The following is a 71,458-nucleotide window of genomic DNA, read 5'->3' as shown; positions in this document are numbered from 1 at the left end:
CCAAGCTCTGACAGAGGGGCAGCAGCAGAACGGGCAGCTCCAGGAGCACCTGTCCCAGCAGCTCTCGCAATCCCTCTCCACTGCTGCGTGCAATCTCCTGGAGAGGACCATCCGCGAGGAGATGAAGAAGATGGTGCCCCAGTGCATTTCCAAGAGCCTGGACCCTGTCACTGGCCAGCTAAGCAATACGATTGCCGCCAAGCTCACGGCTATCGAGGGGACATTGAAGGAAAACGTCACCAAGCTAGTGAAATCAAAGAACCTGACAGATGCCATTGCGAGGGCAGCAGCGGATGCTCTGCAGGGGCCCATCCAGTCAGCGTACAGGGTTCCAGAGCGTTGTGTTGCTGACGTTTGAGAAGACCTGCCAGTCCATGTTCCAGCAAATCAACGACACCTTCAAGCAGGGGACGCAGGAATATATCCAGCAGCTCGAGACTCACATGAAGAACAAGATGGCGTGCGAGCAGGAGGCCCAAGACTCCTTGCTGGGCCAGCTCCGGCAGCTGATCAGCACCTTCCAGAGCAACACAGATCAGCTGGCCTCCACCATCACCACCAGCGTGCACACCGAAGTGCAGCATCAGCTGCACATCATTGTGGGCAACATGCAGGACTCTATTCTGACCCAGGTGCAGAGGGTCATCAAGGGAGAGGTGAGCCTGGCCATGAAGGAGCAGCAAGCGGCCAACACCTCGAGCATCGTGCAGGCCATGCGCTCTGCAGCAGGCACGCCCATCCCCTCTGCTCACCTGGACTTCCAGTCTCAGCAGACTCACGTCCTGCAGCTGCTGCAGCAGGGCCGCCTCAACCAGGCTTTCCAGCAGGCTCTCACGGCAACCTGGTCTTATACGTCTGTGAGATGGTGGATTGTCAGCAGATGTTTGGACAGCCCCCATGTCCACTCTCCCAGCCCGTCCTCCTATCTCTCATTCAGCAGCTCTCCTCAGATCTGGGCATCTGCACCGAACTGAAACTGAACTACCTGGAGGAGGCAGCGATGCACTTGGACTACAGCGACCCCATCACCCGAGACCACATGGGGTTGGTCAAGAACCAGGTGCGGCAGAAGCTCTTCCAGTTCCTGCAGGCGGAGCCCCACAACACCCTGAGCAAGCCGGCCCGCCGCCTCATGATCATGCTTCAGGGCCTGGTCACCCCCAGCATGACCTAACGGCGCCCGGCTGCCCTGTGGGTTGCTGCGCGGGAGCCCACCCTGCAGAGCCAGTAGTTACTAACCCCATGTGGCTTGTGTTAAGAGCACTTGCCAGGTAAATGTGTGGTGTCGCTCAGGCTAACGCCAGCTGTGTATAGCCCCAAATAATCACTCCACGCCCACTTGGCTTCTTTTCTTAAACAGCCTCTTCTGGGAGCGCTGGGCCTCTCGGCACCCACCCCCATCCATCCCTGAGTCACCACCACCTGTCACACGGCAGCGCGGCCATTCCATTGCTTCCCCCTTGAGTTGGGCGTTTGCTCCCAGGAGTGGAGGAGAGGGGAGCGGGGATGGGGCTGTGAGCTGGGCACGCATTCCTCACTCCCGGGAGGAGGCTCCAGGCTGAAGTCCAGGAGCCCACAGAATCCTTCCCAGTCAGATAGGGGGGAAATGGTTTCTGTTAGCCCCTTGGTTCCCACAGTGGCACTGGCTTAGCAGAAGAAGCCTGGCTAGTCCCCCATGCAGGGCGAGTCAGGCACCAGCAGGGGGCAGTGCGTGCACATCTCCTGCATCGGTTCTGAAGGGCGAGCCAAGCGGGGCAGGTTGGTCAGGGAGCATCATGTTGTGAGCTCCTCCCGTGTGCTGGAGCATGTCCATGGATCAGACCTTTTCTTCCGTTTGGATTTTACACACGGTCTGGGGCGACAAGCTGCGGGGGTGGCCTGCCAGTTGCTGTGAGGGCGGAAGTCAGGCAGCCTTCGGCGGCATGCCTGTGGGAGGTCCGCCGGTCCTGCGGCTTTGGCGGCAATTTGGCAGTGGGTACGCCGAAGGCACGGGTCCAGCAAATCACCCACAGGCATGCCGCCGAATCTGCGGTCCGATGGACCTCTGGCAGGCATGCCACAGAAGGCTGCCTGACTGCTGTGCTTGGGGTGGCAAAAAACATAGAGCCGCCCCTGCACTGGATTCTGGGTAGAAATGGGGGGGAACAAGGCCCACCCCCCCCCCGTGGCCACACCTCTGCTCCTCCTCAACTCCCTGAGGCCCCGGCCCCCAGGCCGGAAGCCAGAGCTGAGCTGTGGTAAGAGCCGCCCAGGGAGCCCAGGCTGCTGTGGGGAGCCCTGGATGCACCGCCTGCCCTGGGGGGGGAGGGAGATGGAGGGTGCCCAAGTGCAGCCCCAAGCCCCTGTCCCCATCCCCCAGGGTGTAGAATTTGGCCTCCATGCCCTTCCCATTCTCCTTAGAAATGTTACTGTGATAGTATGATGTATCTTTTGATGTGTAAGGAGCTTTTTAGAAATAGGTTCATGTCTTCTGCTGGCTGGGCTAGGGGTTGCCTGTACTGCTTGACAATGTTTTGTACTCTGCTGTGTTTATCCTTTGTAAGTGTACAGCTTAAACAGACCTCTTAAGTACTTGCACAATATTGGTTTATCTTTTCGTTTTTGCTGACTCGCAGAAGGTTTGTTTGTCTTTGGCACTCACCTGACTGCATTACTGAATAGTCTGTTGCCTGAAGACCAGTTCAAGAAAGCACCGTGAAACTGAGTACACCACATGGTGATAGTTGCTGGCATGGGTCCAGTCCAGTTTCCGTAAGAACATTAGTCATGCTTTTTACCAGAAATGCCTTCAGTAACCACCAAGTATTTGAGAGGGTGTTTTTTTTTTTCATTTCCTCTGCATGTTGTTTTTGACTTTAACCATTTTTTATTCTCAGGGGAACATCAGCTTTTAGTAACTGAACCTGACCTTTGCTTCACAGATACATACTCAACAAATGGAATGCAAGGCATTTAGCTCTGACAAAAATGTTAGCAGAGCTGGGTCCCAAGGTCTCTGTTCATCCATCAACAATGAGATTCTCCTGTTACTTTCCTATCAGTCATCCTTCTTAAAGGGCTAGTGTCACGATAAAAAAAATAATTAAAAAAAATTCCTTTTGCTACACGTTAAATTTCAGATGATTGAAATTGAATACCTTTTTAAAATCTCACTTCACTCAGTCTGGATAATGGAAATAGACTGGTCAATTTCACCTATGTTCAGTCAGGTTCACTTTCTGGTTCTCCTGCACTTACAGGGGTCCTCAAACTATGGTCCACTGTGGCCTACACTGAATCCTTACATGCAGTTAAACGTATTTTGAGACTCAAGCAGTGGGAGAAGAGGGTGATTGGAGCTTTGGGAGGGGAGAACCTGTCTTTTACGAAGTGGTCAGTAGAAGGAAAAGGTTGGAGAACCCCTAGCCCAACAAAGCTGTGTTTAGAATGGGTGATTTATATTGTATAATCCCCACAAAAACATGCTCATACCAACATTAGCTCATTTTCTCTCCCTCTCATCCTGACTCTTTTGTTTCCCACACCTGTTGCATGTTGTCATCAACCAAGACTGTAAGCTTTTGAGGGCAGGGACAGTCTTTTTGCTACATGTTTGTACAGCCCCTACCATGACGAAGCCCTATTTCTTGCTTGGATCTCCATGCACTACTGTAATGCAAATAAATAATAACAACTGGAGAGGAATATTTAAATTAAAAAGATATTTTAAAATAACGCATTTGAAAACATTTATAATCATATCAGATTTTGTTTTTAAAAAATCCCCCCCTCTAACTAAACCTACATTTTAGGCCTAACCTAGTTGACAATGTCCCTTTAAACCTTCCTGTTAATGTAGTTTCCTATTCCCCATGTGATTTTAACCAAAAGATGGCAGCAATCGTTTTGCTAATAGCACTATAACCATTACATCCCTCCCCCCCTGCATTCAAAGCATATGGTTTCCAGCTTTTGTTTGGATGATTCAGAACTCACTAGTGAGTCAATAGTCAAAAAGGCTGGAGATTGTTATGTCAGAAACTTCCCAATAACAAAGACTAGATAACTGTAAAATGCCTCCATTTGAACATGATATTTTAGGAGTTCCTTTTATTCATTGTCAAGATGTGACAGTTTAGGTAAGTGAGACTGTAAATGTCTCATTGAAACATACTGCAGATCCTTCATCACAAGAAGAAAATACTATTACCCTTGGGCTGAGTGATAACTGAAATTCAGGGCCTTGCACGATGGCTACCTTTTGCATGAAAACAAAAGGTATAGACCCATAGACTTTGCATAATTTCTTTATTTACAAAATATACACAAATGTTGTTTCCCTGAACACACTGGATGCTGTAAAAATCCCTGGTCAGGCACCCCAGCCCTGTCCCAAGAAGCAGCTGTCCTGTCTTTTTTTCCTCTGCTTCTCTCATGGCCTCCCTAGACTCACTGGCAAATGTAAACTACTGCTTCCTTCCTGGGGCTGCTCCAAACTCACTTTCATCACATAACACACAGTCTTCGTCCCCCACTCAGCACTGTTCATTATGCACCTGCACTACACTTATCACTGCAGAGGTTAGTCACACATGTTTACAGGGTGAAATTCACATCTGTGCAGAGACCTAGTGCAAGGCAATGTACCATTTAGGTCAAGGCCTCACATAAATAGGTCAGCCATTTCTGAGTATGAAGAGAGGGAAAAGATGTTGGTGCATTGGCCTTTTGCCAGTCCTCTGCACAGAGAAGAATTTCACACGCTGAGTACGTTCCTTATCTGCACTCTTTACAAACTTAGCAAGAAAATCCCTGCACACACTGTACTGTCCATGTGAGGCCTGCAGTTTTCAGACAGACATATAACGCAGTAAAACCAAACCCAATTTTTACCAGAACACTCAAAGGTGCATCTTGTCAGTTTAGGCTATTTCCCTGTCAAATTGTAACTTCCTCACCTCAGCTGTTTCAGCTGGCTGATTGCTCAGAGAAAGGCTGAAATAATGTTTTGTATAATGGGGAAAGTGCACTTTCTTCATATTCAAAAATGACTGAATAATTTTTACTCAAACTTTCCAAAACAATTTACCTATAGGCAGAGACTATCCTTGGGAAATTTCAGCCCTAAAGATGAAAGTTTTGGGAAATTATGATGAATGTCTGAAATTGGGCTAGATGGAAATGGGTAACTACTTATCTTAAAACCTTAACTTCAGTCTTCACGGCTGAGGATGTGAGGGAGATTCCCAAACCTGAGCCGGCTTTTGTAGGTGACAAATCTGAGGAACTGTCACAGATTGAAGTGTCACGAGAGGAGGTTTTGGAATTAATTGATAAACTTAATATTAACAAGTCACCGGGACCAGATGGCATCCACCCAAGAGTTCTGAAAGAACTCAAATGTGAAATTGTGGAACTATTAACTAGGGTTTGTAACCTGTCCTTTAAATTGGCTTCTGTACCCAATGACTGGAAGATAGCTAATGTAACGTCAATATTTAAAAAGGGCTCTAGAGGTGATCCCAGCAATTACAGACTAGTAAGTCTGACGTCGGTACTGGGCAAATTAGTCGAAACAATAGTAAAGAATAAAATTGTCAGACACATAGAAGAACATAAATTGTTGGGCAAAAGTCAGCATGGTTTCTCTAAAGGGAAATCGTGTCTTACTAATCTATTAGAGTTCTTTGGAGGGGTCAACAAACATGTGGACAAGGGGGATCCAGTGGACGTAGTGTACTTAGATTTCCAGAAAGCCTTTGACAAGGTCTCTCATCAAAGGCTCTAACGTAAATTAAGTTGTCATGGGATAAAAGGGAAGGTCCTTTCATAGATTGAGAACTGGTTAAAAGACAGGGAACAAAGGGTAGGAATTAATGATAAATTCTCAGAATGGAGAGGGGTAACTAGTGGTGTTCCCCAAGGGTCAGTCCTAGGACCAATCCTATTCAACTTACTCATAAATGATCTGGAGAAAGGGGTAAAAAGTGAGATGGCAAAGTTTGCAGATGATACTAAACTGCTCAAGATAGTTAAGACCAAAGCAGACTGTGAAGAACTTCAAAAAGATCTCACAAAACTAAGTGATTGGGCAACAAAATGGCAAATGAAATTTAATGTGGATAAATGTAAAGTAATGCACATTGGAAAAAATAACCCCAACTATACATACAATATGATGGGGGCTAATTTAACTACAAAAAATCAGGAAAAAGATCTTGGAGTCATCGTGAATAGTTCTCTGTAGATGTCCACGCAGTGTGCAGAAGCAGTCAAAAAAACAAACAGGATGTAAGGAATCATTAAAAAGGGGATTGAGAATAAGATGGAGAATATATTATTGCCCTTATATAAATCAATGGTATGCCCACATCTTGAATACTGTGTACAGATGTGGTCTCTTCATCTCAAAAAAGCTATACTGGCACTAGAAAAGATTCAGAAAAGGGCAACTAAAATGATTAGGGGTTTGGAGAGGGTCCCATATGAGGACTTGGAAAAGAAGAGACTAAGGGAGGATATGATAGAGGTATATAAAATTATGAGTGATGTGGAGAAAGTAGATAAGGAAAAGTTATTTACTTATTCCCATAATACAAGAACCAGGGGTCACCAAATGAAATTAATAGGCAGCAGGTTTAAAACAAATAAAAGGAAGTTCTTCTTCACACAACGCACAGTCAACTTGTGGAACTCCTTACCTGAGGAGGTTGTGAAGGCTAGGACTATAACAGGGTTTAAAAGAGAACTGGATACATTCATGGAGGTTAAGTCCATTAATGGCTATTAGCCAGGATGGGTAAGGAATGGTATCCCTAGACTCTGTTTGTCAGAGGGTGGAGATGGATGGCAGGAGAGAGATCACTTGATCATTGCCTGTTAGGTTCACTCCCTCTGGGGCACTTGGCATTGGCCACTGTCGGTAGACAGGATACTGGGCTAGATGGACCTTTGGTCTGACCCAGTACAGCCGTTCTTATGTTCTTATAAGTGGTTGCTGCCTCTTAATAATAATAATAATAATTAATAATACTACATTAATAATCATTTTTAAAAATTAGGTCACACACCTTGAAATGAGCCTGTTCTAAATGCCTTTTCTGAGAGAGGAAGACAGGAATGACAGTCACATTGTTACTTTTAGGGAAAGTCAAACCACCAAAAAACATTTTTAAAACACTAAAATTCCAGTGATTCATTTCTTTTTAAGTCTTCTAGGTGACTACGCTTCTGAGAGACCACAAGAGCCTGCTAAGTTTCATCAAGCTCCAAAACACCAACAACTAAAACCCCTCTCCACAACTCTGAATAAAGTATATGCAGACACCTTTAATACGCTTAGTCTATAGTTGTGTAGACAAATAGTCCTTCATTCACTATTTGTTTTTCTTTTATTCTTTGATTATACCATATACATTACTGTACCTCTCCCAGACACCACTGAGACTGCAAATACACCCACCATTACTGTTACCTTTTCCCCTACCTCACCCTCATTTCTATTTATCCACCTGCTGGGTCTTGTAATAATCCTAAATCAGGGGTTCTCAAACTTCACTGTACCGCTACCCCCTTCTGACAACAAAAATTACTACATGACCCCAAGAGAGAGACCAAAGCCTGAGCCCCCCTGAACCTCGCTGCCTTGGGTGGAAGAGACAAAGCCAAAGCCCGAGCTCCACCGCCCCGGGCGGGGAAGGGGGCAAAGCTGAAGCCCAAGGGCTTCAGACCTAAGCAGGGGGCCTGTAACCTGAGCCCTGCCACCGAGGGCTGAAGCCCTCAGGCTTCAACTTTGGCCCTGGACAGTGGGGCTTGGGCTTCAGCCCCAGACCCCAGCAAGTCTAAGCCAGCCCTGGCGACCCCATTAAAATGGGGTCCCGACCCACTTTGGGGTCCTGACCCACAGTTTGAGAACCACTGTCCTAGATTGTGAGTGGTCTGGGACATGGACTGTCATTGTTTTACTTGTTTGTACAGCACCTAGCACAATGAGGCCCTGATCCCACACAGGGGCCTCTGGATGCTAACACAATATAAATAGCAGACAAATTGCAGTCTCTATCTGGCTGACATGATACCAAGGGGACTGTTTTAAAGTGACTGGGCTAGACTGTTCTTGCTTCTTGCATGGGTGCTTTAGGGGCAGCGTGCAAGGAAACTTATTCCCTCAACTCCCTACACAAGGACCACGCACAGCCACAATCCTGATCTCCAGGGGAGGGCAAGCGACTGCTTCCTCCTAGTGCTTCAGGTTCAAACCACTTCAAAAAGGGAAGGGAGCAGGCAGGGTCATGGCCCTGGTCCCTGTGCCCTGTGCAGAAAAGGGAGCACACTGCACAATCACATCATCTGTCCTTCCTCTGCTGAGCAAATAGTGCAAATGATCATTTACAATAAATATTGCCATTTCTAGAGGCATCTTTCAGGTTCTTTTTTAAAAAAATGAAGACAACAAAATATCATGAATAATAACAAGCATTACAGAAGATTGGAGAATCTGGTAACTACCATACACTTCATTTTAACCTTTTGTACACTAACCAGATGAGGTCACAGGAATCATGGATGAAAGAAAATGCCTCCTCTGTTTCTTGCCATTGGCTTGGAGCACGTAGGCATGGTGAGAGTTGGTTTCAAAATCAGTCACTTGTCATTTTGTGAATACATGGTGAGCAACTAGCTTGCAGCCCTCAAGGTATTTGTAGCCAACTCTGGATTGTTCCTGCTTTTTACAAAGCAGACTGATCATTTCAGTTCAGATTTCTATCAAGACATATTTTAAACCTCTGCAGATTATATTTACAATGTGGGCATTTTAGATATGCAAGTAATTAAATGTCATCAGGGCTTCTTCAAAAACAGTTGGTTTAACACATCTGCATTTTAAAAATGAGTGTGCATAGTATGAAAACAGAGAGCTAAATGACTTTTTTTTACATAGGAGGGCTATTCCATTATTTTCGGTTTACTGATGCTTTGTATCTTAGTTGTTCTTTTTTTTTTTTTTTTTTTGGAAACTCCTATGAGTATGCTGTTGGATTATCCTTATCTCTATTATTTTTCTCTGTTTTCTAGATTGTACGGCTCTTTGGGGACAAGACCTACCCGTATTTTGTGACTTGTACAGGGCTGAGCATATTGCTGGTAGTCAACAATGTTATTGCTATTTATTAGTAATAATCATAATGTTTTACACATGGTCTTGAACACACATGCCAGAGTAAAATAGAAGCGAGCCCTAGTAGACACACACTTTCACTACTGGTAGCCACTTTTAAACAGGAGAGGTGGGTAGCAGAGATATGCTTACATGGAGAATGGAAATGATAAAAGAACACAGTAAAACATTTTGCACACCCATTTTCATCAAATTTTGTTCCCATTTTTTGTTGAAATTTTGAAATGATTTGTATTTTCTGCCCTGCTCTAGCAGGGGTGCATACAAACAGACCACTAGATGTCACTGTTGCTCTCCATAAACTGAACTGAAAGAGCATCTGTCGGTTTCAGAGTAGCAGTGTAAATAAGGCATGTGGTGCACATGAAAGATTATATTCTTCAAGAATCTGAGCACCTTTGCCTTCTGGAAGATGCTGAGCCATCCCAACTCAGTGCTTTGCAGGACTGGATGCCATACTACCTAGACTTCTTGAGGTTTTTTATCTGCCTGTGAATATGAGGGTTTATGACCATGCAGACATAGAAGCATTCTACAGGAAGGCTGTTGATTCTTCTGAGCAACTATCCTGAGCATTGTGGGGTGCGTGTGCGTTGAACAGGAATCTGAGGGAGCAGAGATATGGAAGGAGCATGGGAGGGAAAATGGTGATGGTGGAGAACAGGAGGATGTGACTGAGGGCATGCGGGGCTAGTGGGGGGATGCTGGAGGATGGGGAGGGTGAGTGGCCATGTTGTGGGTGAGGGTGAATGCAGCAGAAGAAGGGAAAAGCAGAAGAACATTGGTGTTTCTCTGCCTTCTCCAACCAGACAGATCTGCCCAGTCTAGCTGGGGAGAGGAGTCATGCTGCTCTTAGCCACGGGAGTGCTAAAATGGCTGTCCTTCTCCATAGTCACACAGGTTACTAGTTCCTCACACCAGCCAGCTGAGGGACCAGGCTTCAGCCCTCAGTTAGTGGCTGGTACCATTAATTATAAAAGTTTTATCTTTAGGTAGAAGCTCTGGTGTCTTGTTGGTTTATTCATTTCACAAATGATCTTTACTTCACTCCACCACTAGCTACCAGATTGATGGTGCCAATTAGGAACAGCTGGAACTGGCCAGAGTCGCATTGCCCCAGGGGAACACCAGAGGCACTCTGTCTCAGAGGGTATGTCTACACTGCAATTAGACACCAGCAGTTGGCCAGTGCCAGCTGACTCGGGCTCATGGGGCTCGGGCTAAGGGGCTGTTTAATTGCAGTGTAGATGTTTGGGCTCAGGCTGAAGCCAGGGCTCTAGGACCCTGCGAGATGGGAGGGTCCCAGAGCTCAGGCTGCAGCCCTAGCCCTTCTACACCTCAATTAAACAGCTCCTTACTCCGAGTCAGCTGGCATAGGCCTGTCACAGGTATCTAGCTGCAGTGAAGACATACCAAGAGAAGCGAAGCTGCCTCCTAGACATTCCGGGTGCATGGGTGAAATACACAAACTGCTACAACATTTTGAAGGGTGCACAGGTTCTCCTACCCCTCCACAGGTGGCTAGGCCAGCTCCAATGACTAAGGAATATTGGGATCAGAGCCTGATCCCTGCCTTTTCCACTTCACTGGGGGCAACACACACTCCTTGGAAAGTATCCCATTAGCAGCGCTGGGTTCCCGCTTGTGCATTCTACCCTTGCAGGGGACGAAACACTCCTTCCTTCACCCTAAACTGTGCTCCCACACAAGAGCCAACCAGAATCTAGCATGAAGGACCTGACTCTGCTGCCCTGACGCACCGTGAGAAGTCCCTTACTCCGTGAGCAGTCCCACTGAAATTAGCACGAATTGCTGGTGGCAGTCTCAGCAAGAGAGTTGGCGAGTTTGGAGGCTGAATTACCCTCTGCTCCGTAGAGGGAGTCAGAAAGTGAGGCACAGTAGAAGAGCAATGTGGGGAAGCATTCACAGCAGCTGTCAGGAATCAGGGCAGAGCCATGAGCACAGATGGGTACCTGGCACGGTTCACCCCCCTCCCTGAAACTTGCCCCTTCTGCACGGGGAGGGAGACCTTCGCACACATCTACCTCAAGTGCGCCAGGTTGCACCCCTTTTTGAGCTCCTCCAGAACCTTTTCCTCAGGTTCTGGCTGCACTTCTCCCTGCACCTCCTGATCTACGCACACCCCATCCACGGCCCCACGAAGTCACAAGACCTCCTTGTCAGCCTCCTCCTGGCACTGACCAAGGTGGCCATACACCATACCAGGAGGAGGAAGCTGGAGGTGCTTTGCGACTCTGGGGCCTATTTCAGATCATCCCTTAGGTCACGTCTCTGGGCAGAGTTCCTCTGGGCTGTGTCCACTGGCTCCCGCTGGACGCCTTTGAGGAGCAGTGGGCGCTGTCCAGGGTTCTCTGCTCAGTATCCCTGTCAGGTCTGAGACCTTTTTTCTGTAGTAAAAACAGCAACCATGAGCTAAGTTGCAGAGTCACATCTTCACGTTCCATCTAAATTGCACCAAAACAATATAATATCAGTCTGTCAAGAAGGCACTCCTGTCCTAATAGTACCCACCATCCCCAGCTAAAGAAACAGATCTTAAGATGTTTAAAGAAAATGTTGATAATATTCTGTCTGGCAAGAAACCACTTATCAACAGTTGTGTTTGTGAAATCTATATTTCTCAATTGTTTTGCTGTTATGGTCCCTACGTCTCTATTGTTTATCTGTATGGTCTCTGTTTGATTCTTTAATTGTTTCTGTCTGTTGCATAACTAATTTTGCAAGATTTGAATCAACTAAGGTAACGGGGTATGATTGGTTAAAGAACTGTTTCATAAAGTGCTAGGATTGGTTAAAATGTTGTTTCATAATACTTTAGTTTAAAATTATTGACTAAGGTATAGCTAAGTAGGACCCAAGTTTTAACTATATAAACTGGGCTCTAGAAGGAAGTTCTTTGGAACCTATCTCCAGGACAGCCCAAGATCAAAGCTGCCAGACCTCAACAAGCTGCCAACCGTACTGTGCAGGAGTCCTCAGATGCAGGAGTGGCACCAGGATTTTTGCTGCCCTAGGCAGCAGCGCTCCTCCTCAGTACTCCCTGAGTGCCAATGAGAAAGGGTAGGGGGGTGGGAGCCCTAAATTGTGCAGGTAACATACCCTCTGGTTCCCTGATTTTGACCCCATTCCCAACCCTGTTTTCTCATTTGTTGCCCCCCAAACTCTTTTGACATCTCAGTCCAGTGGCTTCTCCCCTTAGGCTGGGGGGGGGGGGTGTTAAGACGTGGGCTGGCTTGCACCCCCCATCCCTGGTGATTCAATAGGTGTCAGGAATCAGGGCCTGCAGCAGAAAGAGTCTCCAAGCAACCTAACGAGTGTGGTTAACCTGTAGAAGGCAGCCTAATTGCCTCCCTGTCTGACAGGTTGGCAAAGTCAGCAGAATGGCTCTTAAGTCCAGCAGTAGCAGCCTTTCAGTGGCTACTTGAAGCATTCATTCTTGACTGCGGTAGCACCTGTGCTTGCTTGTACCCAGCTTGGCCTCTGTCTAGCCTCACTCCAAATAACCTGGTCCTGACCTTTGGCTCTGACTCTTGGCTCTGGTATCCAGCCTCTGGCTCTGATTCCTGACTCTTGCTCTAACCACAGGGTGTGACAGCCCATGCCCCAGTCACTCATAGCAACTGCCCATGTTGTGTTAGTCTGGAGAGAGGACTTCAGTCTCCTGTGATGTCAGTGGAGCAATTTTCACACTTAAGCCCATTCTTACATGCACAGAGCACATATCGTTTTCTGTTTCTTTGTTGTTGGCTCAGTCCCACACTCACTTTGGTTTTCTTCAGATTGAAACTAACACATGTAATTTGTGTTATCGCCACAATTTTATTAGACTCTAAGTTTCAAAGGGTTTCAGCTGCATGACTGCCTGAAAGTCAGAGACATGCAGCTCCAGCTTTATAAAACACTTTAAAGCTATACTTCAGTGTATCTAGATCCTGTCAACTGAAGGCACAAAAACTTTAGCTACAGTGCTGAATCTGTGTTTCTTAAAATCCACTTTACAGAATAGTGTGATTTAGAAATGAAAATTTCGTTGACCTTACATCAGAAAATAAAAGCTCTTCAGAGAAGAAGGTATCCTAATTGCAAAACTCGTGTAAAATTTTCTTTCTCTGTGTGTTGGTCAGTGCTCAAACACTTACTTGTTAAATGTTTTACTGTGAATTCCTCATGATGTTGTTTTGCTTCCATTGCATATTCCCCACCAGTGAAGCTTGTGAGTCATCCTTGAAAACAGGAGTCTCCATGGTGACTAATTCCTGTGGGATGAAAATAAGTGAGTAAAGCCAACATTTTCTCCACTTCCAAACATTTTTCTTCTGTGATTTCTGACAGAGTTGAGTTTAGAATGCTAGTAAACATGGGAATGTCTCCACAACACCCCACTTTTTTTTTTTAACTCTTCAATGTAAACAGAATTCTCCTGACTGTGGAAAGAGACTTTCTGCTCCACCGTACATCTGCAATAAGCTGCTCAGCATGTTCTCATGTAATGAAAACTCTCCTAGAAGGACAAATTGACATAATCTGAGGCAGACACACCCTTACAAGCATTTCCAGGGGTGGAAAACATGAATCTCAACTTAGATTTCCTTCATGAAGAATCTGCACAGAATCATCTTTCATCTATCCTGTCAAATTCAATTTGGCACTGTTGCAGATGTTTATATAATCTTATTTTCTCTGCAAATCTGCGGTAAGGGCCTGGGCTACATCCAAGTTCAATGTAATTTAGGAGAGGTTACGGGTGCAAAGTTGTCACCTTTGTAACCCCTGACCCTGGGGCAGACTGACTGTTGGTCTGGTCCCCAGAGCAAAGGAACACAGATGCAGGGCTACTCTACTTCATGTTCAGCTGCTCATGGCCCCAAAGGGCCATTCTGGTAGGTGTAGATCACCAAAGCCAAGGCACCTTTCCCCAGGCACATACCCTATGTAAAGGGCAGGAGGGAAGGTGTCTTTGGAGCCACTAGGGTGGACCTACTGTGATGGATCTGCTAATCAGAAGACTATGATTCCCAATCCCCCCTCCTCTCTCCCTGCACATCCCCTTCCTCCTAGACAGGTAGGAGGAGGGGGCAGAAACTCAATGAAAAGACCCTGAACCAGGAAATGACCGGGCACATTTGGGAAGCAGCAGCAGCAGCATGGCTAGGCAGGAGCTGCAGGGAAGATAGATGCGGAGAGAAACCAGTGAAAGGAGTCGGATGCAGTCGAAACCAGGGAACCACTGTGGAGCAGGGTGTGATTGTTGGGCATGCAGCTGGGACTTACAAGGAATAGCAGAGGCTGGGCAGGGAGCCGATGTAGAGGGGGCCCAGGGAGAGAGACACCACTAACTGATCCTCTCCTTGAAACCTGCAAACTCCTATTTGCTGGGAATAGAGACTGGACTGGAGAGGGCACCCTAGGCACTACGCCTGAAGAATCCTAATCCTCAATTGGACTGCCCCTAAGGGCCAAAACAAGAACTGTATCTGTTTAAGTCTTTACACCTACCGTAGGATATCTTCAACCTTCCCTCTCTTGCCAGCCCTCGTCAAATATCCTTTCACGTGTCTGAGTGTTACTGGGTGGGACCCACCAGGGCTAGCACCTACAAAAGCCATCAGCGCTTGCCTCCAAGCCGTAGTGCACCTGTCACACTACCAGTACCTCAGAGTGCTGGGATACTACAGTGCTGAACAGCTCTTTTAATTACACTACACCAACTGAGTATTCCTCTACACAGCGAGAATCCTTCTCTGGCCAATGACACTGCCTTTAAGGCTGCTTTGCACAGTCACCGTAGAACAAAGTTGCTTCAGAGGTGCCAATGCTCTAGCCCCTAGTGCTTTATTACTTATTTGTTTTACAATAGCACCCAGAGGTCCCAGTCAAGATGGGAGCCCTGTTGTGCTACGTGCTGTACAAATACACAGAAAGAGGCCTTTCCCCAGATGAGTTTATATGCTCAGTAGTGCAAAGTGAGCCATTTCAGTACAATTTTGAATGGGAGCAATAACTCAAAGCAAGTTAGAAAAAGAGCATTACTGTTACTGTGTACAGGACTGAAATAGATGTACCTGTAACTGAAACTGTATTCTTTTGCACAGACCTCATCGCTCTAGCTTCATATGAACAAGATACATTTAAGTAGGTGCGCTGATGGAGAAACTTAGAATAAAAAAGTGGAAATCATTCTGCCTTACTTGGGGGAGGATGAAGGTGAGGGGAAAAAAGCAAAACACACAGACACAGTCAAGTAGCTCTGATTAGCTTTGCATTTTGCCCTCACGTTGATCTTGGTGTAAACAAGTCAAACACTTTTTGAACTTTTTAAACCGTTATGTTTGATTTGATCACTAGGAAGGGAGTCAAGTGAACATTATTATTTTTTCTACTTCAACTTGATCATTTAACCAGCTAAACCTTTATAATACAGCTTGTCACCCATTCCGGATAATGTTTTTATGATTAAACTGTTTCTGGATTTTTTTAAGTAACTATAATTATGACAGGCCTGCGAAACTAGTTCTCAGAGATAGTAGGACTGAATCTTCACTCCCTTGCTCCAGTGTCATGCTAGAGTAATTCCACTGATTCATTGGAGTTACTCCTGATTCTTACTGGTTATCAGAGGATCCTATCCTACATGCTGCTATTGTCAGCAGTGAGGGCTGGTTACACTAATTCCTCTCTGTCCCTAAATAATGGCACAAGGAATTAGGGTCAAATCCTGAGCACCGCAAATGTTATTGACTTTCATGGGAGTTATGGTGCTCAGCTCCTTTCAGGTTTTGAGTCTCCCATTGACTTCAGTGAGAGCTGGTTAAGGCACTACACAGCCCTGCAAGTCCACTCCCCAGCCATTGAAGCCAGTAGCTTTGTCTTTGACTTCAAAGGGATCAGATCCCTCGGGTTCAATTCTCGTGTTAAGTGACTCCTTACCCCATAAGTAGTCCTACTGAAAACAAAAAGAGAGCAAGATCATATTGTTTGATCTGCACCTATTTTACAACAGTAATTAAAAAAAATGAATGTTAAAATAAAATTAGTTCTCACTTCAGTCAGGAGAACTGCCTTTGGTTTGACCTGGGTTAACTTGCTTGCCCATGATGCACATAACCAGTTTTGGGGAACCAGACATTTGAGTGGGGTGGGGCAGATGATGTCTTCCCCCATCCCAGGAACAGCTATGGTTGATGGCAGATAAGTTTGTGAGGCAGTATGGGAGGGCATCAGTGATACATGCATACTTTGGTTACCAGCAGTATGTACTAGTATCACTGACAGTGAGAATTAGTTACATTATGTTAGTTTCGGGGTCCCACTGTGATTTATAGATTATAATTACTTCTTCTTATAGTGCTTTTCATCCTAGATTTCCAAGCACTTTACAAAGGAGGATGAGTATCATTTCCATTTTCCAGAGGCAGAAATTGAGGCACAGAGAGGTGAAGTGACTTGCCCAAGGTCACACTGCAAGCCAGTACAGAACTGGCAAGAAAAATCTGGTTATCTGACTCTCTGTGCAGTGCCCTATCCAGTAAATCATGTTACTGCCCATACAAACTTGTGAGCTTTTTTAAATTGCAAGTTAAATGTTCTTGATCTGACTTCAAATTCTACAGCATTTGCACTAAAATCCTACATGCTACAAATCAAGGGAAATGAAGTGATAAGTTGCGGAAAGAACAGAGTTATTAACATACTGCTTAGTGATTAAAAATACTGTTATAAACCTGCCCTGCTTTTTAGGGCTTCTCATAGTCAGATACTTTACTCTAAAAAGGTTTGGATCGCATTATCTTAAATGGAAAATTTTATATGGCTTCCTTGAACAACCCTTCCCCCGTTCTTTGTGTGCAATTAGATCATAATTTGTAAATGTTTGATCCACAAATGGAACAGAGTCAGACAAGAAGAGGCCAGTCCTGCTGTCATCCTTAAAGTATTCATGCTCATTAAAGAGAATGGCAGGAGAAGAGTGCACAAATGTAGGCTGCCAGCCAATCAAAATAGAGTGGAGAATACTGAGAAGTTCAAAGTGGGGCATTACATTATAAATCACAGAATGTATGAAGCTGTACAATCAAGCCACCTCATTCCCATCTGAAAATTGCCCATCTTTACACAGCTTACTCAGACCTAGCTAATGTAAAAGAGACCTCTTTCCTACACTGTACCCCACAGAGAATTTCTAAATTGTGTTGTTTACTTATTATTGTGCTATTCTAATCTGAAAAGTGACTCTGCAAAAATAGCATTGGGGGTTCCATGTTTATTGTTTCCCAAAGACTTCGATATCAGTTGTGGTCAGTGTACTAGTGAAATGATTGTTTTTTCTAACTGCTGACCCTGCACATTAAACCTGAGATCTGAGAGACCAATCGAGTTCTGTCCTTCTCCCACATCATCACCAGTGCAGAACAAAAGTTCTGCAAACCAAAGTACATCCAGTTACATCTGAGCAACCCCACTGTCTTCCAATTATGGTCATAGCAACATCTGTGCAGCCTCATGTTCTTCAGTACAGTTGCATAAGTTAAGCTGATTGGAACTTCATAAACAATTCTGCTGATGATGCAGAACCAACTCTCTCTCTTTCTTATGTATTGGTTCTGCAGAACTAGTTGAAATTAAAAAGCAACACAAACTTATTTTTGTCACTAGAGCAAGCTGTTATGACTGAATAAATACAGAATGAAGATCTGTTGATTGTACGGGTGCTATGTTTACAGACTCTCTTTCAAAGCAAAACTGCACTTGCAGAGTGCATGTTACATAAATATTTTATATAGGAAGGACAAGGATGACCTTGGTCTCATAGTTCAGTATACAAAACTCTGTTGAGATTTTCGTTTTAGAATATGCATGTTGTGTACTTCCTGTACAGAGAAGGTTGCAAGACTGCTACTAGCAGGTCAGGCTTTTGTATCAGATATAGATTGAATACAGAGCTCACTTCTCAGAGAGATACACACCAGATCTATTCACTGTAAGATCCATTAATGTAGGGTGACGATATTTCCCTATGCTGAATACGGGACACCTGGTAAAATTACTCGTATTCAAGCTAATTCAATGGCAATCAGTCAGAACTATGCAGTACAAACATTCAAATTAACATCAAGTTGACTGAGCCCCTGTTAAAAAGAAATACAGCGTACTCGGATTCTTTTTATTTACCTTCTTATCTTTAAGGCTTTAAGCTTCACATGGGGAGAGGTGATACACACACACTCCCGTACACCTCTCTTACACAGTGGGGCGGGGCCCCAACCGACCCAACCCTCCCTGCCCACTGCTCTCCGCCCTCCATGCCTGGCTGGGCCGCCAGGACAGACCCGCCTCTCCTGGTACCTGGCGCCACGTCTTCCCAAGGCAACACATGGGGGGGCATGCAGGGTCACATGCCCCCCTCCACAGATTTCTGGCAGGATTCACACCAGAATGTTGCCAGCAGCAGCCTTTCCAAACTGTGTGGGAAGGAAGGGACAGGAGCTGCTTCCACATGCAGGGGAGTGGGCAGAGGTGAAAGTAAGCCGGTATGCCCCGGTACGGCGTACCAGCAAGAGCCGGTGCGCCGTACTGGGGCGGATTGACTTCCCCGGGTGGCAATTTAAAGGGCCTGGGGCTCCCAGCAGCGGCTGGAGCCCTGGGTCCTTTAAATTGCCACCAGAGCCCCGCCGCTGGAGCCCAGGGGTAGCGGCAGCGGGGCTCCAGGGGTTATTTAAAGGGCTGGGGCTCCCGCTGCCTCTACTGCCCTGGGCCCTTTAAATAGCCGCCAGAGCCCCGCTGCCGCTACCCCAGGGCTCCAGGGGCTATTTAAAGGGCCGGGGTGGTAGAAGCAGGGGAGTCCTGGGCCCTTTAAATAGCCCCCAGAGCCCTGGAGTAGCGGCGGGACTCCGGGGGCTATTTAAAGGGCCCAGGGCTCCTGCTGCCTCTACAGCCCCGGCTTCCCTGTGCCAGTGCTGTGCAGGGCTTGGATTCTCCTGGCCAGCAACGGGCTGGAGGGTCTTGGGCTTTCCTGGGGTGCCAGCCCAGCCAGGGGCAGTGGGGGAAGGAAGGATCCTGCCAGCCAGATTGTTGGTAAGCTGAGCACTCCAAGCAGGGGCTGGTTCTCCGCACAGTGCTGGGAATGGGACGTAGCCCACTGGGGGGGGGGGAGGAATATCGGGGAGCAGTGGGGCAAAGAGGCAAAGCAGGGAGAGGACAGCAAGAGGGGGCGCACGTAAAGGGCCAGTGGGTGGGCAGCAGAGGCGACACGGAATCGGCTGCTGCCTGGTGCCTGCCCACACTCACGGGCCGCTGCAGCAAGCAACCAGTGGTGGCTGGAAACGTGATAGGGGCGAGGCCCTGCTGGCCGAGAGCCAGCCTGCAGCAGGAGCTGCGCTGACAGACCAGCAGGGGGACTGGCTGGCCCCGCATGCTGCAGCTTTGCCCCGCCACCAGCCTTGCACACCCACCCCCATCGTCGGCCACTGCACCCTCCCACTCACCACTGGTGGGCAGGCTGCTGGCAAGCAGGGATCCGGCCAGCAGCAGGACACGTCAGTACTGATGCGGGGGAGACAGAAAATATGGGACAATTTGCCCATTTTTAAGAAAAATTTGGGACACCTGCAGGAGGGCTTAAATACGGGACTGTCCCTTTAAAACCGGGATGTCTGGTCAGCCTACATTAATGCTCTTCCAGTTATGGCTAAGGTTAGCTTAAATAAGTTATTTTAAAGAGCTCCACCTAGTGGCTGAATACTATAATACAGTTTAGTTTTCCATTATATCTCCCCCTTTACGTTTTACATTTCTACCATTTTACAACATGTAAGCTGTCGTGCTATCTTTGACGTTTGGTACATATCAGTCTATTAAATGTCTCTGAATTGAACTGTTTTACTAATTACATGACCCAAACACATAACAACTTGGTCATCTGGCTGTCCATTAGTTACAATGACTGGCTGTGGTCATTTCTGAATCTCTGAGTTCCCTTCTTCTTGTTCTGCACCCACCATCTGTAGCATTTGCCATGCTGATTGCTTTTGCTGAGGAACAAACTATAGATGTCAACAGTTTCTGCTGATCTCTCCACTGTTGGTTTCGATCACATATGATCTGGGCACTGAATTCCTTTTCTTTACAACAGCTGGAGTTGTCCATCCTTTTTCTCCATCCAATCAACAGTCTAGACCCGGCAGTTCCCTAACTGAGTGATATTGTTTAGCATTCCATTACAGTGCATTTCCATATAAATGTAAAATAATTTAGTTTTGTTTCATAATCATGCCACTATAGTACAGGATTATTACTCGCTGACTGACTCAAGTCTACGCCTAGTTACTTGGGCTGTCCAGTGGGAAAAGGGTTTAGCCATTAAACATGGGGTACATCCACACTACCCGCCGGATCGGTGGGTAGCGATCGATCTATCAGGGATCGATTTATCACGTCTCATATAGACGCGATAAATCGATCCCCGAACGTGCTCCCCGTCGACTCCGGAACTCCACCAGAGCGAGCGGCGGAAGCGGAGTCAATGGGGGAGCTGCGGGCATTGATTCCGCGGCGTGAGGACGAGAGGTAAGTCGATCTAAGATACGTCGACTTCAGCTACGCTATTCTCGTAGCTGAAGTTGCGTATCTTAGATCGATCCCCCCCCCCAGCGTAGACCAGCCCATGATCTGTGAGGAAAGGTTGAAAGAACTGGGCATTTTTAGTATAGCGAAGAGAAGACTGAGGCAGGACATAAGTCTTGAAGTATGTAAAGGGGGGGAGGGATAGCTCAGTGGTTTGAGCATTGGCCTGCTAAACCCAGGGTTGTAAGTTCACTCCTTGAGAGGGCCACTTAGGGATCTGGGGCAAAATCAGTATTTGGTCCTGCTAGTGAAGGCAGGGGGCTGGACTCCATGATCTTTTAGGGTCCCTTTCAGTTCTATGAGATAGGTATTTCTATATATTATAAAAAAGATAATGATCAATTGTTCTCCATGCCCACTGAGGATAGAACAAGAAATAGTTTGCAACAAGGGAGATTTAATTTAGATATTAGGAAAAACTTTCTAACTAGGTATTGAGACATATTACCTAGAAAGACTGTGGACTCCCCATCACTGGTGGTCTTTAAGAGAAGGTTAGACAAATCTGTCGGGGATGGTCTAGGTATATTTATTCCTGTATCTGCACGTGAGCTCGGACTGGATGACCTCTTGAGGTCCCTTCCCACCCTATGTTTCTTTGATTTCTATAATTAATAAGATGAATAGAAAATAGAGAACACTCCACTTGTGCCATTTGACAGAGTTAATGTTGTACAATCCTAAACTTTTGAAGTTGTTGACTTTTTTATTTTTAGTTGTTTGCATCCTTAACATTACATGAACATAGTTAGGTCCTCAGCTGGTGTAAAGCATCGTATCTCCACTGTATAGCACCACTAAAAACAATGGAATTATAACAAATTACATTAGTTGAGGATCTGGCTCAGTGTTTTATCCATTTAATTTCCCATGTTTTTTTTTTAATGGAAAGATATAGAGATGGATGAACAAACATTGCCTGCCTGCCTGTGGTGCCCCTGTGAAGTGCCCACTTTTTTATCTATACCATGAATACTCAAGATATAAGTTACAAGTTGTGATACTGACAGACTGGTCAACTTGGCTATGACCCCTAACAACCTAACAAGAGGCATTGAAATGTAATCATACAATCTACTTGTATGTGAATTTCAGAGAGCTGTCCTAGATCAGCAAACGTTAACTCATTTATTTGTAGGAATAGAAATCAAGGGTAGATGCTAAGTGAATTTGTCTGTGTTTACCTGTATCTTGTTAGAAGTTTAACAAAATTATCTAATAAGTTTGTCAATGCTAATCCTGTTCCTGTCTCGTAATGTTTCATTAATGTATTTTATTGATTCAGAGATCAAAAGGGGATATTATCATTTAGATGAGACTTGTGGTGTAATAATATTATTGTCCTGTTAGCTCCTCGAAACTTGTAATTCCAAATAGTAAATCACTTGTGAACTGTCTTGATAGTTTGAATGGCTAATTGCCTTATGTAAATGGATGCAATTAGTTTACCTGTGTATGCATAGGAAATAGAAATTTAGCTTCAAAGCAACAATCTGCACTGCCTATTCTTTGTCAGGAGAAGGTCCTGATGTGACAACTGCTGTCGAGAGGCTTATCAGCTGGCTAGAAAACTTTAAAGAAAGCTTCAGGCTTGATCCTTTTTTCCCCAGGTCTGCTTAAACTTTAACAGGGAAGGTCTAAGCCAGAAGACTGAGGTCTCCAGATTTACTCTGGATTACCCTGGAATTCTCATTGAAGAACTTGAACAAGCTCTACACCTTGGCTGCCTTTTAAATTGATTCCAGAAAGAGTTTTACAAATCAGCAGCCTCATCATCTCTGCTATGAAACTGACCTGAGGACTTTTCACATATCTATATGTATATCGATCTTTTAACCACAGCAACTCTCTTCTTTCTTTTTCTTTTTCTTTTTCTTTTTCTTATTAAACCTTTAGTCTTTTAGTTACTAAAGACTAGTATCTAAGTATTGGGTAAGATCTGAGACTCATATTGTGTCAGGCCATTTGGGACTGGTCAACTCCACATATGGTGAATAACCTTTCATTATATTAGTCTTGGCTCTCTGGGGACTGTATTCAGCTTCTTGGTAACCAGTGTGGTATTACAGAAGCTGTTTTGTTACTGGCTTTGTGAATCTAATTATAGAATAAACCATCAGTTTGGGGATTGTCTGCCCTCTTCCTTGCAGTTTGCCCTGAGTATATCATTCTCAGAGAGGCCCCTCCAGGCACCCATCACACAAGGAGTGCACACTTAGTAAAGACCCAGATGCAGTGGTACTTTAAGGGATGCTTGGTGAGCCACTTCTCAGGCAGGGAATAGTTTGGGGAGCAACTTTCTCATCATGTATCTATTTCAGAGTCATTGGATGCTTCAGTGCATTCTGGAATGCAAAGCAGACATCCCAGGAAATTTTAATTGAATGTGTGATCCAAAGATTATTTTTTTTTAAATACCTATTGTGAAGAAAGAGTAAGATGGCTGGACAGGGGCAAAGATATTCATCAGATGCCAGGGGAACATGCTATGAAAGAATGTGGTTCCTTGGCTCCATCCCCTGTGCCTTGAAACACTCCATTCAAAAACCACAGAGCCCTGACCACATAGTTGTTAAAGTGGATAGAACTATCCAGTCTCAGAAGGAGAGGAGCACAACACTATGTTGTCTCTCCTCCCTCTGACATTATTATGCCATATTGGTGTACTTTCCCTTCCTTTCATCCTATTCATGCCATGTAGTGGAGGGGACAACATGGCCTTTAATATTCTTTTTTTAGTAACCTTTCCTACTTTTTCCTTTTGCAAACACCTATTTTTCTTGGGCAAGTGTATTGAATTGAGCATTACTCCTTTTCATTTTATTATGGCCTTCTGGTGAGAATTATTCACAATTTCCATTCTCCTTTATATAAACAATCTATCTTGGCTTCTAAGACAGTAGAAAAACAACTACAATGAATGATTTTGAGAATCTTCTCTGTCAGCTGTACTTTTATATCTTCTTTTAGCAAACTGCCCTCAATGGGAAAGAGGGAGAATACATTGATATTCATTCAGTTTTCCCTTTTCTTGAGTGGCTTCTCAGCCAAGCTTATGAACTTTATTTCAAGAGTGTAATTTCCCATTAAAAGGGAAAACAAAAGTAGTTATCAATCAGGGACCTGATTGATAGAGAATCATAGGTCATGGCCACTTTTTATCATTTCAATATACCCATGAAAATTACAAAAGGAGCTGGAACAAAGTCCAATTCTGCTGTAAAACACATTTGCTCAAATCCCATTGAAGTCAGTTGGAGTTGAATGTGCATGTATCTGAGGACAGAATTTGGATCAAAATCACAAATTTTTCCTCTGCTATTTTCTTTCATCTTAAATTAATTTGAAGCCCTACTTGCTCTAGGACCCTGCTGAGTCTCTGCTGCAGGAGATTTCATTTTTCTATCTGGTTACACTCATACAGCTGTCATTTTGCCAAAGGCTGTTTTGAAGTTGGTTATACCATCCTTCATGCCCAGCCATGTCTAATAGCTCAATTAGTTTATCAGTCGTAAAAGTTAAAGTGGCTGAGCATGAATAATTTGTAATTCCAATAACAACTGGAACCACCATACCTGAATAAATGTAATCACAGCTTAATTTTCTTGGAGCTAAAAATCTCCAGTTGTTTTTATTACATATGAAAACACAGAGAAACATTCTGAGATTAAAAACAAATCTCAGGCTAGCAGACAAGTGTCTCATTAAGATAGTCAAGGTAAGCACAAGAGTTCCTATATACAATATGGCGTGGAAGGGAGCAAACGAGGAGTAAAGGAAATGTCCAAAAAGCAGAAGTATGGATGTGAAAACAGTGACTCTGTAGCATGCTCCTCTTCTTCATGGGAGCCAAAGAAGCTCCTCTGATTCAACTTTGCATAGTGTCAAATGCGACAGAGCGATATGAGCATGAATGTTTTTCCTCTGTCCACGGCAAGGAGGAGATCATTACTAGTGTTATTAGGGCAGTCTGTGTCCCATGTAATCTAACTCAGATTAGAAAATACAATAGAATAGGGGGACCAGATGTCCCGTTTTTAAAGGGACAGTCCCATATTTAAGCCCTCCTGCAGGTGCCCCCGGGTCCTGCTACTGGATCCCTGCTCACCAGCCGCCCACCCACCAGCAGTGAGTGGAAGGGTCCAGTGGCTGATGATGCGGGTGGGTGTGCAAGGGAGGTGAGGGAGAAAGCTGCAGCGCTTCCCCTGCTGGTCCATCAGCGTAGCCCCCACTGCATGTCAGCTCTCGGTCAGCAAGGTCTCACCCCCTGTCCCGTTTCTGGCCAGCACTGGCTGCACACTGCGAGCTGTGGTGGCCAGTGAGTGTGGGCAGGCACCAGGCAGTGGCCAGTTATGTCTTGTCTCTGCTGCCCATCCGTTGGCCCGTTACATGCTCCCCCTCTCGCTGTCCTCTCCCTGCTTTGCCCCTTCACACCCCGCTGCTCCCCCATATCCATCCCAGCAGGCTGCATCCCACTCCCAGTGCTGTGCGGAGAACCAGCCCCTCGTCAGAGTGCTCAGCTCACCAACAGTCTGGCCGGCAGGCTCCTTCCTTCCCCCACTACCTCTGGCTGGGCCGGCACCCTGGGAAAGCCCAAGACCCTCCAGCTCGGGGACGCTGGCCAGGAGAAACCAAGTCCTGCATGTGCCAAAGCCTCACACAGCGCAGGCAAGGGGAAGCCTCCCCGCCCCTCAGCGAAGCTCTGGAGTGGCGGGGTTCGGGGGGGGGGAGAAGTGATTTACAGCCTCTTTGTGTCCTGACCCTGCAGGCTCCACAGCAGCCCCCCGGGCAGGGGCTTAAAACCTTCTTCACCTGCCTCCCCCCACCCTGGGTCCATCCTCAGAGAGTGTGGGGCTGCTCCTTCCCCTAGGCACCCTCCACTGCTGAGCCACCTCTCTGGCCAGGTTCACTGAAGCCACTGCAGTCTGGTTCCCTGGGCCCTGGTGCACAATGCGTCCTTCGTTAACCCCTTCCTGCCCACACTGTAGCTGGAGGTCAGGAGGTGGCCGGGTTATGTCGGTGGCCAGCAGCAGCCTGGAGGTGTTAGCTGCATTTGACACTGTATGGGCAGGAAGGGACAAACTGCTTCCAGCCACCGGGATGGGTGGTGGGAGGGAAGAGATGAGCTCTGCAAAGACACGGGCCAGGTCATCCCTTCCCTCCCCTCCTCCCCTGCGTCTGGAAGTAGCTCCCGTCCCTTCCCTCCCACACAGTGCGGAAAGGCTGCTGCTAGTCACGTTCTGGTGTGAACCCTGGTAGAAATCTGGGGGGGGGAGGCATGTGACCGTGCATGCCCACCCCATGTGTTGCCTCAGGAAGACGCGGTGCCAGGTACCAGAAGAGGTGGGTCCATCTTGGGGGTCCAGCCAGGCACGGAGGGCAGAGAGCGCCGGGCAGGGAGGGTCGGGTTGGTCGGTCACCCACAGTGTGTGAGAGAGGTGTACGGGAGAGTGTGTGTCACCTATCCCCGTGTGAACCCTAAAGCCTTAAAGATGTAACCCTTCTGCCCATCTAGTTGGCAGCAACAAGGGCCGGGTTCTGTATCTAGGGGTTCCGCTTCAATAACGCAATGCAAAACCGGCTCGAGCCCCCACCCAGTGACCTGGGACAATTACATACCACCTCCTGGGTGCCTCTAAGAGGCAATACTTCCCCTCTCGCAAGCACGGAGTCTGAGTGTAGCAGAAAATGTTTAATAACATGAGGTAAATGACATCAGCATAAAATTGGAAAAACACCACAAACAGGATTCATAACACAAACCATGAGCAAAACCCCCCCAGCAAATTGGGCTGTGTCCTTTCCCTCGGGTTTTTGAATCCAGCAGCCCAGAAATCACCCAGAGTCCCCAAAGTCCAACACACCCCAAAGTCTCTTGGGTCCAGCAACCACCCAAAGTCCCAAAAGTCCAACAACCCCCCAAAGTCTCTGTCCCTGGTCAATGCAGCCCCAGAGTTCAAAGGGGGGGGCACGCAGGGTGTTAAGGGGCACCTTACGTGATCCGAGGCCGACTGGCTGCCTCTCCGTGGGGTTCCACCGCAGCCTTCACCACAAGCCGCTCCATTCCACCAGCTGTCCCATGAGCCGCTCCTGCCGTCCCACAAACTGCTCTGGCAGCTGCTCCACTCTGCTCCGCTCACCGACCTGCGAGCTGCTCAGCTCTGCTCCACTTCAGCCGTCCCTTGGGCCGCTCCCACAAGGCTCCACTCTGCTAGCTGCTCCTCCAGCCGCTCCACTCACCGACCTGTGAGCCGCTCCAGTCCAACCGTTCCGGGGAGGCTCCACTCTGCTAGCTGCTCCGCCAGCCGCTTAGCAATAGAGCTTCAGGCTCCCCCACTAGTTAACACAGCCTCAGTGATCTCAGCTCTTGGTAACTGTAGCTCTTTTGTGATTTCAGCTCTTAGCAGGGGAGCCCCAGTGCTAGTGCACCATTGTCTCAAAGTGAATTCAGCTCAGCAGCCTGTAACTACACTCCTAATAGAATCAAAGTTAGCTCTGATATTCAACAGTGGAGAGAGGAGATAGTGCAATTGATGTTTCAAACTCAGAGGAGGGGGCTATACCATCAGGTACAAATATCTATCCCCGTCCTCTCTCAATTCACTGGGTTTTGTAACCTATGCCCCTTGTCAAGCAAGTGCTACTTAGATAATGGTGAAGGACTCACTCAGTCCTTCTGTCATACAACAGTTCCACTGGCCTTGATTCACAGAATCAGGATAACAAAACTTTATTCTTCCTGCCCCAATAACAGAGAAACTGGGGATCCCACACCAGCCAAAGTAACCATTTTCAGTTGCTGTTGTTTCATGCCAGGCAGGTGGGTGTGCCTATGCAAACAAGATCAGACCCTAGAGTTCTTTTCCACACTCGCCATAATTCACCACCAGATGTCAGGGTAGAGCTCATCCTGACTCTGCTTACAGATAAGAAGGTAAATAAAAAGAATCCGAGTACGCAATATTTCTTTTTAACAGGGGCTCAGTCAACTTGATGTTAATTGGAACATTTGTACTGCATAGTTCTGATTGATTGCCATTGAACTCGCTTGAATACGAGTAATTTTACCAGGTGTTCTGTATTCAGCATAGGGAAATATGTTCAACCTCTAGTAGAACCTCAGAGTTACAAACACCTCAGGAATGGAGGTTGTTCATAACTCAGAAATATCTGTAACTCTGAAAAAATGTTATGGTTGTTCTTTCAAAACTGAACATTGACTTAATACAGCTTTGAAACTTTATTATGCAGAAGAAAAATCCTGCTTTCCCTTTATTTTTTTTTTAAATTATGTTTAACACAGCCCTGTAATATATTTACTTTTGTTTGTTTGTTTCTGCTGCTGCCTGATTGAGTACTTCTGGTTCCAACGAGGTGTGTGGTTGACTGGTCATTTTGTAACTCTGGTGTTCGTAACTCTGAGGTTCTACTGTACATGAGATTATACACTTAGAGCTTGTCTACACTACCTGCCGGATCAGCGGGCAGCGACTGATCCAGCGGGGGTCAATTTATTGCGTCTATACGCATAGATGCAATAAATCGACCACTGAGCGCTCTCCCGTTGACTCCGGTACTGAGGGTTACCATATTAAAGATTTTTAAAAAGAGGACACTCCATGGGGCCCTGGCCCCGCCCCTTCCCCGCCCCAACTCCACCCCTCCCCAAAGTCCCTGCCCCAGCTCTGTCCTTTCCCCTGAGTGCCCCGCATTCCCCCTCCTCCTCCCTCCCAGCCATGTGAAAAGGGCTGCCCGAGCGCTACCAGCTTCACGGTTTGCCCGGCAGCCCCCAAACCTCCAGACCCTGCGCCCCGGGCCAGGCGCTTCCCCAGCGCAGCCGGAGCCCGGGAGGGGAAGCGCCCGGCTGGGGGCACAGGGTCTGGAGGTCTGGGGGCTGCCCGGCAAACCGTGAAGCCAGTAGCACTGGGGCAGCTCCGCTCTTCAGCTGCACAGCTGAGATGTCTGGGGGGAGCTGCAGGCGGATTCCCCCGCGGCGATGGCTGCTGCTGCTCCCCCCAGACACCTCAGCTCTGTGTAGCTGAAGAGCGGAGCTGCCCCAGCGCTACCAGCTTCACGGTTTGCCGGTTTGCTACACAGAGCTGAGGTGTCTGGGGGGAGCAGCAGCAGCCACCGCCACAGCGGGGAATCCGCCTGCAGCTCGCAGCCTGCCGGAGCCGCTCAGGTAAGCAGGGGACTGAGGCAGGGATGCCGGCATCTTCCCGGACATGTTCGGCTTTTTGGTAATTCCCCCCGGACGGGGATTTGAGCACCAAAAAGCCGGACATGTCCGGGAAAATCTGGACGTATGGTAACCCTACGGTACTCCACCAGAATGAGACGCACAAGCGGAGTCGATGGGAGAGCATCAGCTGTCGACTTACCACGGTGAAGTTACCGCTTCAACAGTGAGGAGCTCAAGTGGAAAGGTGTAGAAGCACACCGGGGATTGCGGGGGGCCAGACAGGAGTGCGGGCTGGGGGTGTGGAGTGTGGGAAGTTTCACAGGCAGTGGACAGGTCCCACTATGGTTCAGCTAAGCCGTTCCAGAGGAAGGGTTGCAGGAGGCAGGGGTGCCCAGCCCCAGAGGGTGGAGGGAGAGTTGCTAGGAGCAGATGGGAAGCAGCCCCTGAGTTAATCTCCTTTTACTCAGTTAGAATGTTTTTCTCCTAACTAGCCTAGATTCCCTTGTGCACTCTAGCTCCTATGCGACATCATGACAATGGAAAACCATTGTAAAGGTGGGGTCTGATCTGCAAGTTAAATTGGGTTATGGAGTGGCTCAAAAATAGCTGGCACATACCACCAAATTTGGCCCCATATGGAGTAGAATCAAACCCTATCTGAAATGTGTGTGTACTAACAGTATGTCTACACTGCATTTTAAACCTGTGTTAGCAAGTCACAGAGCCCAGATCTAATGCAACAGTGCTAAAAACAGCTGTACAGATGTTCAGGCTGGTGCTGGGGCTCTGAACCCCGTGTCCCCCAGGCTTCATAGCCTGAGGTCTAGCTCAACCCTAATGTCTATAAAGAAGTTTTTAGCGCTATAGTGCGAGTTCCATGAGCCTGAGTCTGTAGGCCCAAGCTCTAAGATTTGCTGCCATGGTTTTCAAAACACAATGTAGATGTACCCTTATAGGTACTTAGAAGATGCTATAGATGTTGGTCTTTTTATCTAGATCAAGTAACATTTCTATGGTCTGGAAACAGACATATCATAAGTGATACCAGACACCTCTGTGTTCTTGGGGAACCAGGGTGCAGTATCCAGCCTGACACATGAAAGACACCTCCCCGCCCCCAGCCTCTGCTTAAACCAAAACCCATCAGAGGAAAAAAACTTGCAGAGAGCAGTGAAGGATGTTGGGAGACACACCTCGGCCTTGGCTACACTGGCACTGTACAGTGCTGCAACTTGCTGCGCTCAGGGGTGTGAAAACGCCCCCCCCCAAGTGCAGCTCTGTAAAGCACCAGTGTAATCAGTGCCTGCAGCACTGCAAGCTATTCCCCTTGGGGGGATGGAGTACTTGCAGTGCTGCAAGAGTGCTCTCACAGCGCTAGCGGCGCGACTACACTCACACTTCACAGCAGCGCTGTGAATTCTCAAGTGTAGCCAAGGCCCTAGACCCCTCCTGACAAGGGTGACAAGATTAAGACATCTCCATGAGCATACAGAATGGAGAGCAAAGACAACTCCCCTAGCCTCATCTGCATGAAAGATGGGACAGGAAGACATCTCAATTTACATACAGAATGGAGAACAGAGAACCACACTGAATTCTGGGACCAGAAAAAGCAGGGAAGCACTGCATCCTGGGAATCTCTGCTCCAGATGCTAATGAACCTATGTCTGCACACACCCAGCTCAGCAGTTATCAGACCAATTCTAGTAACGAATCCTTATTTGATATCCAAATACTGAAGCAGCCTAGTTGCATTGTGAGTTCCCTGGAAAAAAACACCACCCATAGCCAAGAGTGATCAGCTCCTATTGTCTAGTCTAAAGAAAACCCTTGAGTCATCAGCTTACCTATAAACAAATCTGTTGTTCTCCCTTGAACAATTGTATTTTCTCTACAAAAATCCCTACTCACCCTCTAGTCAGGGTTCTGATGCTTAGATCCAAACTAGGCATCAGTTCCACTGGAACTCCATCATCTCCTCACTGATCATGCTGGGGACTCTGCCTGCCTCTTGCCCTCAGGACCCTCAGCTACCACCATCATCTGGGAACTCCAACCAGTTCAAGCTTCAGGGAGCGGTGAGACCACCTTCTCTTTCTCTCTCTCTCTTCGTTTTCCTGTCTGCCTTAGATATTAACCTTTAATCATGTATGTTATGTTGGTTTAGTCCTCTTGGTGTAGTTATCACTATTATTCAATAAATAACTTTTATGGTTAACTTGGTTGCTTCTTTCTCTCTTGCTGAACTTTACTCGTTTGTGTTTTTAGCTTCCCCCATTCACTCTACAGCAACGCTTCTTTTACCTAAGCTAAAGATCCCTGCAGCGCCCAAAATACTGTGGGGTTTGCTCATCAAGTAGGTTACTGCCAGTACAATTGTGATGTGAGAGTGGGGATAGGGACGTGCTGAATCTGGGATGCATAAGGGTAACAGTTTGAAAGTGCTGCTTGACCCAGCCCATGGAGCCCAGGGGCATATAAGGAGAGTCAGCTTGAAAGTGCTGCTTCATCCAGCCCAGTGAGTCCAGAGACATATAAGGGGTCAGCTTGACAGTGCTGATTGACCCGGTCCGCTCAGACTTGCTCTGTTAATGTATGTGTAGGTGTGTGGGTGTTCATCCAGTTATGGGGCTGGAGAAACCCAGCCCTAGGGAACCTAGGTCCTGCAGGATAGCTCCATTGGGAGGGGACTTGCAGAAGGGAGAAGTAGAGCTCCATATGAAAACACAAGTGACACAAGCAGTACATTGATAGGATTACAGAATCCCCTTCCCCAGAAAAGTAACCCGAATAAATGAGCGTACTCCAAAGTAAGGGGCAAATCTGGTAACATAAGGTCCTGACTTAGTAATGCAAAATGGACTAGTTATCATTATCACCAAAAAGCACTGAGGATGTAGTTTGTTTTTAATTGCATGGCAGTATGGATCCTTTGTTTGGTTTCTGTGACACAGAGACCACATTTTCAAAAGTGGTCTGAATGTTTGTGACAACACTTGTTTGCATTTGATGCCCAGCCACATGATTGATGAATGCAAAGCAAATGATCTTTGTGCTCAGATTGCAAGTTTTTTTCATAGGCAAAATTGTGGGTTCTTGAGCCCCATTGAATTACTCCCCTTTTGTAGCTATGTAACTCCATGCATTTAGTTCCCATAGTGTTGTACTAACTTGAAACTAGAGTCATACACTGGGGACTGAAAACCTTGGACTTTTTGACTAACTACATGCCTGCTTTGGATGTGCCCTGCTACTTATTTTAAAGTTTGGCATCCAAAAGCTGAGTTACAGATGTTTTATGTTGATACAATATATGTATTTATTACGAATATGTGAAGTCTCTTGTGCACACTTTCAATTAGATAAAATTTTGCTGGAAAACTGTTAGGTTTTCAATATGGGTGCTTTACCTTATGATATCTCATACAAAATTTGGGAGATTATCTCACTTGGGACAGAATTACCAATGTGAGGTAACTTCTGCAAGGCTCCTGCACTGTAAAATTTAGCACTACATCACTGCCACTGAGCATTCTGTATAAATGTGTAAACAGATTTCAGAGTAGCAGCCGTGTTAGTCTGTATCCACAAAAAGAACAGGAGTACCTGTGGCACCTTAGAGACTAACAAATTTATTTGAGCATAAATTTTCGTGGGCTGCTGTGGGCTACATCCCACTTCTTCAGATGCAAGAAGTGGGCTGTAGCCCATGAAAGCTTATGCTCAAATAAATTTGTTAGTCTCTAAGGTCTCACAAGTACTCCTGTTCTTTTTGTGTAAACAGAACATTTCTGTGTGCAGATGAGTTACATCTTGTACAGATAAGAGGGGTATATGTTCTGATTTTCCACGATGGGAAAGGGAAGCAAAATGTTAGATTTCATACTCATGAAGGGGCAGGACAGGGCCCTATTCTTGCACCAGGGCCCTCTGGGCCTGGCTGTGCCCCACTGGAGAGCATGTGAGGGGACGAACGCAGCTGCTGAGAGGGGGTGAGGAAAATGTGAGGCGCAAGGCACAGCTGAGGGCAATGGAGAGTGTACGGGGGGAGGGCCCCGTTGGGGGCAATGCAGAAGTGCATAGGGCGAGCCGGGCCGAGGACGTGAGGGGGTTGGGCTGTTTGTCATTGTGGCGCAGGCCGGGTGGACTGTGGAGCCAGGCGGGGCACTGCGGGAGAGAGCAGCACTTGTTGGCTGTTGTTTCCAGCCGGAGGCGGAGCCTGCAGGGGGATATATCCAGCGGGAGCAGCCCGGCTCCCCAACCCCGCCGTCCGCACCGAGCCCCGGCCAGTTTCCCGTCTCGCGTGCTGCCGCGTCCTCTCCATGGCCAAGCCCAGCCCGAGCCCCATCTCCTCGGGGGAGCTGCGCGGCCCGCGGACCTGCGACTGCGAGCTGGCCCTGCTGCCGCTGCGCCAGCTGCTGGTGCTGCAGCCCGACTGCTTCCAGCTGCGCGGGGACCAGCTGGCCGTGCTCCGCCCGCCGCGCCACCGGCCCGCCGGCGGCTTCACCGTGCTCAGCGATGGCGCCCTGCACCACGACGGGCAGCGCCACTGCCGCCTCACCGGCCACTTCAAGAGGTACCGAGCCCCGCCCGCTCCGGGAGCCCCATCCCGGATCCTCCCGCTGCAGCGCCGCTACATGTCCTGTTGGGGGCCCCGCCAACCTTCCCTCGCTGGGCTGGGGGCCCTACCAGGGAGACTCCCTGCCCCAGACTTCATCTCCCTGGGCCCCTTCCCCTGCCCTGTGCAATGGTGGGGCATTAGGGGACAGATGTGGGTGCTGCTTGTACCGTAAGAACCAGTGGTCCAGGTAGCCCAGTATCCTGGCTTCCAACAGCGGCCAATGTCAGGTGCTTCAAAGGGAATGAACAGAGCAGGCAACCAGCTAGTGATCCCTCCCCGTCTCTCCCAGGTTCTGGCAGGCAGAGGCTAGGGCTATCCAGAGCAGGGGTTGCATTCCTCACTAGCTTGGATATAGCCACTGATAGATCTACTTCCATGAATTTATCTAATCCTTTTTTTAATCCAGTTATAATTTTGACCTTCACAAAATCCCCTGGCAACAAGTTCCACAGGTTGGTTGTGTTGTGTGAAGAAATCCTTCCTTTTGTTTGTTTGTTTCTTAAACCTGCTGCCTATTGATTTCATTGGGTGACCTAGTTCTTGTGTTATGTGAAGGATTAAATAGCACTTCCTTACTTACTTTCTCCACACCAGTCAAGATTTTATAAACCTCTATCATGTCTCTTTTCCAAGTTGAACAGTCCCAGCCTTTTTAATTTCTCTTCGTACCCTCTGGGCATGTAGAGCATGTCCAGCACCGCAGCTTCAGAGTGCAGGGAGGATGGGGACAAAGGGCATAAGGCGTGTGTAAATTCTACTCCTGCGCCACTGCATGCATGCAGAATTCATGTCCCCTGCAGAGAAATGGTGGGGAAACAAAGGGAAGCTGCAAGAGCAGTCACACCTCTCCCCAGCTGCGCAGATTCATAGTTTCGGGGGCCTGGAGTAGCTGGCGGAGAGGTAAATGAGCATGGGGCTGGGGACGCCCCAGCCAGTAGCACCTACCCTGCACCAGGCTCAGCTGCTAGTCCTGGGGAAATGGGGGAAGAATGGGACTTCCTCTTCTCCTGCAAGGAGCAGCTGGGTCAGACCCACCTCCCAGAAACCTCACCCAGCTGCAGGAAGCTCTGCATACCCTCCCCTCCCCCCGGCCTCCTGCCCCCATCACTACTTAGCCACGCAGGAAGGGGTCACTGTATGGGGAGTTGCTCACCCATCCGCCAACCCCTGTGCATGTTGAACCCTCCTACTGCACCCTAACCCCCACCCCCTGCATCCAGAGTCCCCTGCACCCAGAAGTCCCCTGCTGAGCCCCCCCACACTCAAACCCCCACCCGAATGCAGCGGTGCTAGAACAGTTTGTATAGTGGGGCTGCTGAGAGCCATTAAACCAAACTGTAAATGCTGTATCTTATGGAAACCCCTTCAAGCCAGGGGCTGTGGCAGCACCCCTAGTTCCAGCATCTGTGCCCCAAGGAGCCCTACATCCCCTGCACCTGGAACACCCTGACCCCCACCCCACTGAGCCCCAACCCACGAAGCTCCACTCCCCCAGTGCTCAACCCTCCCCACCAAGCCTCATCCCCCACATCCAGACACCCCCACTGAGCCCCAACCAAGTTCACCTGGACCCCCCTGCAAAGTCCCATTCCTCGGCACATGGAACCCCGCAATGAGCCCCTGTGCATCCTGATCCCCCGTGCACCTGGACCCTTCAATCATTCCACACAGAACCTTCTCACCCCACACCTGGATCCCCCCCTTGCTAAGCCCCTCTACACTCAGATCCCACCAAAGTGAGCCTGCTTGTTCCACACCTGGATCAGGGATCAGGGCTGGGCGTACGAGACTCTGTCCTGCTCGCTCACTATTTTGGTGCACCTGGCATGGAGAGGCAGGGCCCCAGGGTGTTTCTGGGGCAATCCCGACCCTCGTGCTGTGTCAGGGTCAGGTGTAGCCTCATCGCTGAGTTCGTGTCCCAGGGGTGCTGCAGGGTGATCTCCCACCTCTGTGCACCCAGTGGCTTGTGCTCCCTTCTGCCATGCTGGAGCCAGGGCCAGATTAAGGCATAAAGTAACTAAGTTACAGCTCAGGGCCTCACAATATGAGGGGCTTCTAAAAAAGAAAAAACACTTCAAATTTTATCAAAATCAGTTGATAAATAAAGGAGATATGGGAAAAAGAAGATTCTCTTTAAATATAGACACTTTTGTTCAAATATGACAAATACCCTTACCCTTCACTAATTGTTCATTATTGACAGGCGGGAGGCCAGGGCTGAAAACCCTCCCGATAATTGCACTTGTAAATTAGTATTTCTAGGAGTATGTCTGCTATCAGTCTTCTAGGGTAGTGTTTTGTTGGCCAGGTGCTGCTGGTGAAATTCTGACCATGCCTTCATAACTTATTTAAATAAATATCACTGCTGATAAAATCTGGAAAAATGTGAGGTCAGAGACGGTAGTGTCGTGAAGCAATCCTGCCAAGCTCATGCTGGTATGGGACTTGCCCTAGGAGTGACGTCATGTTTAGCATCCCCCTTGGCTGGTAATAGCCGGCAGGCTGCCATCTTTTGTTTACGGTCCAGCATGCTCAGTCATATAGTGCCTTCGCTCCTGTTTTCCTTAATTTGCTTAAGTGTTAGTGTGTTTTCTTCTTTTGGTCTGTACATATGTACAATTGTGTATTTTAGTGTGCATGCCGTTTTCTGCTTCATGCGCTATCCATGCTTCACATGATTGAGTTTGCAGCTGATCATCTTATGGACTTGGGTCAAGTGGATCTTGAGGAGGATACACTTGTGCTGGCTTCCCTCCTTCAGTTTTGGGAACCTTCACAATAAATATCAGAGAGTGCTGACGAAAGGATAAATAGAGGGTTTTGAGAGAAGTGAAGGAAGATATACATATATATCAAAATATTCTGAGTACTTGGTGAGCAAGTTATTTCAAACTATGTGCATACACAGTAACTCCTCACTTAACGTCCAAGTTATGCTCTTGAAAAATGCAACTTTAAGCGAAATGATGTGAAGCAAATCCAATTTCCGCATAAGAATTAATGTAAAGGGGGGGTTAGGTTCCAAGGGAAATATTTTGCCAGGCAAAAGACACTGTATACATATACAGCATTAGTATTAAATTGTTTAAAATTATTTAAAACTTTACACACCAATGATTGTGAAGCTTGGTTGAGGCAGGCATGTAGTGGGGTCAGGGCACGGGGGCTTGCCCTGCTCCGCCCGCCGAGCATTCCAGCCGGGGAGCGGTGTCAGGGCACGGGGCCTTGCCCCGTTCTACCTGCCCAGGGCTCCTGCTGGGGGTTGGGATAGGGGTATGGGGGCTTGCCCTCGTGCCCCGACCCGGTCCCCAGCAGGAGCACCGGGTGGGCAGAGTCGGGGGAGCCAAACAACGTTATAAGGGAACATTGCAGAACTTCTCTAATAGGTCCGCAACTAGGGTGACCAGATCACCCAAGACAAATATCGGGATGCGTGGGGGGGGGGGGGGGGGTGACGCGGGGGGGCGGGGCCAAAAAAAAAAAACCCCTTCCTCCGCAAGCGCTGGAGGGAGGCCCGGGAGACTCAGGGGAAGCGCGGGGCCGGGGTGAGTAACAGTCCAGCCTGGTCCCTTGCAGGCAGGACTCAGTTGGGTGGTTGGGAGAGGAGGGGGGCGGCCCGCGGGGCCAGGCGGCGGCTGTTCTCCCCCCCGGCCAGCGGGACTCGGGAGCAGCCGCTGCTGCAGCTCCCACTGCCGCGGGGGCAGGAAGCGGCCATGGCGCTCCGCGGCTGCAGCTCTGGCGCCCCCGAACCCTCCGAGCCGGGGCCTGCTGCGGGGACCCAGCAGCGCGTACGCTGGGCCCAGCCCCTGGCCAGGCGCGTCTGGGCTGCTGCCCAGCTGGTGCTATCCCGCGGCGGCCCCGGAGTGGGGGCAGCAGGCCCCAGCCCCCCCGTCCCGCAGGGGAACGAACGGGGCTGGGCGGCCGATGCCTCCGCCCCGGGGCCGCCGCGGGATAGCACCAGCTGGGCAGCAGCCCAGATGCGACTGGCCAGGGGCTGGGCCCAGCGTACGCGCTGCTGGGCCCCGCAGCAGGCACCGGCTCGGGGGGTTCGGAGGCGCCGCAGCCGCGGAGCGCCATGGCCGCTTCCTCCCCCGCGGCAGTGGGAGCTGCAGCAGCAGCTGCTCCCGAGTTCCGCTGCCCGGGGGGGAGAACAGCCGCCGCCTGGCACCGCGGGCCGCCCCCCTCCTCTCCCAACCACCCGACTGAGTCCTGCCTGCTCGGGACCAGGCCGGACTCTTACTCACCCCGGCCCCGCGCTTCCCCTGCGTCTCCCGGGCCTCCCTCCAGCGCTTGCGGAGGGAGGAGGAATGGTGAGCCCGGGGAAGAGGCGGGAATTCGGGGAGGGAGCCAATCGGGGGAGGAGGGGGTGGAGTCGGGGCGGAGGGGGGGGGGGGGTGAGCACTTCCGGGCTCTAGGCTCCGGGGCATTTCCTTGTTTGTCCAGTGTCCCGACCGCATGTCGGTCGGGACGCGGGACAAACAAGGAAATATCGGGACAGTCCCGATAAAATCGGGACGTCTGGTCACCCTATCCGCAACCTAATAGTGAAACAACATTAACCGGGAGGACGTTAAGTGAGGAGTTACTATATGATTTACAGTGGTGGTTCTCAAACTTTTGTACTGGTGACCCCTTTCACATAGCAAGCCTCTCAATGTGATCTCCCCGCCTCCCTTATAAACTAAAAACACTTTTTAATATATTTAACACCATTATAAATGCTGGAGGCAAAGCGGTGTTTGGGGTGAAGGCTGACAGCTCACAACTCCCCATGTAAGAATCTTGGGACCCCCTGAGGGGTCCTGACCCCCCAGTTTGAGAGCCCCTGATTTATAAGCTATTGAGGCCTATAATAGTCATTATATATGCTTAAATATAGGCTAGTTTTTCTCACTTTGTCAATGCCTGTTCAGAGATTACCAGTCCCTTTTTTTTCCTCTTTCACGCATATAGCTTTGGCCTGGTCTACACTATGACTTTAATTCGGATTTAGCAGTGTTAAATCGAATTAACCCTGCACCCGTCCACACAACGAAGCCATTTATTTTGAAATAAAGGGCTCTTAAAATCAATTTCTGTACTCCACCCCGACGAGCGGAGTAGCGCCAAAATCGATATTGTCATTTCGAATTAGGGTTAGTGTGGCCGCAATTCGATGGTATTGGCCTCCGGGAGCTATCCCACAGTGCACCATTGTGACGGCTCTGGACAGCAATCTGAACTCGGATGCACTGGCCAAGTAGACAGGAAAAGCCCCGCGAACATTTGAGTTTTATTTCCTATTTGCCCAGCGTGGAGAGCACAGGTGATCACAGATAGCTCATCAGTACAGGTAACCATGCAGGCCGATAATCAAAAAAGAGCACCAGCATGGACCGTACGGGAGGTACTGGATCTGATCGCTATATGGGGAGAGGATTCAGTGTTAGCAGAACTTCGTTCAAAAAGACGAAATGCCAAAACTTTTGAAAAAATCTCCAAGGGCATGATGGAGAGAGGCCACAATAGGGACTCAGATCAGTGCCGTGTGAAAGTCAAGGAGCTCAGACAAGTCAAGGAGGCAAACGGTTGCTCCGGGTCAGAGCTGCGGACATGCCGCTTCTACGTCGAGCTGCATGCAGTTCTAGGGGGGGCCGCCACCACTACCCCACCTCTGACCGTGGATTCCGAGGCGGGGGTAATCTCATCAGCTACACCTGAGGATTCTGCGGACGGGGAAGAGGAGGAGGAGGACGACGAGCTTGCGGAGAGCACACAGCACTCCGTTCTCCCCAACAGCCAGGATCTTTTTCTCAGCCTGACTGAAGTACCCTCCCAACCCTCCCAAGCCAGTATCCAAGACCATGACCCTATGGAAGGGACCTCAGGTGAGTTTACCTTTTAAAATATAAAACTTGTTTTAAAAGCAAGCGTTTTTTAATGATTACTTTGCCCTGAGGACTTGGGATGCATTCGCGGCCAGTACAGCTACTGGAAAAGTCTGTTAACGTGTCTGGGGATGGAGGGGAAATCCTCCAGGGACATCTCCATGAAGCTCTCCTGGAGGTACTCCAAAAGCCTTGCCACAAGGTTTCTGGGCAGTGCAGCCATATTCCGTCCTCCGTGGTAGGACACTTGACCACGCCATGTTAGTAGCAAGTAATCTGGTATCATTGCATGACAAAGCCTGGCAGCATATGGTCCCCGTGTTTGCTGGCATTCAAGCAACATCCGTTCTTTATCTCGCTGTGTAATCCTCAGGAGAGTGATATCGCTCATGGTAACCTGGTTGAAATACAGGAATTTAATTAAGGGGACAGAGGTGGCCGTTCCTACTGGACTGTTTGCCTGTGGCTGAAAAGAAATCCTTCCCTGCAGTTAGCCAAGCGCGGGGGGGTGTGGAATTGGCCCAGAGCTTTTCGCGTTTGGCTAGCAGGGATCTTCCCTGATACCAGCCACGCGGTGGGGGGAGGGATAAAGTGATCATCCAGAGAATTGGATTTGGGGGGGGAAGGGCGGTTAGTTTGTTTTCTGCTGCTGAAGGTTAACAGGAAAACCGCAGCACTCAACGGGCTTTGCTTGGTATGTAGGAAAGGAGGGCGCAGAAGCCGAAAGACAGTGGCTTACCATGGCTGCATGCAAGTCGAATTCTGTTGCCCGGACCTGCGTCTGTGATCTCTAGCAGCAAAGCCACAGGCACTCAATATTAAGAGGCAAAATGCGACCTTGCACAGAAATCACATGTGCTATGTAATGTGAATAGTGTTGGTCACCGTGAAAGAATATAAGCATTGTTCTGTAAAATGTATCTTTTTAAAAAATTCTCTCCTTTTTTCCCTCCCTCCAGCAGCTGCAAATTTTTCAAGGCTCCCTCCTCCGTCCCGAAGGCTATCTCAGATAAGGCGTCAGAAAAAGAAGACGTGAGACGAGATGTTCGCGGAAATCATGGAATCCACCCGCAGTGAAAGAGCTCATCTGAATCAGTGGAAGGACACGGTTTCAAAGTATAGGAAAGATGCCAGTGAATGTGAGGACAGGAGGGACCAACGTGAGGAGAGGAGAGATGGTTGAGATAAGAGGTGGCGGCAGGAAGATCAGAGGAGGCAGGATGCAATACTGGGGCTGCTGCGTGAGCAAACAGACATGCTCCAGCGTCCGGTGGAGCTTCAGGAACGGCAGCAGGATAACAGAGTGCCGCTACAGACCCTGTATAACCCCCCACCCCCTTCACCATGTTCCATACCCTCCTCACCCAGATGTGTAAGAACGCGGGGGGCGGGGGGGGAGGCTCCGTACACCCTCCCATTCCACTCCAGTGGATAGCCCAAGCAAAAGGCTGTCATTTTTTTTAACCTTTTCCTTCCCGCCTATCCTCCCAAACCCCACCTGGGTTCTCTCCCTCTTTTTTTATAATCTATTAATAAAGAATAAGTGATTTTTAAACGATAGTTACTTTTATTTCCTTTGAAAGCAAGCTGGGGGAAGGGGGAGGGTGGGTTCCTTACAGAGAATGAGTCAATAAAGGGGGCGGGTTTTCATGAATGAGAAACAAACAGAAATTTCACACTGTAGCCTGGCCAGTCATGAAACTGGTTTTCAAAGCTTCTCTGATGCGCAGCGCTTCCTGGTGTGCTCTTCTAATCACCCTGGTGTCTGGCTGCGTGTAATCAGCAGCCAGGCAATTTGCCACAGCCTCCCACCCCGCCATAAAGGTCTCGCCCTTACTTTCACAGAGATTGTGGAGCACACAGCAAGCAGTAATAACAATGGGGATATTGGTTTGGCTGAGTTCTGAGTGAGTCAGTAACAATCTGAGTGAGTCAGCGACCTTTTAAACAGACAAATGCACATTCTACCACCATTCTGCACTTGCTCAGCCTGTAGTTGAACAGCTCCTGACTCCTGTCCAGGCTGCCTGTGTATGGCTTCATGAGCCATGGCATTAAGGGGTAGGCTGGATCCCCAAGAATAACTATTGGTATTTCAACATCCCCAACGGTTATTTTCTGGTCCGGGAAGTAAGTCCCTTGCTGCAGCCGTTTAAACAGATTAGTGTTCCTGAAGACGCGAGCATCATGAACCCTTCCCAGCCAGCCCGCGTTGATGTTGGTGAAACGTCCCTTGTGATCCACAAGTGCTTGCAGCACCATTGAAAAGTACCCCTTGCGGTTTATGTACTGGGTACCCTGGTGCTCCGGTGCCAAGATAGGGATATGGGTTCCAGCTATCGCCCCACCACAGTTAGGGAATCCCATTGCAGCAAAGCCATCCACTATGACCTGCACATTTCCCAGAGTCACTACCTTTCGTAGCAGCAGCTCAGTGATTGCTTTGGCTACTTGCATCACAGCAGCCCCCACAGTAGATTTGCCCACTCCAAATTGATTCCCGACTGACCGGTAGCTGTCTGGCATTGCAAGCTTCCACAGGGCTATCGCCACTCGCTTCTCAACTGTGAGGGCTGCTCTCATCTTGGTATTCTGGCGCTTCAGGGCAGGGGACAGCAAGTCACAAAGCTCCATGGAAGTGCCCTTACGCATGCGAAAGTTTCGCAGCCACTGGGAATCGTCCCACACCTGCAACACTATGCGGTCCCACCAGTCTGTGCTTGTTTCCCGGGCCCAGAATTGGCGTTCCAGGGATAGAACTTGCCCCATTAACAACATGATCTCCAAAGCACCGGGGCCTGCGGTTTGAGAGAATTCTGTGTCCGTGTCCATGTCCTCATCACTCTCGTTGCTGCGCTGCTGTCGCCGCCTCCTCCTCGCCTTGTTTTTCTGGTCCTGGTTCAGCATAAACTGCACGAGAACGCGCGAGGTGTTTACAATGTTCATGACTGCTGTCTTGAGCTGAGCGGGCTCCATGCTTGCCGTGGTGTGGAGTCTGTAGTGTTCACCCAGGAAAAAAGGTGCAAAATGGTTGTCTGCCGTTGCTTTCATGGAGGGAGGGGTGAGGCTGTACCCAGAACCACCTGCGACAATGTTTTTTGCCCCATCAGGCACTGTGATCTCAACCCAGAATTCCAATGGGTGGGGGAGACTGCGGGAACTATGGGATAGCTATGGGATGACTACCCACAGTGCAAAGCTCCGGAAATCGACGCTAGCCCCGGTACATGGATGCACACCGCCGAATTAATGTGCTTAGTGTGGCCACATACATTCGACTTTTTACAATCTGTTTCCAAAATTCAAATTCTGTAAATTCAGATTAATCCCGTAGTGTAGACATACCCTTGTTGTCACTCTGTGTGCCCAAGGTATTTATTTGAGATTAGTCATCCTGAGGGAGACAGAGGATAAGAGAAGTGAACACAAAGAGAGATGTCAGCTTTTCTTGCAGCATTTTCTAGGCAATCTGCCCTAAGCATTCTGTGCATTGAAAGTGACAAACTTTGTAGCTTATCGTTTTAGGACATCATCAATGACTTTGCTCTCCAAAAATCACAGAAGAAAATATTTTAGATTTCTGTGTTAAAATTAATGTGATGTGTAAACAGACCTACTACAGGTTGCACTGCTTCCATTAAGTAAGCTGGTCTGTGTAACTTTAACTGCTTTTGTGTTGCTGTAGATATAAAGTTTTCATATCTACTAATTAAGAAATCAGATGAAAATATGTTAATTTGAAACTATTTTATAATGCAAACAGGCATATTACAATACATTTGTTTTAGATTATTGTTCTATTTTTACAACTTCGCCTTTGTATATATGCAAATATAAAGCTTTCGTCTTTATATATTTAATATCCTTTCTGTGATGATAAAAAAATTTTTTTTACGGTATGGGGCCTCTTTACACTTGACATAGTTTAGGGCCTCAGAATGTCATAATCCGGCCCTGGCCGGAGCCTTCACATTTATTTATTGACAAAATATGCAGAATTTTGCAGAATTTTAAAATACTAGGTGTAGAATTTTTAGAATTTTTGGCACAGAATTTTTAATATTTTGATGCAGAATTCCCTCTGGAGTGTAATTAAAAGAGCTGCAGCCCAGAGAGGAAAGGTGGTCCTGGCTCTAAACCCTGGGGTAAAGGGCACCATGATCTCTGGCACTGGGAGGAGTGGGGGAAGGTGGCCATGTCGTTTTATGGAGGTCTGTAAAATAGTGATTGAAAGTCATTGGGATTTGAGTGTACAAATAAGAGCAGTGGTTTTGGATGGGGCCAGCAGATCTGTCAAATGGCCTATTGGAAAAAAATTGTTTTGTTTCAACCAAAAGAACATAATATTTAAACCAAAACTGCCTTTACAATTCGGCTGAAATGAGGGACCTCTAAATGAGCAGGACTTGGAAGGTTTGGAAACAGTAAAAATTGCAGTTAGGTGTGTCAAGTCCAAAGCAAACTCTTATCATAAAGGTGGGGGGGGGGGGAAGTTCTACAAATCAGAGAGAAACTAAAAGAAACAGAACCCCTGTTTTTGAGTGTTCAAAGATACAGAGAGACAAGGTGGGGGAGCTATATCTCTTATTGGACCAACTTCTGTTGGTTAGAGAGAGGCTTTCGAGCCCCACAGAGCTCTTTGGGTCTGGGAAAGGTACTCTGAGGGTCACAGCTAAATACAAGCAGGGCCGACTCCAGGTACCAGCCCACCAAGCTTGTGCTTGGGGCGGCACCTGGAGGGGGGTGGCGTGGTGCTCCGGCTCTGGCCGCCGGGGAAAGCGGAGCTGCGACTGGGCTCACCGCCCTCCCCGCGGCGCTCTGGCCGCCAGGGAGAGTGGGGCCGTGACTGGGCTCGCCCCCCTCTCCGCGGTGCTCCGGCTGCCGGGGAGAGCGGAGCCGCAGCAGGCTCGCCGCCCTCCCCCAGCGCTCTGGCCACCGGGGAGAGCGGAGCCCCGGCCGGGCTCTCCACCCTGCCCCCGGCGCTCTGGCCGCCGTGGAGAGTGGAACCCCGGCCGAGGAGAGCGGAGCCCCGGCCGGGCTCTCCGCCCTCCTCCCGGGGCTCCAGCCGCCAGCGGAGCCACGGCGGGCTCGCTGCCCTCCTCCTGGCACTCTGGACGTCGGGGAGAGCGGAGCCCCGGCCGGGCTCTCCGCCATCCTCCGGGGCTCTGGCCACCAGCGGAGCTGCAGCGGGCTCGCCGCCCTCCCCCTGGCGCTCCGGCTGGTCGGGGAAAGCGGCCCACGGCCGGGCTTGGCGCCCTCCCCTGCGCGTTGTATTCAGAGCGGGCCCTGAATACAAGGTGGAACAAATTGCTTAGCATAGGTAGAAAGAAGAACAGGAGTACTTGTGGCACCTTAGAGACTAACACATTTATTAGAGCATAAGCTTTCGTGGACTACAGCCCACTTCTTCGGATGCATATAGTGGGCTGTAGTCCACGAAAGCTTATGCTCTAATAAATTTGTTAGTCTCTAAGGTGCCACAAGTACTCCTGTTCTTCTTTTTGCGGATACAGACTAACACGGCTGCTACTCTGAAACTTAGCATAGGTAGTTAGCACATATTCTAAAGGGGCCATTCAAGGTTGAGCGGTCTGTTAGCACCTCTGCAGTCATAGGACAAAGAATAAGGTATTAGTGGGTTACAGGTTGTTTTAATAAACCATAAATCCAGTGTCTCTGTGCAGTCCATGAATGTTATTGTCTAACAACACTGCATACAAAGATAAGCAGGGCAGTTAGGGATTGCAGTGGACTTTGAATGGTACTTTGATTTCCTCATTCCTAGAGACTAACATTTCTCCCTCCCTTCCTATGTCTCGGTGGCCTCCCAGTTTGAATCTGCTCCCAAACTTTCTGCACCTTGCATGTAGGAATATCTATGATCCTGTTTCTGGGGAAGGAAACTAACCATGCAAAAATTACATGATTCTTTCAAGTACAGAGGGAGAAGCACCTACTCAGTGATTTGTTAAATTGGTTTGTCTCTTCTCAAAACTTAGGTTGCACTTGCCTTTGGAAATTAACTGAGGCCAAAATTGTGAAAGCTGAGTGCCTAAAGTTAGTCTCAAATCCACATTCAGGCACTAAAGTACTAGTGGCTTAATTTTCAAAGGTGTTGAGCACCTCGTATTCTAACTTCAGTGGGATTTGTCAGTGCTCAGTATCTGTGAAAATCAGGCCACTGTTTAAACTTGGACTTAGGATCCCGGATGTAGGCACCCAAATCTCTTGCCTTAATGTGTTATGAGTTGCCTGAACTGTTTGTAGTTTTGATTTGGAGTTGATACTTTTGTCTATACTCACAATGGTATAAATGTCTAGTAGAGGCTCTTTATTTGTATCTTGTAAGGTGCTGAGCACACTAGCACGTAACTGATAATAGATTACAAACTCATAAGAGAAAAATAACTATCCCAACTCCACTGTAATACCCAACTCTCCACAAGAGGGATCTAAGCCAGAACTGTGACTCATGTCAGTGTGCGGCCTGTTCTGTTGCCTCCCAACCCAGCTTTCCTGTGTCTGTCCCGCATCCTGCAATGTATCCCTGCATGTTCCAAAAAGTGACTTATTTAGTTCTGGTAGGAAAAAGAAGTTGGTAGTTTTCGCTCCCTCCCCCCCCCATCTCCTAAAACCAGTAAGACCAGGTCTACACTTCAAAGTTTTGCTGGCATAATTATTTCGGTTGGGAGGGGTAATTTTTTGGGTATGACATAGCTATGCTGGCAAAAATCCTAGCGTAGATGCAGTTACACTGGTCAAAGAGTACTTTTGCTGGTACAGCTTTTTATGCACTGAATGGGAATAATCTTATACCACCTGTTAAAAAAAAAATGTTTTTCCTGTACCAGTGTGGCTGTTAAGTATAGATAAGACCCAGAAATGCTGGAACAATTTGTATAGCGGGGGTACTGAGACCCATTGAACCAAACTGTGAACCCTAGTCTCTAAGGTGCCACAAGTTTCAGAGTAGCAGCCTGTTCTTTTTGCGGATACAGACTAACACGGCTGCTACTCTGAAACCTGTATGTAATGGAAACCACTTCAAGCCAGGGGGTGCAGTACCACCCTTAGTTCCAGCTCCTTTGATAAGGCCCAACTTAATTATTTGAAAGTACCTCTGGTTCACATTGCTGTATTGCTGCGGGTCTGTTAATGTTTCCATTTTAAGCTTCTATTTTCTGAGATTTATAACTTGGTTGTAACAATTTTCTTTGAGTCAATTGTACAAAGTTTAATTTGAAACATTTCTTGTATATTTGATTATAATTCGTATGGCTTTAAATGATTGCAAAAGCAGTTTGTTTACAATATAGTCAAATTTCCATACTGAAAATGAGAGAGTCTGAAAAGTTGTATAGTAGGTGTGGTATTTTATTTTCCTTCGGTTGTGTTTTTGTAGACTTGCTGTATCAAACATGTAGTCAGGACAGTCTGTATTTTCTTGACAAGGATTTTTCTTTTTCTTTTTTCATATAAACTGCACCATGAGTGTAAACATTGCTAATCAGATGTAAATCGCATGTTGAGGGCTGAAAAACTGGAGAAAAATAATACAGTACTTTAAATTACACATTGCCATGTATTCCAAAAATCAGATGGCTAGAAAAGATATTTTAAAATCACACTTGCCACAAAGGCCCAAATATATTATACAAAACAGACCACACCTTGTACTCTAAGGCTATTACTTATTTTTTTACAACAGTTTGTAGAAGACTGATAGTGAGAAATTATTATGAGCTGCTTTCAGAGTGACTGTGATCTGAGATTTAAATGAACCAGATCTGGATGTAATTATTGTTTTAGTCCCCAAACATTTTCCTTTTCCTGTTATCTCATGTAGCAACAGCTGTATTTACCCATTTTCCAGTCTGTTTTGAGAGAGGGGGGTGAAGGAAAGTGTTCACGTGCTTTTTATATTTTTAACTGTTTATTTCATTTTGTAGTTTTATTACAAAGAGAGGTGGAATTACATAAAAGCAATCCAATATTGTCAGTCCTAAGTGTTCAAAAAAACAACAACCCATGAGTCAGTTTCCCCAAAAGCATGAGATTGGCTTCAAAATCATGTGATTTAAAAAAAAAAAGAGGTTTTTTATTATTTACCTTCTGGTTTTTGAGTATTTGGGGTTGTTTTCCAATCTTTCTCCAACTATGACAGCTAGAAACTTACTTATTTTAATGAAAGTTGAGAATCATTCATAATCTCATAATTCCAGAAGCAGAGACGTTAAGGAAAACACCTAATACCATGAGTTTTTTAAAATAAATCTACAGTATTGGCAACATTTTCAAACGGTGGTGCCTATAGGTGTGCATCTAAATTAAAATAGCCTGGTTTTTCAGATGTGTTTTACTTAGATGCCTAGCTTTAGCCACTAGAGCAGGAGCAGGCAAACTTTTTGGCCTGAGGGCCACATCAGGTTTCCAAATTGTATGGCGGGCTGGTTAGGGGAGGCTGTGCCTCCCCAAACAGCCAGGCGTGGCCCGGCCCCTGCCCCCTATCCCCCAATCCCCCCTGCTTCTCGCCCCCTGAAAGCCCCCCCAGGACTCCTGCCTCATCCAACCCTCCCTGTCCCCTGAAGGCCCCCCTGGAACTCCTGCCCCATCCACACCCCCACTCCCTGTCCTCTTACCACCTCTGGACCTCTTGCCCCGACTGCCCCCCGCCGCCCTATCCAACTTCTCCTCTCATTCCTGACTGCCCCTGGGACCTCTACCCCATCCAACCACTCCTTCTCCCTAACCGCCCCCTGCCGCCCCATCCAACCCCCAGGAGCTCGCAGCCCCGCCACTCAGAGCATTGCGCCAGCTGCACAGCGAGCTGAGGCTGTGGGGGAGGGAGAACAGTGGGGGAGGGGCCCAGGGTAGCCTACTGGGCCAGGAGCTCAGGGGCAGGGAAGGAGGGTCCTGCAGGCCTTAGTTTGCCCATCTCTGCACTACAGTTTCAAAATGCTGGTCTCCATCCTTAATGAAGTAATTGAATCACGTTCAAGCCCCTGCATTTCTCCATGGTTTTATGTGAAAAGAAACTTGAATAGTAGAAATCAAATTTGATTTTTTTAAAATAAAATTATACTTAAGAATGTACTGTACAAAGAGAGTAGCTAATAATGTTGTAATTGATTTTTAACAGGGATGTAGAACTCACCAGCCATCGTGATTATAAAGACTACAGAGAAACTATACTAACCAGACCACTAGTATTCTTCACAAATGTCAGAACAAAAAATTATTCCTCAAAAGGTATGTATGTATGTTATATAGTTCCTTTTCATTATTCGTGTTTAGACTTGCTTGATTAAAAATAAAGGGTGAGACAGATCCTCCAGCTGATGTAGATTGGCATAGGATCTGGCCCATTGTGTTGATCTTTTGGGATACGACAGCTTCCATTCTAATATTGTTTTCAATTGCTTATAATTTTCAGTTGGGCTAAAATGTTTTACACCCTTCTTACAAGGCGTTGTTCCCCAGAAAATCCACAAAATATCCAGCAGTATTTAATGCTGACAGTTTGAGTTTTAATACTTTTACCCCTTATGGTAGTGGATTATTTACTTCTGGGAGAATTCTGCATCCCTATGCGTGCACAAAATTCATGTCCTCACAGATTTCTTTGGTTCCCTGCACAAAAATTACTCTCTGACAGGGAAGTAAAGGGAATCTGCAAGAGTGGTCATGCACCCCTCCCCAGCAGCATGGGCGCATCGTTTCAGGCATCCACAGTAGCCAGCGGAGAGGTAAATCACCATGTTGGGGGAGAGGGGGTGTTTGGGGACATCTATGGGCATAGTTTGGAAGGCAGAGGGGGTGTTGCCCCCCAAACAGAGGCAGGACATGGGGGGAGGGGCACTCTGGCTCGCTGATTGCAGTTGGACGCAACCCCCTGGGTCCTAGTACCAGTCATCTTCCCCTTCTATGTGTGCTGGGCATGCCCTGCGTGGCCATCGTCCTGTTTTATGTACAAGAGTGAGCAGGGATGGCAGGTTTGTAGACATTTTGGTGGTGCCCAAACTCTGCCCCCCACCTGCCTAAGGCTCTAGGAGGAAGTTTGGGTTGAGGGAAGAGGTCTAGGGTGCAGACCCTGGGCTGGGGCAGGGGATTGGGGTGCAGGACGGGTGAGAGGTTGGGTTCTGGGAGGGAGTTTGGGTGGGGGAGGGGGCCTGGGGTGCAGGCTCTCGGATGGAGTTTGGGTGCAGGCTCTGAGGGTGTAGGAGGGGGCCTGGGGTTCAGACTCTGGGATGGAGTTTGAGTGTAGGCTCTGGGCTTGGACAAGAAGTGGGGGTGCAGGAGGGGGTGAGGGGTGCAGGCTCTGGGACAGAGTTTGGGTGCTGGCTCTGGGCTGGGGGTGGAGGTGCAGTCTCTGGGAGGGAGCTTGGAGATGGGAGGGGAGCTGAAGGGGGGGTGCAGGCTCTGGGAGGGGGTGGGGGAATGCAGCGCTTACTTGGGACTCCTAGGCAGGGCAGGCCGGGAGTCTCCATGTGCTGCTACCCCAGGCACTGCCCCCGCAGCTTCCCATTGGCTGCAGGGGCACTTGGGGCAGGACACAGACCCACCCCGCCCAGGGGCTGCAGGGAGGGGCTGGCAGCCATGTGGAGCGAGCAGGGAGGAAGCCGCTTAGCTCTGCTGCACTGCCAGTGGTGAGTGGGGCCCCCGGGCTGTTTTAAATGGCCCGGGGGATGCGTGGTGGCGGAAGGCGGGGCCAAGGGAGAGACCCAGCCCCAAACATTGCTGGAGCTGAGCCCTGGGCCAAGAATATTCCTGGTGCTTGCTCCTGCTGCCCTCCTCCCCCCATTGCTCTATCCACTTCTCTTCCCCATCCCATGCCCCTTCCCCTCCCCACTGCCCTCTATGCTTATGCACAACATGCCCTGCTGTCAGTCAGTGGGCACTCATCAAGGATATGCGACAGTCTGAAGTTGATTGTCAACTTCAGACTGTCGCATATCCCCAGCCTCCGCAGCATTGGCAGCCCAGATACCACTCCAGGTGGGGGTGAAGAGAGCCAGTGAACCAAGCAATCTTGTGCCACCTCCACCCCGCCAAAATAGCTATCAAACTATGCTATGGGGATGCCCCAGCTGGTGGCTCCTACCTGCCCCGGGCTCAACTGCTAGTCCCGGCTGGATTGGAGATGGGGGAAGGGGGGACTTCCTCTTCCTCTGCAAAGAACAGTTGGGTCTGGGTCAGAACCAGCCCCAGAAACCTCCCCCCCCTCTGCAGGAAGCTCCACATCCCTCTCCCCTCCTGCTTCCTGCCCCCTTCACTCTTCAGCCAAAGGGGGAGGGGTCACTGTATGGGGAGCTGCTCCCCCATGCATCCAGACACCCTCCTCCCCCCAAAGCCTCACCTCCTGCACCCAGAAGCTCCCAATGAGCCCCTGTGCATTCAGATCTGCCCCCATCCGCCTGAAGCTGGACCCCCGCTGAGCTGCCCACATCCAGATTGCTCCTCACAGAACCCTCTCATCCCACACCTGGATCCCCAGCACACTTGGATCCTGCTACGCTGACCCTGCCTGCCCACACCTGGTGCACCTGGCATGGAGGGGCAGCGCCGGTCCTTGCGCTGGGTCAGGGTCTGGGGGGAGATGAGTGGGGGGGAGCAGGCTGCAGGGTGATTTCCCACCTCTGTGCAGCCAGTGACCTGTGCTCCCCACTGCCATGTTGGAGTCTTAACTTTTATTTATTGACAAAATTGGCAGAATTTTTAATTTTTTGGCACGTAATTCCCTCAGGAGTAGTTATTATATAGGTGTGGATCCAATGGGAGCATGATTCCCTAAAGAGCAACTGCAGACATACATATATCGGTCATTGGAGAGGATCAAATCTGGTACCTTTGACACCAAAACCACAGGCTTCTAACATGAAGCTAAAGGAGTTCTCCAGTATCTGCTCCAAATAGCTGTTCAAGCTTTACCAGTTGCTGGGGCTTGCTACTACAGGGAGATGTGATCACACCATTTATCCAGTTGTTTTACATGCATTAACAGAGCTATATGGGGATTTTTCACAAGGCCTGCCTGAACTTTTTTATTAGATGAAAATTCAGCCAATAATATTTGGGATATGGGTAGAGAATGGTCTAAAGCAGTGGTTCTCAACCAGGGATATACATACTCCTAGGAAGTAACAGAGGGTCCTGTGGCACCTTTAAGACTAACAGAAGTATTGGGAGCATAAGCTTTCGTGGGTAAGAACCTCATAGGGGTATGTAGAGATCTTCCAGGGGGTACATAAACTCATTTAAATATTTGCCTAGTTTTATAACAGGCTACGTAATAAGTACTAGCGAAGTCAGTACAAACGAAAATTTCATACAACTTGTTTATACTGCTCTGTATACTATACATTGAAATGTAAGTAGAGTATTTATATTCTAATTGATTTATTTTATAATTATATGGTAAAGATTAGAAAGTAACCAACTTTTCAGTAATAGTGTGGCCGTGACACTTTAGTATTTTGTCTGATTTTATAAGCAAGTAGCTTTTAAGTGAGGTGAAACTTGGGGTATGCAGACAAATCAGACTCTTGAAAGGGGTACAATTAGTAACATTTTAACTGTATCAGTTTCAGAAAAAACATACGCACTTATCGTGAACACACGACATCCTAAGATCAGAAGACAGATAGAGCATGGTATGAACACAGTAATATCCTCAGTGTTCGGAGAAAGTTACAAACTGCGGGTGAGTCCTGGATATGTGCTGTTAATAAGATATTCAAGGCTGTTTGTGCTGAACATTAACTTTCCTTTTGGCTTGTGTGAGGCACAAACAGAAGTGGTTTCTGGAGGAAACTTGCAAATAAACAGATTTATAATGCATGTTTTGGTATAGCCTATTCTCTTTAAATATAAACTATACAACATATATTAAAATAATAATAAAAAAACCCAATATGGGTTCAAAGTTTAGGCATCTGCTTTGTCCTTGGCAGTGAACTGAGATGTTCTTTAGTTGCCAAACTCAAAATTCTGTGTTTCAGATTTGTGGGTTTTTTTTTTTTTTTACATTGCTAGCAAGTAAGGGTCCAATTTTGCCCTCATTTGTTTTTAATCTGATTAAACTTAAAGCATTCAATGCATCCTGTTGAGCAGAGGACATAAAATATTGTTGCTCTTGTGAGAGTGCCCAAAAGGGTAACAGCTTTATTTGCAGGAATGAATTCTAACTTATAAAATACTGTGAACTATAACATTATACCAATCTATTTTAGTGCGGTACATAACATGCATTGTAAGAGACCATTCAAGATGAAATGGCCAGTTATGACCTCTGCAGTCATAGGACAAGAAAGGCATAGTTAGTGGGTTACAGATTGTTGTAATAAATCATAAATCCAGTATCTGATTACCGTTGATTGTGACAGTCTGTAACCCACTAACCTCCCCTTTCTTGTGCTATGACTGCAGAGATGCTAACTGGTCATTTTACCTTGAATGGGTTCTTACATCTTGTGTTAACAACTTATGCTAAACCATCTGTTCCACCTTGTATTTAGCTGTGACTCTCTTGAGTACCTTTCCCAAACACAGAGGAACAGCTTTGTGTAGCTCAGAAGCTTGTCTCTTTCATCAACAGAAGTTAGTCCAATAAAAGATATTACCTCACCCATCTTGTCTCTCCAATATCTTGGGACCAACACGGCTACAACAACACTGCAAACAATATGTGAGCATTTAGATAGCCTACTCAGTTTAGTACTGAATTTCAGCTACATGATGTTCTCCTGCAAAGCGTGGATTTCCATCCCCAACAGGCCCTCTCCATCCCAAAAAAGGAATACGGTCTGACTAAAAGTGGGTGGAAGCATAAAGTAGCACTAGTCCATTACAGTGTAACAGAAAAAGCTGACTCAAAGGAATACATTTTGTGTAAATTACATGTCAACTTTAGTTGGAATCATTTATGCCCTTCATCTCCAGATGTGTAGTCATTAAAGCCCAGATCCTAAGGTATGTAAGTGCCTAATATCCTTTTATTTAAATGTACTTCACTTTGCAGATGGCCATGGGAGAGATTTTCAGATCTGCACTTCAGAAACACATGATCAATTAGCTAATTGCTAATAAAGGAAGTTAAGTGTCTAAATTCTTTTGAGGATCTGGGCCTATCTAACTGTATATCAGGTTACATGTTTCTTCATATCTGCAAGATAAATCAGAGATGCAGAATTATTATAGGGGGTATTATGTGGATTGCAACATTCTCCAGAGGACTTAGGGGACATAAAGCAGGGGTCGGCAACCTACAGCACGCGTGCCAGACACAGCACGCAAGCCGATTCTGAGTGGCACACTGCTGCCCACTGAGAGGAGGAGGAGGAGGGGCAGAGGGGCCGGAATGCACCACGCTGTGGGAAGAAGGGGGAGGGTGAAGCTTGGCTGACGCAGGATCAAGCTTCTGTCTCCTGCCCCTGCAGGGGAGAGCGGTGGGGGGGGTCCCGGCCCCCCGCAGCCCCCCCGTCCACCGCTCTCCCCTGCAGGGGCAGGAGGCAGAAGCTTGGTCCTGCAGCAGCCAAGCTTCCCCCCTCCCCTGCTTCTTTGCACAATGTGGTGCATTCCGGCCCCTCCTCCTCCCAGAGGAGCAGAGCCGAGCGCAGCATGCTGGCTGCTCCGTAGAGCAGGCAGAGAGAGGTAGGGACGGGCCTGGGGGAAGGGGGTGGAACAGGTCATATCCCTCCCAGCCCCCTGCCATGAGCTGCTCAGGGCAGGGGGCTGGGAGCACCCCCACGAGCCGAGCACCCCAGCCTTCTGTCTTGCACCTCCCCACCCCAACACACACCCATCCCTCTGCCCTGCACCCCCACAGCTCCATCCCTCTGCCCTGCATCCCCCCCACACACACCCCAGCCCTCTGCCCTGACCTCGAGTTGCCCCCAACACCCAGCCTTCTGCCCTGCACCTCCACACCCCGTAGCCCTCTGCCCTGACCTCGAGTCCCCCCCAACACCCAGCCCTCTGCCCTGAACCCCCCACCCAGCGGGCTGAGCAGGCTGGTGGCGTAAGATCAGCATTTTAATTTAATTTTAAATGAAGCTTCTTAAACATTTTGAAAACCTTGTTTACTTTACATACAACAATAGTTTAGTTATATAATATACACTTAGAGAGCGACCCCTTCTAAAAAAACGTTAAAATGTATTACAGGCACACGAAACCTTAAATTAAAGTGAATAAATGAAGACTTGGCACACCACTTCTGAAAGGTTGCCTACCCCTGACATAAAGCAATAAATGAATTACATTAAAACCTGACTGTTGCATTTTCATCTGTGACTTGTTGAGTGTTACTCTAGTATTGCTTAACATTCTGTAAAGGAAATCATTACTCATTTTGTTCAGACCAACATTCTGAAATTTCAAACGGGGGGAAAAAAAAGCATATCTAATGATGAATGAACTGAAAAATATATATCTTTTAAAAATTTCCTCTGGGATGAAAACATTGGCATAGTGTTCTACTAAGTGTTTTATACCATCATGTGTGAGCAGCACTTCACAAAGCAAATTGTGTATACAAAATGTGTGATGCTAGGTCATTCATATCAGATACTTATGCCAGGTTTACATTTAAAAAAAAGATTTGTTGCTATAGTTATACTGGCAAACTCCTCTATTATAGATGCCGTTGATATCGGCAAAAAATGCTTTTGCCAGTGCAGCTTAGACTGGTTTGGCACACTAAATAACCTATATTGGCAGAACACTTTTGTGCTGATCTAATTGTGTCTATACTGGCAAAAGCCCTAGTGTAGAAATGTCACCAAAAAATCCCATACCCAACCAACTTTGCTATACTGGTAAAAGTTTCTAATGTAGGCCTGGCCTTAGACATTATTCCTAGAATTTCAGAAATATGTACTCTGCGTGCATGAATAAATTATGTGTACACGTGACTATTTAGATGTCTAACAGCTATTTGTGCATGTCATTTTTGCAGACACATGTACAATCACTGTAATTGCACGTGCAAATTTTTCATGCACACTTCTGTATATGCAATTCAGAAAATGTAGGCTCCGATAATTAGGTTTACACTCAAATATACTTTTGATAATGCTGTCCTTTGGTAGGAAGACCATTAATATCCTTTCAGGTAAGAGAATTTCTAAGAAGTACCTGGTATATTTTGTGCTGTAAAGCCAGAATGAGGCACTAGGAAATAATCTATCCCCCAAAATAGGATTAGCTATTTTATTAGCAATTAACTAATTAATCATGTGTTTCTGAAGTACAGAGCTGAAAATCTCTCCCATGGCCATCTGCAACGTGAAGTACATATTTATGAAAAGGTAAAATCTGGTTGGTAATAGGCAATCTTCATGTTATACAGAAGTCTGCCAAAATGTGTAGTTTCAGCACATTTTTTTACTGAGAAGACCATGATATAGCTGTGAGCATGGAATTTGAGCTTTAACTTGAATTTTTTTGCTTCTGTAAGACTAGACCCTTGTCAGGCTAATGTAGTTTTCACCCTTCAGTCTCGTCTTCATAGCACAAAAAACCTAGGACAATTGTAGTTTGTCAGGTTAACATTTTAAGGATGAGGAAATTATGACAATACAGGTATAGGCCATCTCTGGAGGGCAAAAAGGAACTATAATCATAGGAGTTTAGTATTCAAACATCTCTTCATTGAAGTCCCTTGCCCATTATATAAAGTTTATTTGAAAGCATCACTGCACCTGCTAGTATCACTAGGATCACTGCTTTGACACTTCTCCCTCTTTTCTCCCCGCCCCATCACAAGGAAAGGAGGGGGAAAGTGAGTCAAATGTCAAAGCAGTGATGCTAGTGATAGACAGCTGTGCGGTATGGGGATTAGAATGCTGCAGGTCTCCATGTCTGCAACTGCAGATTCAAATTCTATGGGTAAGTTTTTTTTTTTTGTTTTGTTTTGTTTTTTGTTTTTTAAATAGGATGTCACATCTAAAGTATAAGTTGTAAGCTCTTTGAGGCAGAGATCATGCCTTACATGATTTAAACATTTAACTATATATAATTTTTTTTTCCCCCCCAGTTTGATTTCCAAGAAGTTGTCAAGAATTTTTTCCCTCCTGGAAGCCATTTAGTTACCGGAGAAGACTTGAGCTTTTCCTATGAGTTCAAATCTGATGCCCTGTTTGATTTCTTCTATTGGTTTGGGATCAGCAAAAACACAGTTGCAGTGACTGGGAAAGTTTTGAATTTGTCCAATACCACTCCAGAAAAGAAAGAAATAAGCACTATGTTTCTAGAAAAAATGAGTGAACCTTATGTCCGTTTGAACAGTTTTTCAGACAGAAAATTCACCTCAAGAGGTAGGTTGATATCATACAAGACAAAAACCTACTGTTACTGCTTTTTAATGTACTATAACTCAACTCCAATTATTTGAACTCTGATTATCTAAAATCAGGATTATACAAAATTCAGAAATGTCCCCTGAAACACATTCTGGATTTCTGAAATTCCATTTTTTTTAAGCCAGCAATTTTAAATGTCTCCTACATCATTTCAATAATTAGTGTGTACCTTCAGTTATAGGTGAAGCTATGCAGTGAGCAATGTAAAACCATCTTCATTTAGCATATCTTTATGACATAGAGAATGATTTTGTCATATACAACATGGGGCTTTGAAAAACCAAGCTCAAATAATATTTATTCAACACTTTTCCTGCTTTAACCCATGCACATATCATTAAAATCACTTGTATCACAGCCAGAATTAGAGTGCAAGTTCTTTGGCGGGGAGGGGGTAAATCATGTCATGATTTATTTGGGCTGCAAAGGAATTTGAACATTTTTTTTGGTGTTGCATAAATAATTATGTAAATCCAATAACCAAATGCCTCATAACCAATTGTCAACTAGTTTGTAAAAAAAAATTCATTGTTATAAGACTAAATTGGTAAAAATGTTCACCCAAGTTGAGTGCATACAGTAGTTAATTGTCCATGCTATTGGCAGGTTCTTTGTCTCCTCTGCAATTTTTTAAAAAATGTCCTGCTTTTTTACATGATGGCATGACTTGTGCACACATACATATGCAACCCACAATGTCAGCTATAGACAGCTGAAATAAAACTTTTTTGTTGTTGTTAATTACAGCAACTGGAGCTGTCCATGAGCTTTGATGGTGCTTTCCTGTTTTTTGTTGTTTTGTTTTTTGGTTTTTTTTGTAGGTTATTATGATTAAGATTTTTAAACATGATACTTAAGAATACTCTGTGGTTTTTAAAAGAAAAATAGAAATGGATGGGAGCTTCTGCCCTAGGTTATTTTGAGGGACTGGCTGTCCCCATCTCCTCTCCTCTTGCTTCCTTTATCTCCTCTCCACCTTTTCTTTTTTTCTGGTACCTTATTTTCCTCTCATCTGTTCTTTACTACTTTTCCCAATTTCATCTTTCCCTGCTGTTCTCTCCCCCTTCTTTATACTCTTCTCAGCCTCCCCCACTTTTCTTTAAAAATAAGCTCTTTAACTCTACAGTGGTTATAATATTTCTCCAAAACCAACAGGAGGATAAGGAAGAGGAGATGGGAGAGAAGCAGCTCCACTTTTTTGCCAATTTGTAACTAACACTGTGACAAACTAATGCTCCTGCTCATAATGCACAAATAAAACTAGGCCCCCATCTTCCTGGATTGTCCAGTGCTCTAGCCTTGGTTACATCCCAACTATGCTAAACCTTCTAACCTTGTTGTAAATGTGTCCCGAGCTTGGTTACAACTGAAAAGTGAACAGGGCCTAAAGTCTCCTCTGTATTATCCCCACGGCACAGTTAAAACATTCCATTTTGTGGCGTACATGGGAATTTAACCATACCCCTAAAAGTCAAAATGTGCTAAAGTCAAAGGCCCCATCTATGACAGAGAAACAGTTTTAACAGTTGTAATTAAATTCATTAGCATATTGACTTGTCTTTCTAACACATTTTGGAGCTTGGCCTGTGAACATTGTGCTGAACCATATTCTAATCAGGCTAAAATTATATTATCTAGAGAATTTTGCCTAATTCCTCGAACACTTTTTGAATCTGGCTAGAACATGGCCCAGATATAGCCACAGTTCAGCCTGGTCTATTAGAATGTGGGCTGAGATGCAACAGAGCTTAATAACCATTGTCAAACTTGTGTGTTTTCTTTGAGGACCTCTGGATATTCCCACTTGTGGGATCTGGCACTGAATTACCTTGAAAAGCTGTACACTCTTGTATGTAGAGTAGGGTGACGGCATCACCATCTCACAGGAACACTCATGGAATCCCCAACAGATGTGGTTTTTCAAGGCAGTTGTGCAGCTCAGCAATTCAGTGGTGCCAAATCCCACAAGTTATGAATACACAGAGGCAACTCTTGAACAATTACTGGTAAGCAACGTTTCTTTATAGAGGAGATGAACCTTTAAATATGTGAAATACTGCTAATTGTCCAGCAAAGGCTCTATATCCCAAGAAGGGAACATTTTTCCCTTCCTCTTAACTTTCAATGGGAGTTGGGTGTCTAGCTGCCCTGTGTGCCTCTGAAAATCTCCCTTAATCTCCTTTTTGGTACTCTAGACTCTAGAGCACTCCGCTTCTTTACTCTTCAAACTTGTAACTAAACCACTTCTTGCTCATGCTTTGGTGGTGGGCCTTACTATTTTGTTTATTTCCTAGTAGGTCTGTTGTAAACCATGCTCTTCTTACTATTTTTCAGATTCGATAGATGGTTTTAACTGCAGTCCGACACCACAGCCATCTTTAACAAATCCTCCTGTGAGAGTATGTTGAACCCCAAGAGTTCAAGAATCAGAAGGAAGACCAACAAAATTCATGAAATTGGTATAAAAATCATAAGACTTTCAACTGAGAATGCAAATGCACATCAATGCATTGCAGGAGTGAGAAGTTTGAGAAGGGAGGAGTGAGGCAGCTGTTCCTTGTTTGTGTCTAGGATACCAGGAAGGGATTCTGCTCTATTCTTTACTCTTCCATCCCCAAACATCATCCTGTTTCTTTTGAAATGGGCATCTCCATGGGAAGCAGAGTAGTCAGTGGGTATTGTGTAGCTCCTCTTTTCCTCTGTCCATAACACCAAGTCTGTTTGCTTACCACTGCAACGCACACTGAGGCCTGGGCTACACTGGCGCTGTACAGCGCTGCAACTTGCTGCGCTCAGGGGTGTGAAAACGTCCCCCCCCCCCCCGAGCGCAGCGTTGTAAAGCGCCAGTGTGATCAGAGCCTGCAGCACTGCGTGCTCTCTCGCAGCACTGCAAGCTACTCCCCTCGGAGAAGTGGAGTACTTACAGCGTGACTACACTCACGCTTCACAGCGCTGTGAATTCCCGAGTGTAGCCAAGGCCTCAGTACAGAATTCTTCTATGATTGCTACTTCACTTGCTTTGCCTAAACCCAGATGGTGAGGTGATTAGCATGGTTCTCCTGAAGACTTGGCAATGTGAGAATAGGTCTCAAATTGTTGGTTAGGAAACTGTTATCACAGTGTTCCAATAAACATCCAAGTTAGGCTCTGTTATCACTGGCTGTTGGATCATGTTTAAACACCTTTTTGCTGCAACTTCTCCTGAACTTTCTTACAACACTGGCCAAACTATGTTAAGCCAAAGAATCTTCATTAAAAAATGTTTAAAACTATTCCTTGATCCCTATCCACACAAGTAAGCCTAGCAGAGTTATAAACTAGTTTTGCTACAATCTGTTTTGATCTATGTTTAAATGTATTTTTAAAAACGTTTCTGAGGCCAGTGAGGACTTGAGGACTGACAAGGCTGTTGTGAATCTAGAAGCTGGGTATAGTATCCAAGATTGTTTTCTAACTGTTGATCTATAAATTTTTGGGGCGAAAAAAATAGAAGCTTGCGATTAAGGCAGAGGACAGGGAATCAGAAGATCTAAATTCTGTTCCCACCTCAGTCACATGCTGTTTAACCTCTCTGTGCATCTATTTCCAAAAATATGTAAAATGGGGGAAAAACATTTAATCTATCTCTCAGGAGTGTTGAGGCTTCATTGATGTTTGTAAAGCCCTTTCAGAGCCTCCTACGGGAGGTGCTAAATGAGTCCAATGTTGCTATACTTGTACTTTTTTAAAGTGGTCTGGGTATGCTGCTATCTCACTTGGAGATGACTGAAGTCTGAGACTATAAGTTATGCCTTGAGGCAAGTACACTATTATCTTCTGGCACACTAAATCAGTTAGTAAAAATCTTAAACTTCAATACTGTTACTTAAATCACAGTATGTTTTGTTACTTAAAATGTTTTCCACTTACTGCCATTCTTTTAGAGGTTAAAAAAAAATTCGGTATAAAACCCATCAGTAGTAATGAATCTCTTTCCAAAGGAGGCTTTAACACAAAACAAGGCTGTACATTCACTTTATCTCTCATAGTTTGAGATTTTTAGCTGTAATTTGTTTGATGTCTTCATTTATCATGTGCATTTTACTGGTAGTATTTAAAGTGTCAGATGGGTCATGACTTTCAAAACTTTTAAAAATCAGCCACTGTTAATGGTTGAGCCATACATTGTCTCCCCCATTGAATAATTGATCATGGAAGAACTTCTTGAGAAACAGATGCATACAGTACACATGGCTCCTGAGGTTAAAATGACTGACATTCTTGATGACTTGGTGGAAGACTAAATTTCACAGTATTTTGTACACACTTCCAGATATTGGTGAGAATCCACATTGCCATAGACACTGGAAGCACCCTGGTAATTACTTTGATTCATAAAGAAAGACTTATGGTAGCTGAGAACTTGCCACAAAATTCTTCTTTCTTTCCAGAATACCTGTAAAGCAGCCTTGGAGACTATATTAATAGCAATCTTACATCTTGCAAAGTTTAGACTGAATAACTAATTTTGAAGATGCTTTTAATAAGTTTTCAATTATGCAATTTGACAGAGTGGCAGCTGGCCTTGGTGACTAATTTTTTTTCTATATGTATGGTGTCTGAGTAAAACTGACTTTAGTAATAAACCTAATATACCATATCCTTTATAATCAACATTGTAATGAAGTTCTTCTGTATTTTACTGCTGGCCTTTGTGTACTTTTATTAAGCTCATGTATACTGTACAGTAGTCTTTTTTTACTCTGTTTGAAGCTATCTACTGTATATACTTGCTCAAACACCTTAATTTTGCTTGTTCAGAAAAAATCCTATGAGGAGTGGAATAATACTCATATTGTTAGAATACAGCATTAAATTTTGCTGGAATCCACCTATAAAGGGACTAGTCAAACTTTAAATATCTTGTAAACTTATTTTAGACATTTTCTAATATTGCATTGTATAGGACCACACAACTATTTTGTACATTTTTTTTGTACTTTTGTTTAAAATAGGTTATTTCCAGTTCTAAAGATTTGTTTTTAATGTATGATTCTACCTGTGTAGGCATGTGCCAAAACTGGAGCTGTCGATTAAAAAATTAATCAAACTGTTTAAATAGTATTCTATTGCTTGTTATATTTTTTGATGTGTTTTTTACATTTTCAAATATTGATTTGAATTACAACACAAGTGTACAGCACTCACTTTATTATAATTTGCACTGTAAAAAAACATTTTTCAATTCACCCAATACAAGCACTGTAGGGCAATCTCTTTATCATGAAAGTTGAACTTACAAATGTAGAATTATGTACAAATAAAACTGCATTCAAAAATAAAACTAAAGTTTTAGAGCCCACAAGTCCACTCAGTCCTAATTGTTCAGCCAATCGCTAAGACAAACAAGTTTGTTTACATTTACAGGAGATAATGGTGCCGGCTTCTAGTTTACATCACCTGAAAGCTAGAACAGGCGTTCTAATGGTACTGCTGTAGCCAGCGTTGCAAGATATGAATCTTTAGCACATCTGGCATGTAAATATCTCCCCTCATGCTTCAACCACCATTCCAGGGGACATGCGTTTATGCTGATGACGGGTTCTGTTCGATAACAATCCAAAGCAGTGTGGACCAATGCATGTTCATTTTCATTATGAGTCAGATGCTACCAGCAGAAGGTTGATTTTCTTTTTTGGTGGTTCGGGTTCTGTAGTTTCCACATTAGAGTGTTGCTCTTAAGACTTCTGAAGGCATTCTTCACACCTCATTCCTCTCAGATTTTGGAAGGCACTTCAGATTCTTAAACCATGGTGCTGTAGAAATCTCACATTGGTACCTTCTTTACGTTTTGTCAAATCTGCAGTGAAAGTGTTTTTAAAATGAGCATATGGTGGATCATCATCTGAGACACCTGTAACATGAAATATATGGCAGAATGTGGATAAAATAGAGTGGGGGACATACAAATCTCCCCCAAGGAACTCAGTCACAACTTAAAAAATAATGTGTTAATTAAACAAGTGTCATCAGCATGAAAGAATGTCCTCTGGAGTGGTGACTGAAGCATGAAGGGGCATACAAATGCTTAGCATATGTGGCACATAAATACCTTGCAACACCAGCTACAAAAGTGCCATGCAAATGTCTGTTCTCAGTTTTCTGGTGATCTTGTAAATAAGAGGGCAGCATTTTAAAATTGGTGTTTGCAACCTTATTTTCTGTACTTGATAGCTAATGGATGGCAGTGGTTAATTTGCTGTATTGGTTCCATTATATGACAGACACAAGGCGGGTAAGGTAATAATTTTTTTTTAATTGGACCAACACTTGGTCCAATGAAAGAGACAAGCTTTTGAGCTACACAGAGCTCTTCAGGAATTTGTCAAGGGTGAGGAACAAGAGGGTTGAGTCCTAACAAATAGGAAGTAGGAGTATTTATCATTAGTTGGCTGAAGGATTTAATTACTAATTCTGCCAGTGCCAGCAGTAGGTGGGAGGAACCTCCAGTAGGTGCACTTTCAGTTCCCAAATCAGACCATTTGTTAGGAAGTTAAAAGCAGCCATGCACAAATCTATTAAAAGAGTGGGAAACTGACAGTTCTAATGACTGTCCTAACTAGTTCTAGAAAACAAGGACATAGTACTAGAATATCTTCCTCTACCACATTCAAAAATGTTCTTATTTTTAAAACTTTTGATAAGTACTGCACCAAAATGTTTTATCCAACAGTACTAGCTCTCATGTTGTAGTGCAACTAATGGGGATAGATAGCACCTTTTAATGTCTAATTAAAAAAAAAAAGGCAACTTGGGTTTAAGTTGTCCCTTCAAAGGTTATAAGAAAGAAGGGCACATTTGAAGTTTTTTCTGCCCCTTTTCACAGGAGAGAGAAGCTAAGACAGCAGTTTTGCTGCTGGTAAAAAACTGAAAAAGTTTAGTACATAAGCCAATCAGAAAAGAGGAATTGTAGTTGCTAAATTGAGTAAATCAGTTGCAGTACAGTTAAAACAAGCATCCGGGACAGTTTGATACCTTTTACTCACAATGCTTAATACCTAACCGTTTGACTAGTTCCAATTGCATTGGGACACTAGTGGCAAAGTATTCAAGAGTAAGAATACCACAATCAAACCCTCAGTGATTATGTAACGCTTACACACTGAATAACAATCATCATTAGCTGGAGCACTGAGATTTGGGTACTGTATGGCTACTGAGAAATAATTATATTAATATGCAAATCAGAGAGCCAGAACCAGAGTGCAAGACACTGCGATGGAATAATGTCACATGTAATTAGTCTGTCACTAAAACAGATCTAAATTAAATGTTATATTGTTTACTGGAGCTGTACTTAACAAAAAATACACACAACCAAGGACAAGCCCTCTGCTTCATATTCACAGAGCCGCATTATTAAGTGTTAAACTGCACTTGTATTGCTCTGGGCAGTTTTCTGAAAACTGGCATTTCTGATCCCATGACCTTGGTCATGTAATATTGGTGACATTGGCATTGGTGGCAATGTAAGAGATCATAAAGTAGTTTCCTTGGTTCTGTATTACTCTTTACCTTAAAAGATAATTAAAATGTTTACAATAATTTCAATATTTAAGTAGGATATTTTTATAATCTTAGATTCCCATACCACCTTTATCACAGATTTAACTATACATCAGAAAAGTTGCTGCCCACAGCAGTCACATGAATGCCATCTTTGCTTAAATTTTATTTTCATGTGAATTTTTTATTTCATAAACTTTCATAAAAGTAGAAGGTGTAAAAGTGTTTTCTATTCAAGAAAGGGTGATTAGCAAGAATATTATTTTTAATTGTACTGCATAGAGTAGTGGGTTATGAAACAGTAAAAGATAAAGAGACATTAAACAGAAGCGGTCTTCTTTTTTCTTGTATAGTGTCTCCTTCATATACTATGGTGATTAAACTAGTATAAGAACCTGAACAGAATACAAAACCTAAACTTAATTTCCCCATTACTAATTTCTCCCTACTGCTACTCACACCTTCTCGTCAACTGTCTGTAATGGGCCATTCTCTTACCACTTCAAAAGTTATTTTTCCACCCTTGATATCCTGCTGTTAATTGATTTATCTCCTTAGACCAGGGGTAGGCAACCTGTGGCACGCGAGTTGATTTTCAGTGGCACTCACACTGCCCGGGTCCTGGCCACCGGTCCGGGGGGGCTCTGCATTTTAATTTAATTTTAAATGAAGCTTCTTAAACATTTTAAAAACCTTATTTACTTTACATACAAAATAGTTTAGTTGTATAATACAGACTTATAGAGACATTCTAAAAACATTAAAATTTATTACTGGCACGCAAAATCTTAAATTAGAGTGAATAAATGAAGACTCGGCACACCACTTCTGAAAGGTTGCCAACCCCTGCCTTAGACTGACCTCACACTTGGTAAAGCAACCCCCATCCTTTCATCTATTTATACCTGCTCCTGTATTTTTCACTTCATGCATCTGATGAAGTGGGTCTAGCCCACGAAAGCTTAAGCCCAAATAAATGTGTTAGTCTCTAAGGTGCCACAAGGACTCCTTGTTTGTTTTGGGGGGGTTTTTTGAGAATACCATTAGTTACCACATCCCACCCAGTGAGCTGCAGGAATGTGAGTAGTAAAGATTGCCAGGATGATAGGCATGAGAATGCAAATGCCTACAAGATAAGAGCAAAGGATCTTTTCATAGATTCCAATGCCAGAAGGGCTGTGTTATCATCTAGTCTGATCTGTATAACACAACTTTCCCAAAATAATTCCCACAGCATTCTTTTAGAAAAACACCCAGTCTTGCTTTAAAAATTGCTTGTGACAGAGAATCCACCAACACCTTTGGTCAAAAATGTGTGCACTAGATCTGGTCACTGTATCATACCCTGTTTCCCCGAAAATAAGACAGTGTCTTATATTAATTTTTGCTCCCAAAGATGCGCTAGGTCTTATTTTCAGGGGATGTCTTATTTTTCAGAAATGAAAAATGCCTTATTATCGGTGGATGCCTTATTATCGGGGAGGTCTTATTATCGGGGGGATGTCTTATATTACAACGAGAGGCAAAACTGTAAGTAGGCCTTATTTTCGGAGGATGTCTTATTTTCGGGGAAACAGGGTAGCACTGGCTACATAAGGGCCAAATACAGAGGTAAAATAACGTCTCTGCTCCTACTTGAGTTTCCTGTGTTAACACATCCAAGAATCACATTAGCCCGTTTGTCTGCTGAGCCACACTGGGAGCTTATGTTCAGCTGATCATCCACTATGATCCCCAAAATCTTTCTCAGTCATTGCTTCCCAGGATAGAGTCCCCCATCCTCTAAGTTTGTCCTGCTTTCTCTGTTCCTGGATGTTTTAGCCATACTAAAATTCATATTGTTTACTTAAGACCGGCTTACCAAGCAATCCAGACCACTCTACATCAGTGGCCTATCCTCTTCATTATTTACCAGTGTCGGAGAAAAACTGAGTTCTCACTATTTTGTTTAGGTACAGCAAGTCAGAGGCTTTATTATTAACTCTCACATGTGCAGAGGAGAGAGCAAGTAGGTCTCTCTCTGGTAACTAATTACAGCAAGCATTTATACCTTTCATTACAGAAATAATGAGGGACAGCTGCATTTTGTTTATACATAGGCCATCTTGATATCTCATTTCCTTACTTGTTTTGACTCTTGCCTACATACAATTAGTTTCTATACCTTATCTACACAAGGTCTTCTACACCTTATCTATACTGAGGTCACAATGACTTCTTACACAGCTCTTTCTCACCCGTCTCACACAATCCTCACACAATCCTGGCTTCTACAAATCTCGCGTTATCAGGGTTATCAGGGGCACAGCTAGCTTGACTCTTGCTAACAAAGACTGTCTCTTGCTAACGAAGCCTGACTCTTGCTAACAACCATCATGCATTGCAGTTCCCTTCTACGAAGCCTGACTCTTGCTAACAACCATCATGCATTGCAGTTCCCTTCTGTCAGTTCTTTTCTCTGCTTCCACAACCCCCCCCTTTTGTACTTCTAGTACAACAAACATTCTCAAATCTCTATTTGCATCAAGTCCTGGACTTCAGATTCTAAATTAGATGCTTCAACCTTAGGGGTTTTGATTGGATGCAATGATAATGCATTATTAGCATGAACATGAAAGGTATTACTATTATTACGTCTTTTACAACAACAATAACATAATCCTAAACTAACTAATAACAATACAAGCAATAACATTCCCATAGCAATACTATAATGGGGTTGTTGTACAGCCTTTGTCATAAAGCACAATACATCATATTTAGTACATAAGGTAGATACTCTATAAGCAGTGTGAAAGGCATACTTTTCTACTTGATATACATTTTGAAGCATGTGAATTTGCCCTTGTACCTCAGAGATTTTCTGAATCTCAGGTAACAATGAAAGCAAATTTTGAAATCTATCAGATAGTAAGCTAGTCCAATTAAAGGGTATCTGGAACCTAAGGGCTACTTGAAAAACTCTATCTGCAGGCCAGTAAATGATATGATTGTCTGCAGTGGTAGTGAGATTAAAATGTATGTCTTGTGATATGGTGTCATTAACATACACACAGCTATCATTAGCTTGGAAGAGTAAGTGTCCTGTCAGGGTAGTTCCTTGTCCCCTACCCTCCCAGCAAACGTAGTCATAGACAGTGACAACTTCTCCTGGCTTCAGTTTACGTGTACACTGAAGCTGTGGGGGTTCTAATGGCCAGAATATCCACAGGTTACCTAACCCGATCCAAATGTCAGGTGTAATCCTAGGAGCACTAACTAAGAATCGATTGGGCATACCAGGTGGTCTAATTTCCCAGATGTCTCGATGAATTACCCAATCCCATATGCATCCTCCCCATGGACCCGGCAGGATACAGTATGTGGGAGCCCACACCCCCTGTACCGGTCCATATGCTTGGAAGGAGCACTGAGAACGTCCACACTTCCACCCAGAAAGTTTCCAAGTATGTTTCCATGGCCACAGGTCAGATGGCACTCCTGACGTGTCTGTAAGGGCAGTGGGCCAAGCCTGGTGCTCTAGATCATTCCGAATGGCCATTAGCTGGTCATTCAAGAAATCCTGAATCTCTGAGCATGCTAGATCCCACTGCAATGCCTTCCCAGCCTCAGTGATATTCAATACCATCTCTGTCAGTAACTTCTGGGTCATAAAACTAAGGGCGGAGATAACATGTAACTCACCAACTCCAGCCTGTACCTGGGTTAGTTGTGCTCCAGAAACAAGGCCTATGGCCTTCTCTAGTTGGCCCAATTTCTCATCATTGGAATGTGTAGTACTGTTTGTATCTGGATAAGTTACAGTGGTGGTGGCAAGGGTCAAGGGACTAGTGGTAGGTGTAGTCTTTGTGGTGGCAAGGCGTTTTTGATATTTATCATCTGAAAGTCAATTAGGGAGGGTAGTGCATCCTGAAGGTACCTGTCCATAAGCACAAAGCCCTGATCCTGGAAAGAATCCACCCCACCACTGGACCCCACATTCCCAGGAACGTTCCCCACAGTTCCCTCCTTGCCAATAAACAATGCTTCGTTTCTTCCACCAGGGCCAGTTCTTAATGTCCTTTGTAGTTAGAAAGTTCTGGACTTTGGTGGTTTCAGCAGAGCGAGTGTTTCTTCTTTTCTTCTTCAAAAGCAGTTGTGATTCACCATAATACCGGGGAGAGGTTACTAGCACTTCACCCTGTACTGGTGTGATTCCTGTAAAAGAATTCAAAGGCACAGTAGATCTGTCAGTGGACAAGGGAGAGGTTACTAGCACTTCACCTTGTCCTCTTTCCCTGCTGTCCAGGAGGCACAGCAGAGCTAGCAGGAGAAACAGGCTGATCAGCAGCTGGAGAATCCTCTCCAGGCAGAGGGGTCTTTTTGCAGTGCGAAGCATGGGTCCAGGTGGGCAGTCCTTGGCACTTCACAGCAGTGTTGGTAGTTAACAGGACTTGGAAAGGGCCTTTCCAGCATGGAGCCAAGGCAGTCTTTCGCTGATGGACCTTTATGTAGACCCAGTCTCCTGGTTCCAGCGAGTGGCAGGGCTGCACAGGATCCTTGGGTAGTGCTTCTTTCACCTGTGTATAGAAAGACTTAACACATTTCATTAGTGCCTGACAATACTTAAGCATTGTGTCATCCATTAAATGAATGTCCATCTGAGCTAGGGTCAGTGGGGGTACAGTTGGTAGTCTCATCGGGCGCCCTGTCAGAATCTCATGAGGGCTGAGTCCAGTCTTTTGATTGGGAGTGGCCCTCATACTCATTAGTGCCAGAGGAAGGGCATCTGGCCACTTCAAGTTTGTTTCAGCACAAATCTTGGCCAGTTTATTTTTCAGAATTCCATTCTGGCGTTCCACTGTCCCAGCAGACTGCGGATGGTGGGGGCAGTGAAGGTTGTGTTGAGTCTGCAAAGCTGCACATAACTCTTTTACAATCTGTCCAGTAAAATGAGTTCCACGGTCACTGTTGATACTCACAGGGATGCCAAATCGTGGTACAAAATCTTTAAGCAGAAGTTTCACAACAGTCCTGGCATCTGCTTTCCTGCAGGGAAAAGCTTCAACCCAATTTGAAAATACATCCACCAAAACCAATACATATTCATAGCCACAACATTTAGACAGTTGAATAAAATCAATCTGAATATTTACAAAAGGTCCCCAAGGGGGAGGGTGAGCTGCCTGCCTAACTTTAACAGCTTTACCAATGTTATGCTGCTGACAAATCACACATTGTTGACAGTAGTGATGTGCAATGACTGGGAACCCGAATGCACACCAATCTCGGTTAACCGCAGCAACCATCCCCCCTTTGCTCACGTGAGCCATTCCGTGGTATACACGAGCAAGATAGGGCATTAGCATCTTCGGTGCAACCAGGCGACCAGCTGGGGCACGCCAAAGATGATCAGGGTGTAGAATACAGCCATTAGCACTCCAAAAACGTTTCTCAGCTGCCGGTGCAGCTTCCTGGATCTTGGCCAGATCCTCAAGGGAGGCTAGTGGAGGCTGTTCAATCAAAGCACAAGTATATTCAGCCTGAGGTGCAGAAAGGGCCGCTGCTTTGGCTGCAGAGTCTGCCAAAGCATTTCCACGGGTAACTTCATCATGAGGGGTCTGGTGAGCTGTACATTTCACGACAGCTATAGCTTTGGGCAATAAAAGGGCATCTAAAAGAGCAGAGACATACAGACTGTTCTTAATAGGAGAACCAGTGGATGTAAGAAAACCTCTATACTTCCAGAGCAACCCATAATCATGTACCACTCCAAAAGCATAACGAGAGTCTGTATAGATTGTAACTGCTTGATCCTGAGCGAGAATGCAGGCTCGAGTTAAAGCTACAAGTTCGGCCACTTGAGCAGAAAACACAGAAGGAAGGAAAGCACTTTCAATAACAGCATGTGCAGAACACACAGCATAACCAGCAACCAATTTGCCCTTAGAATCTCGCGAGCACGAACCACAAACCATCTACAAAGTAAATAAGATCAGGATTTTGCAAAGGCACATCTAGTAAATCATCTCTTGGACGAGAGAGAACCGATGTCACAGACACACAGTCATGTGGGTCTCCATCTTCGGGCCCAGGCAACAAGGAGGCAGGATTTAGAACAGGGCAACGAGCCAAAGTAATATGAGATGAAGACAACAAGACAAGCTCATATTTTGTAAGACGAGAAGTGGATAGATGCTGTGTCTTAGATTTTAACAAGAGAGCAGCCACAGCATGAGGGACAGCAACAATCAAAGGAGATCCTAAGACAATAGATTCAGATACCTGTACAGCAAGAGCTGCTGCAGCTACAGCACGCAGGCAAAGGAGAAATCCAGCTGCCACAGCATCTAGGGCAGTACTGTAATAAGCAATGGGATGGTGTTTGTCTCCGTGCTTTTGCGTTAATACAGCCAAAGCAAACCCATTACGCTCATGACAGAAAAGAGTGAATGGTTTAGCATAATCAGGAAGTCCCAGGGCTGGTGCACTGGACAGACTTTGCTTGATAGCAACAAAAGCTTGTTCAGCCTCTGGAGACCAAGGAAGAGGCTCAGGGGTACCTGACTAAAGGTATGTCTACACTACGGGATTAATCCGAATTTAGATAATTCGGATTTGAGAAACAGGTTGTATAAAGTCGAAATGAGTGCGGCCACACTAGCACAGTAATTCGGTGGTGTGCGTCCAAGTACCGGGGCTAGCGTCGATTTCTGCACCGTTGCACTGTGGGTAGCAATTCCATAGCTATCCCATAGTTCCCGCAGTCTCCTGCGCCCATTGGGATTGTGGGTTAAGATCCCAGTGCCTGATGGGACAAAAAACATCGTCGCAGGTGGTTCTGGGTACAGCCTCACTCCCTCCCTCCCTCCCTCCCTGCATGAAAGCAACGGACGGCAGACAACCATTTTCGCGCCTTTTTTCCTGGGTGGGTGAACACTGCAGACTCCATACCACGGCAAGCATGGAGCCCGCTGAGGTCAAGACAGCACTCATGAATATTGCAAACACCTCGCGCGTTCTTGTGGAGTTTATGCTCAGCCAGGACCAGAAAAACGAGGCGAGGAGGCAGCGGCGGCGGCAGCGCAGCGACAAGCATGATGAGGA

At 46.2% G+C, this 71,458-nt stretch overlaps 3 protein-coding genes across 3 annotated transcripts in view; all 3 read left to right on the top strand.

Annotated features, from left to right (window-relative positions):
• The window catches only part of LOC128840501 (enhancer of mRNA-decapping protein 4-like), a 14,788-nt gene extending 13,572 nt beyond the window's left edge, over positions 1-1,216 (top strand). The window contains 3 exon segments of the mRNA XM_054034613.1: positions 1-327; positions 329-834; positions 837-1,216. The exon segment at positions 1-327 is cut by the window's left edge and continues 1,094 nt beyond it. Of these exon segments, the coding sequence (XP_053890588.1) occupies positions 1-327; positions 329-834; positions 837-1,174 (1,171 nt within the window). The 3' untranslated portion in view covers positions 1,175-1,216.
• Positions 1,217-33,203: 31,987 nt separating this feature from the next.
• MEDAG (mesenteric estrogen dependent adipogenesis) lies at positions 33,204-61,930 on the top strand. The gene is made up of 5 exons (XM_054015358.1): positions 33,204-33,555; positions 48,607-48,716; positions 52,049-52,167; positions 56,503-56,782; positions 59,162-61,930. The coding sequence occupies exons 1-5, from the start codon at positions 33,302-33,304 to the stop codon at positions 59,233-59,235; spliced, it is 837 nt and encodes a 278-aa protein (XP_053871333.1). The 5' UTR covers positions 33,204-33,301; the 3' UTR covers positions 59,236-61,930.
• Positions 38,456-40,939, top strand: LOC128829895 (uncharacterized). The gene is made up of 2 exons (XM_054015359.1): positions 38,456-39,467; positions 40,427-40,939. Exons 1-2 carry the CDS (start codon positions 38,939-38,941, stop codon positions 40,501-40,503), a joined length of 606 nt encoding a protein of 201 aa, XP_053871334.1. The 5' UTR covers positions 38,456-38,938; the 3' UTR covers positions 40,504-40,939.
• Positions 61,931-71,458: the final 9,528 nt, after the last annotated feature.

This window comes from Malaclemys terrapin, chromosome 1, assembly GCF_027887155.1.
Source record: "Malaclemys terrapin pileata isolate rMalTer1 chromosome 1, rMalTer1.hap1, whole genome shotgun sequence".
NCBI lineage: Eukaryota > Metazoa > Chordata > Testudines > Emydidae > Malaclemys > Malaclemys terrapin.
Note: the sequence above shows the minus strand (reverse complement) of the source record. Positions and strands in the feature narration are given on the sequence as shown.

What these genes read in the sequence shown, in the direction of transcription:
- MEDAG (XM_054015358.1), top strand. Translation starts at nt 33,302, where the DNA reads ATGGCCAAGCCCAGCCCGAGCCCCATCTCCTCGGGGGAGCTGCGCGGC. An exon ending in AAAAAATTATTCCTCAAAAG is followed by an intron (nt 48,717 to 52,048) that starts GTATGTATGTAT and finishes TAACTGTATCAG; the next exon opens with TTTCAGAAAAAACATACGCA. An exon ending in GAGAAAGTTACAAACTGCGG is followed by an intron (nt 52,168 to 56,502) that starts GTGAGTCCTGGA and finishes TTTCCCCCCCAG; the next exon opens with TTTGATTTCCAAGAAGTTGT.
- LOC128829895 (XM_054015359.1), top strand. Translation starts at nt 38,939, where the DNA reads ATGCAGGCCGATAATCAAAAAAGAGCACCAGCATGGACCGTACGGGAG. An exon ending in CCCTATGGAAGGGACCTCAG is followed by an intron (nt 39,468 to 40,426) that starts GTGAGTTTACCT and finishes CCCTCCCTCCAG; the next exon opens with CAGCTGCAAATTTTTCAAGG.